The sequence below is a fragment of the Chiloscyllium plagiosum genome, unplaced genomic scaffold (assembly GCF_037043375.1).
Source record: "Chiloscyllium plagiosum isolate Xiang-an unplaced genomic scaffold, Cpla_swu_hap1 HiC_scaffold_43, whole genome shotgun sequence".
Lineage (NCBI taxonomy): Eukaryota > Metazoa > Chordata > Chondrichthyes > Orectolobiformes > Hemiscylliidae > Chiloscyllium > Chiloscyllium plagiosum.
Window position 1 is genome coordinate 36,175,766 of NW_028270181.1, and position 72,089 is coordinate 36,247,854.

The 72,089-nt window shown below is 46.4% G+C and overlaps 1 long non-coding RNA gene across 2 annotated transcripts; it reads right to left on the reverse strand.

Annotated features, from left to right (window-relative positions):
• Positions 1-11,376: 11,376 nt before the first annotated feature.
• Positions 11,377-36,265, reverse strand: LOC148137480 (uncharacterized). Of its 2 annotated transcripts, none has more exons than XR_015754222.1 (6): positions 36,216-36,265; positions 35,866-35,999; positions 34,995-35,124; positions 32,558-32,638; positions 26,066-26,152; positions 11,377-12,046 (listed from the first exon to the last, which is right to left on the reverse strand). It is a non-coding gene; the product is annotated as an uncharacterized LOC148137480 (long non-coding RNA). The 2 variants fall into 2 exon arrangements; XR_015754221.1 differs by lacking the exon at positions 11,377-12,046 and adding an exon at positions 19,591-19,700.
• Positions 36,266-72,089: the final 35,824 nt, after the last annotated feature.

Below are 72,089 nucleotides of genomic sequence, written 5' to 3' on the forward strand. Positions count from 1 at the left end.
GCTGTTCACTACATTATACACCGGGATAGCTGTTCACTATGATATACACCGGGACAGCTGTTCTCTACAACTAACACCAGGGCAGCTGTTCTCTGCAACAAACACCAGGACAGCTGTTCACTACAATATACACTGGGACAGCTGTTCACTACGATATACACCGGGACAGCTGTTCACTACAATATACACCGGGACAGCTGTTCACTACAATATACACCAGGACAGCTGTTCACTACGATATACACCGGGACAGCTGTTCACTACAATATACACCGGGACAGCTGTTCACTACAATATTCACCGGGACAGCTGTTCACTACAATATACACCGGGAAGGCTGTTCACTCCGATATACACCGGGACAGCTGTTCTCTACAACATACACCAGCACAGCTGTTCACTACAATATACACTGGGACAGCTGTTCACTACAATATACACCAGGACAGCTGCTCCCTAAAATATACACCGGGACAGCTGTTCTCTACAATATACACCAGGACAGCTGTTCTCTACAACATTACCAGGACAGCTATTCTCTACAACATACACCAGGACAGCTGTTCTCTACAACATACACCAGGACAGCTGTTCACTACAATATACACCAGGACAGCTGTTTACTACAATATACACCAGGACAGCTGCTCCCTAAAATATACACCGGGACAGCTGTTCTCTACAACATATACTGGGACAGCTGTTCACTACAATATACCCCAGGACAGCTGTTTAATACTATATACACGGGGACAGCTGCTCCCTAAAATATACACCAGGACAGCTGTTCTCTACAACATACACCAGGACAGCTGTTCTCTACAACATACACCAGGACAGCTGTTCACTACAATATACACCAGGACAGCTGTTTACTACAATATACACCGGGACAGCTGTTCTCTACAACATACACCAGGACAGCTGTTTACTACAATATACATCGGGACAGCTGCTCCCTAAAATATACACCAGGACAGCTATTCTCTGCAACATACACCAGGACAGCTGTTCTCTACAACATACACCAGGACAGCCGTTCTCTACAACATACACCAGGACAGCTGTTCACTACAATATACACCAGGACAGCTGTTTACTACAATATACACCAGGACAGCTGTTCACTACAATATACACCAGGACAGCTGTTCTCTCCAATATACACCGGGACAGCTGTTCTCTACAATATACACCGGGACGGCTGTTCTCTACAATATACAGCAGGACGGCTGTTCACTACAATATACACCGGGACAGCTGTCCTCTACAACATACACCGGGACAGCTGTTCTCTACAATATACACCGGGACAGCTGTCCTCTACAACATAAACCGGGACAGCTGTTCTCTACAATATACACCGGGACAGCTGTTCTCTACAACATACACAGGGACAGCTGTTCACTACAATATACACCGGGACAGCTGTTCTCTACAACATACACCGGGACAGCTGTTCTCTACAATATACACCGGGACAGCTGTTCTCTACAATATACACCGGGACGGCTGTTCTCTACAATATACAGCAGGACGGCTGTTCACTACAATATACACCGGGACAGCTGTCCTCTACAACATACACCGGGACAGCTGTTCTCTACAATATACACCGGGACAGCTGTCCTCTACAACATAAACCGGGACAGCTGTTCTCTACAATATACACCGGGACAGCTGTTCTCTACAACATACACCGGGACAGCTGTTCACTACAATATACACCGGGACAGCTATTCACTATGATATACACTGGGACAGCTGTTATCAACATTATACACAGGGACAGCTCTTCTCTACAATATACAGCAGGACGGCTGTTCTCTACAATATACACCGGGACAGCTGTTCTCTACAATGTACACCGGGACAGCTGTTCTCGACAACATACAACAGGACAGCTGTTCTCTACAATGTACACCGGGACAGCTGTTCACTACAATATACACCGGGACAGCTGTTCACTACAATATACACCGGGACAGCTGTTCACTACAATATACACCGGGACAGCTGTTCTCGACAACATACAACAGGACAACTGTTCTCTACAATGTACACCGGGACAGCTGTTCACTACAATATACACTGGGACAGCTGTTCACTACAATACACACCGGGACAGTTGTTCTCTACGATATACACCGGACAGCCATTCACTGCAACATACACCAGGACAGCTGTTCACTACAATATACACCGGGACAGCTGTTTACTACAACATACACTGAGACAGCTGCTCCCTACAATATACACCGCGACAGCTGTTCTCTACAATATACACCAGGACAGCTGTTCACTAAGAATCACGCCGGGACAGCTGTTCTCAACAATATATATTGGGACAGCTGTTCACTACAATATACACCAGGACAGCTGTTCACTACAACATACTCCGGGACAGCTGTTCACTACAAGAAACACCGGGACAGCTGTTCACTACAACATACACCGGGACAGCTGTTCACTACAATATACACCAGGACAGCTGTTCACGACAATATACACTGGGACAGCAGTTCTCTACAATATACACCAGGACAGCGCTTCACTCCAATATACACCGGGACAGCTGTTCACTAAAATATACACCGGGACAGCTGTTCTCCACAAAATACACCTGGACAACTGTTCACTACAACATACACCGGGACAGCTGTTCACTACAATATAAAGCCGGGACAGCTGTTCACTACAATATACACCGGGACAGCTGTTCACTACAATATAAAGCCGGGACAGCTGTTCACTACAATATACACCGGGACAGCTGTTTACTACAACATACACTGAGACAGCTGCTCCCTACAATATACACCGCGACAGCTGTTCTCTACAATATACACCAGGACAGCTGTTCACTAAGAATCACGCCGGGACAGCTGTTCTCAACAAGATATATTGGGACAGCTGTTCACTACAATATACACCAGGACAGCTGTTCACTACAACATACTCCGGGACAGCTGTTCACTACAAGAAACACCGGGACAGCTGTTCACTACAACATACACCGGGACAGCTGTTCACTACAACATACACCAGGACAGCTGTTCACGACAATATACACTGGGACAGCAGTTCTCTACAATATACACCAGGACAGCGCTTCACTCCAATATACACCGGGACAGCTGTTCACTAAAATATACACCGGGACAGCTGTTCTCCACAAAATACACCTGGACAACTGTTCACTACAACATACACCGGGACAGCTGTTCACTACAATATAAAGCCGGGACAGCTGTTCACTACAATATACACCGGGACAGCTGTTCTTTACAATATACACCGGGACAGCTGTTCACTACAATATTCACCGGGACAGCTGTTCACCACAACATACACCGGGACGGCTGTTCACTACGATATACACCAGGACAGCTGTTCACTACATTATACACCGGCACAGCTGTTCACTACAATATACACCGGGACGGCTGTTCACTACGATATACACCGGGACAGCTGTTCTCTACAACATACACCAGGACAGCTGTACTCTGCAACAAACACCTGGACAGCTGTTCACTACAATATACACCGGGACAGCTGTTCACTACAATATTCACCGGGACAGCTGTTCACCACAACATACACCGGGACAGCTGTTCACTACAATATACACCAGGACAGCTGTTCACTACAATATACACCGGCACAGCTGTTCACTACAATATACACCGGGACGGCTGTTCACTACGATATACACCGGGACAGCTGTTCTCTACAACATACACCAGGACAGCTGTACTCTGCAACAAACACCTGGACAGCTGTTCACTACAATATACACCGGGACAGCTGTTCACTACAATATACACCGGGACAGCTGTTCTCTACAATATACACCGGGACAGCTGTTCACTACAATAGACACCGGGACAGCTGTTCACTACAATATACACCAGGACAGCTGTTCAGTACAATATACACCGGGATAGCTGTTCACTATGATATACACCGGGACAGCTGTTCTCTACAACTAACACCAGGGCAGCTGTTCTCTGCAACAAACACCAGGACAGCTGTTCACTACAATATACACCGGGACAGCTGTTCACTACGATATACACCGGGACAGCTGTTCACTACAATATACACCGGGACAGCTGTTCTCTACAATATACACCTGGACAGCTGTTCACTACAATATACACCAGGACAGCTGTTCACTACAATATACACCGGGACGGCTGTTCACTACGATATACACCGGGACAGCTGTTCTCTACAACATACACCACGACAGCTATTCTCTACAACATACACCAGGACAGCTGTTCACTACATTATACACCGGGATAGCTGTTCACTATGATATACACCGGGACAGCTGTTCTCTACAACTAACACCAGGGCAGCTGTTCTCTGCAACAAACACCAGGACAGCTGTTCACTACAATATACACTGGGACAGCTGTTCACTACGATATACACCGGGACAGCTGTTCACTACAATATACACCGGGACAGCTGTTCACTACAATATACACCAGGACAGCTGTTCACTACGATATACACCGGGACAGCTGTTCACTACAATATACACCGGGACAGCTGTTCACTACAATATTCACCGGGACAGCTGTTCACTACAATATACACCGGGAAGGCTGTTCACTCCGATATACACCGGGACAGCTGGTCTCTACAACATACACCAGCACAGCTGTTCACTACAATATACACTGGGACAGCTGTTCACTACAATATACACCGGGACAGCTGTTTTAGATTAGATTACTTTACAGTGTGGAAACAGGCCCTTCGGGCCAACAAGTCCACACTGACCCGCCGAAGCGCAAACCACCCATACCCCTACATTTACCCCTTACCTAATACTACGGACAATTTAACATGGCCAATTCACCTGACCTGCACATCTTTGGACTGTGGGAGGAAACCGGAGCACCCGGAGGAAACCCACGCAGACACGGGGAGTACGTGCAAACTCCACACAGTCAGTCGTCTGAGGCGGGAATTGAACCCGGGTCTCTAGCGCTGCTAGGCAGCAGTGCTAACCACTGTGCCACCGTGCCTGTTCTCTACAACATACACCGGGACAGCTGTTCACTACAACATACACTGGCACAGCTGTTCTCTGCAACATACAACAGGACAGCCGTTCACTACAACATACACCAGGACAGCTGTTCACTACAATATACACCAGGATAGCTGTTCTCTACAATATACACCAGGACAGCTGTTCTCTACAATATACACCGGGACAGCTGTTTACTACGATATACACCGGGACAGCTGTTCTCTACAATATACACCAGGATAGCTGTTCTCTACAATATACACCAGGACAGCTGTTCTCTACAATATACACCGGGACAGCTGTTTACTACGATATACACCGGGACAGCTGTTCTCTACAATATACACCGGGACAGCTGTTCACTACAATATACACCAGGACAGCTGTTCACTACAATATACACCGGCACAGCTGTTCACTACAATATACACCGGGACGGCTGTTCACTACGATATACACCTGGACAGCTGTTCTCTACAACACACACCGGGACAGCTGTTCTCTGCAACAAACACCTGGACAGCTGTTCACTACAATATACACCGGTACAGCTGTTCACTACGATATACACCGGGACAGCTGTTCACTACAATATACACTGGGACAGCTGTTCACTACAATATACACCGGGACAGCTGTTCTCTACAATATACACCGGGACAGCTGTTCACTACAATATACACCGGGACAGCCGTTCACTACAATATACACCAGGACAGCTGTTCACTACAACATACACCGGGACAGCTGTTCACTACAATATACACCGGGACAGCTGTTCACTACAATATACACCAAGACAGCTGTTCTCTACAATATACACCGGGACAGCTGTTCACTAGAACATACACTGGGACAGCTATTCACTACAATATACACCAGGACAGCTGTTCACTACAACATACACCGGGACAGCTGTACACTACAATATACACCGGGACAGCTGTTCACTACAATATACACCAAGACAGCTGTTCTCTACAATATACACCGGGACAGCTGTTCATTACAATATACACCAGGACAGCTGTTCACTACTATATACACCAGGACAGCTGTTCACCACAATATACATCAGGACAGCTGTTCACTACAATATACACCGGGACAGCTGCTCCCTACAATATACACCAGGACAGCTGTTCTCTACAATATCCACCGGGACAGCTGTTCACTACAATGTACACCAGGACAGCTGTTCACTACAGTATAAAGCAGGACAGCTGTTCACTACAATATACACCAGGACAGCTGTTCATTTACGATATACACCTGGACAGCTGTTCTCTACAATATACACTGGGACAGCTGTTCACTACAATATGCACCGGGACAGCTGGTCACTACAATATACACCTGGACAGCTGCTCCCGACAATATACACAAGGACAGCCGTTCACTACAATATACACCGGGACAGCTGTTCTCTACAATATGCACCGGGACAGCTGTTCTGTACAATATACACTAGGACAGCTGTTCACTACAATATACACCTGGACAGCTGCTCCCTACAATATACACAAGGACAGCTGTTCACTACAATTGTACACCGGGACAGCTGTTCTGTACAATATACGCTAGGACAGCTGTTCACTACAATATACACCGGGACAGCTGCTCACTACAATATGCACCGGGACAGCTGTTCTGTACAATATACACTAGGACAGCTGTTCACTACAATATACACCTGGACAGCTTTCACTACAACATACACCAGGACAGCTGTTCACTACAATATACACCAGGACAGCTGTTCACTACAATACACACCGGGACAGCTGTTCTCTACAATAAACACAGACACCACAGAAACTGCCATTCTCTACACATGAACTGCTGTTCTGTGTAATGCAGTTCTGTTTCATGTACAGAGATACAGATGTTCAGTATAAAATACACAGGGACTGCTGCTCTGTGTAATATATACAGTAACTGCTGTTGTCAGTAATAAACACAGTGACAGCATTCACTGTAATTATACAGAGGAACTGCTGTTTGATATAATATAGACAGGGACTGCTATTCTCTGTCACGTGCACAGGGACTTCTGGTTCATATCCTCAGAAATTGCTGTTCAGCATAGCATACACGGGGACTGCTGTTCACTGCAATACAGACGGTAAATGTTACTCTCTATACGCCCACATTGCAGACCAGGTGATGGTGTAGTGGTGTTATCGCTGCATTGTTAATCCAGAGACCCAGGTTCAAATCCTGCCATGGTAGATGGTGGAATTTGAATTGAATAAACAAACCTGTAAACAAGAGAGTAATGATGGCCATGAATCCATTGCCAATTGTAGGAAAATCCCAACTTGTTCACTAATGCATTTTAGGGAAGGAACCTGCCATCTTTAGTTGGTCTGACCTCCATGTTCCTCCAGACTCCCAGCAACGTCGTCGACTCTGAACTGCTCTTTGAGCCATTAGGGATGGGCAATAAACACCGGCCGAGCCAGCAACACCCTCATCCCACAAATGAATAATTAAAGGGAACATTTCCCAAGCTGGAACAGAAACGATGGGCCAAAGTGTCTCCTTCTGTACTCGAACACAACTGTGATGACTACTTGAGGTCTTGTGTGTTGTAAATTGTGAAATTTATATGGAATAATTTTGTTGTTGAGCATGAAACTGGTTGTTTTTTTCTGTGTATCTGAATTCAGCAGCAAACACAGCATTATTTCTGCAATTGTGGTGATTACTTAAAAGGACATGTTTCAAAGTTGAGGCGTAGAGTGTGTGGGAAATAGAACCCAATCACTTCAATAATTTCAGTCCGAGACAAGGTCTGAAGCAGCAGTATCGTTTATTATACGCTAGCAAGCGTGGTGTCTAAAGTAGACACACAGAGTTTAGCAAGTACATATCTTATATACAATTCATTTCTCTTTCCCTCCTCCTATTGCTCCTCCCCTGTTTACATCTCCCACTACTCTGGCCTCATCCGGCCGTGTGCATAACAAAATTTATGTCCTGCTTGGCCATCTCACCACATCCCTCTGTGGTCCATTGTTATATATCTTCCTCCACTGCCATCTGCTTCCTTGCTCGCTCAAGCAATATTTCCCAGCATTCTTTACCCATACTGACCCTTATGACCTCTTGATTGTGGTCTTTTTTGTTTTTGCAGAAGCGGGAAACAGAAGCTTGTAACTGTTTGTACAAGCATATCTAGCCTAACCTACACCCCCTCCCCTCACAGTACCTTATCTATTTGGCTGTAACATCTACCATTATTTGCAGGCACGTTTCATTCTTGTATGCATATCTTAGATAATACAAAAACAATTATATATTTCCTTCACATAGTTTTTATTCTTGTTAACTTAGCTCTTGGTTACAGTCATAGAGTCATACAGATGTACAGCATGGAAACAGACCCTTCAGTCCAACCCGTCCATGCCGACCAGATATCCCAACCCCATTTAGTCCCACCTGCCAACATCCGGCCCATGTCCCTCCAAACCTGTCCTACTCATATATCCATCCAAATGCCTCTTAAATGTTGCATTTGTACCAGCCTCCACCACATCCTCTGGCAGCTCATTCCATACACATACCACCCTCTGCGAGAAAAAGTTGCCCCTCAGGTCTCTTTTATATCTTTTCCCTCTCATCCTAAACCTATGCCCTCTAGTTCTGGACTCCCTGACCCAAGGGAAAACACTTTATCTATTTATCATATCCATGCCCCTCATAAATTGTATAAACCTCTATAAGGTCACCCCTCAGCCTCCAACGCTCCAGGGAAAACAGCCCCAGCCTGTTCACCCTCTCCCTGTCACTCAGATCCTCCAACTCTGGCAACATCCTTGTAAATCTTTTCTGAACCCTTTCAAGTTCCACAACATCTTTACGATAGGAAGGAGACCAGAATTGCACGCAATATTCCAGCAGTGACCCACCCAATGTCCTGTACAGTCGCAACATGACCTCCCAACTCCTGTACTCTGTACTCTGACCAATAAAGGAAAGCATATCAAACGCCACCTTCACTATCCTATCTACCTGCGACTCCACTTTCAAGGAGCTATGAACCCGCACTCCAAGGTCTCTTTGTTCAGCAACACACCCTAGGACCTTACCATTAAATGTAGAAGTCCTGCTAAGATTTGTTTTCCCAAAATGCAGCACCTTGCATTTATCTGAATTAAACTCCATTTGCCACTTCTCAGCCCATTGGCCCATCTGGTCCAGATCCTGTTGTAATCTGATATCACCCTCTTTGCTGTCCACTACACCTCCAACTTTGGTGTCATCTGCAAACTTACTAACTGTACCTCTTATGCTTGCATCCAAATCATTTATATAAATGACAAAAAGTAGAGGGCTCAGCACCGATCCTTGTGGCATTCCACTGGTCACAGGCCTCGTCTGAAAAACAACCCCCACTACCACCCTCTGTCTTCTACCTTTGAGCCAGTTCTGTATCCAAATGGCTAGTTCTCCCTGTATTCCATGAGATCTCACCTTGCTAATCAGTCTCCCATGGGGAACCTTGTTGAACGCCTTACTGAAGTCCATATAGCTCTGCCATCAGCAATCTTCTTTGTTACTTCTTCAAAAAAACTCAATCAAGTTTGTGAGACATGATTTCCCAAGCACACTTATACACTGGTGTGAGTTCACTTACCTTGCATAAGCAATTATGATTGCAGGAGTAACTGCATTACCTATATCCCATAATTTCCCCCTTTTTCTTTAATTATCATTTGTTATCTTCTGCATTTTTCTTATATGTCGCTTCCAAATTGACAAGCATCTTGCCGAAATTTCATTTATTTTGGGAATCTCCCCGAGGTCACTTATTCCTTCTCCCCAATTGCTCATTAGGGGCACTTATTTCATTAAGGCTGTCTCAATCAATCTTTGAGTGAGTCCTCGTATACAGGGTATGATGCAACAGCCAGTGGCTACCAATACCCTGGTTACTACTATCAGGGAATTAAGGATGGAAACCACCACCCCCTTCCATTTTCCAAACCATGATTCAAGCCATCCCGTGAGAGATGTGTCTACTCCTGAATTCTCAGCCAGTTCCTCTGCTAAGGTAGTCAATCCCCTTAAGGCCCGAGTGATTGAAACATCAGGCACAGTGTTATTAGGAATAAAGGTACAGCAGCTTCCTCCTAACATCACACAAACACACCCTCTTTTTCTGCTAGAATCATATCAAGGGCCATTCTGTTTTCCCATGCCATCCTACTTGTCGCATCAAGCTGTTCTGATATTCCTTTAACCGCATCTCTTGTATAATTTATAAATCACTTTGATTATAGAAAATGTAATTTACAAAATCTATATTTTTATTAATTGTTACCCACCAGAAGAGAGCGGACTCAAAGCCTGCTGCAATCTGGTTACGAGCCTTGAACTCATCAGGTACTCCCCTAGGGACTCCTACAGTATCTAGATAAATCCTGTCATGGAAAGAAGAGTCTAACAGTGATCTCTTACTCCTTCCCTTTTTCCCTACTATCTTTTCCTTCTCAAATGCCAGGATAAATGGAATTGCCAATTGTACAATTGCACACATCCCTCTCCAATCAGGAGGGAGGGTGGGTCTCTATATTTTGCCTCCACAGTCCCACCACAGATCCGCTTGGGGAACCTTCAGTGCTGAGTAGCTTCCTCCCTTGTCCGTTTCGGTGACATTCTTAATCTCTGCACATAATTTTAGCTCCCCCCAAATCTCCAGACTGATTTGTACCTTGTCTACGCACACACAATGTGTGATTTCCGACTGCGGCTGGAAACATGGGTGGTGGGGGGGCTTTTGAATCTTTCTTCTCCAAGGGAGGGAACATCAGAGATAGGGAGGTACAATTCCTATCATTCCATGCAGTCTCATCCTGGTACAGGGCTATCATACATTTCATGCCCTTCCTATCTCGCTTCCACCGAGCAGAAAGGGAACCACCTGGGCCACTGGCCTACCGGAGGCACATGCATAGCAATTGCTTTTGTTCAGACTTTTTACAGTATACTTTACCCATTCAACCCAGGCATTTGCATCCCCGTACCCAGTCTCTATCTCGATGGTCTGTTTCAAGTCCTTTACCTCTATAATTTTTACTACTTTAGGATCATCGGGAGGGGTGAAAGGTTGTATCTTATTACCCAGTAGTTCTACCTATTTTCCCTGTCCGACGCTAATTCGAAAACAACAGCCCAAGGAATCCTTCCCATTTGCTTTCATTTCTATCCCAAATGTTTCATTTAATTGTATCTCATAGGTGCCCCCCCCCCCCCCCCCCCCAAGAATTGCTTCGTGCCACATGGTTTTCTTTATTGTTAGGTATATTGGGTTACACTTTTTATCGGGACAATCGCGAGCTGGTCGGAAGGGGGCCCGGTGTACTGTGACGGGACCAGTATACCAAGTACCATCGACAAGGCCATCCCCATAGGATTAAGATGTATCTCAGAGCTGCGGCACTGTCTCTGATTATCTCCATCCCCACAATTTACTACGCTGCATGAATCAGATATATTACTTGTGGATTATCAGACTTAGGGACCATTAATAACACATATGAAAATTATGTTTGACAAAATCCCAATACTAAGAGAGCTAGCATCATAACTCTAAGCATCTCCAGCATTCTACAAATGGTGCTGAAGCACCAAAAGACTTAATATACAATCTTACAGAAATAATCCAGCGCTCACGTCGCCACTGTATAATCAGTTACTCAAAGTCTCTTTAGTCTGAGTTTTAGCGGGTCTTGCGTTGATTCGGCTGTCCAGACTACTTCCTCAACTGGAGATTCCACTGGCCCTTTGATCCGAGTGTAGTGAGTCCAGCCTTTCTCCACCATCCTTATTGCCGTTTCAGTAGTCAAAAGAGCCTGGTACAGCCCTTCCCAGTCCGGCTGCAATTTAGTCTCTGTCCATGATTTTACTAAGATCCAATTGCCTGGCCGGATGGGATGAACGGTGAATTCAAGGGGTGGAGTCTGTGCCAATAAATCCTGTTTCCTGAGGAAAGACAAAGAGGAGGACAAGCCCAGTATATACTTCTTTAAGAACAAGTCTTTAGTTTCAGGAATTGGCAATTCCCCATTCGTTTGCAGATAAGGTAATCCAAATAAGACTTCATAGGGGGATAGTCCCAAATCTTTCCTTGGGACCATTCGTACTCGCAAGAGAGCTATAGGTAAACATTTAGTCCAAGGGAGTCTGGTTTCTACTATCAATTTAGGCAGCTGTCATTTGAGTGTTTGGTTCATTCTCTCAACCTTTCCTGATGATGGCGGGTGCCATGGAGTACGGAACTCCCAGGAAATTCCCAACCCTTCCATTACTCCCCTGTAACACTTTAGAGGTAAAATGAGTTCCTTGGTCGAAATCTATATTGTTCACTAGCCCATATCGGGGAATTATGTGCTCTAATATTGTTTTAGACACCCCACTCGCAGCGGCAGTAGCTAGGGGGGTATGCTTCAACCCAACCAGATAGATGATCTACTATGACCAGCATATATTTTAATCTTCCTACACTGGGTAGTTCAGTATAATCTACTTGTATACTCTGGAAGGGTCTCAATCCTGGGTCTCTTCCTCCTGGGGTCTGTTTTCACAAGACTTTCTTATTTACCTTTCTGCATATTATACATCCCTCACATATTTGTTTAGCAATTGTATATATTCCTTTACATCCATATTCCCTAAGAACTAAGTCACACATTGCTTGTACTCCCCAATGGCTGCCTCGATGTAGGACAGCCATAATCTCCCGCATCGTCATTTTGTTTAACATTTTCCTTCCATCAGGTAACATCCAATGCCCGTCTGCTGTTTTTACAGCCCCTAAATCTCTCAATTCTTTTTACTCTCTTTCAGTAAATATAGGAGCTTCCCGAGGACCTGAGACAGTAGGTATTAGGGAATGAATCACCACTTCTTATGGGCTCAGGGCTGCTTCCTTAGCCACTTCACCGGCTAGTCTATTCCCCCTAACTTCTGGTTCATTTCCTTTCTGATGACTATTTACATGCACTACCGCTATTTCTCGGGGGAGTAATAGGGACTCCAAGACCCGTTTAATCAACTTGTGTGCTAATTCCTTCCCCCAGCTATTGATCAGTCCTCTTTCCTGCCATATCTTTCCGAAAGTGCCAACACCAAATGCATATTTAGAGTCAGTGTATACTGTTCCCTCTTTATTTTCTAATGCCCTAAGGGCTCTTTCCAATGCATAGAGTTTGCAGGTTTGAGCTGACCACCCATTTGGCAACCTTCCTGCCTCTACCCACTACCTTCCATCCCGTCTACGACTGCATACCCATTATGTCTTTTCCCTTCAGTCACCCGGGATCATCCGTCTATAAAAAGTCGGGCCCCTGCATGAAGTGGAACATCTCTTAGGTCCATTATTCTATAATGTCAAGGCAGTCGTGCCCTGGATTCGGAGGAGATTCTCCTTCCCCTTTCCAAAGAAAGGCAGCTGGATTTAAACAATTGTCCGTGACCAACACTAGATCATCCTTTTCTATTAATATTGCCTCATATTTCAGAATCCGCGAGTCTGCCATCGCCCAGCTTTTTGGTTTAGGATCGTTCTCACTTGATGTGGAGTGCTTACTATTAGGGCTCCCCCAAATGTAAGCTTTCTGCTTTCCTCCACCAACAGTGCGGTGGCAGCCACGGCCTGCACACACTCAGGCCATCCCTGGGATATGGAGCCAATAGCTTCGAAAGATATGCTACTGGCTGTCTCATTCCTCCCTACCTCTGGGTTAATACTCCCTTATCTACGGTAGCAAAGAGGTGGAAAGGTTTATCTAGGGAAGGTGAGGCTAACATGGGTTCCTCAACTAGTTCTTTTTCCTCATCATCCCAACTTAGACACTCTGAAGGCCAGCATGCCATGAGCTTTCCCCCATTTCCTGCACCTGCATGCCAACCTTCAGTGACCGTTCCACCATAACACCCAGGTCTCATTAGACTTCACCTTTTCCTCAACTGCCACCATTCAAATCATAATCTGCCTTCCTGCTTTTGCCATGAAGTGGATAACTTATCATTTATCCACATTATGTTGCATTTGCAACTATTTACCCTTTCAGCCAGCTTATCCAAGTCACTCTGCAACTTCTGAGCATCCTCCTCACAACACACACTACCACTCAGCTGTCTGCACATTTGGAGATGTTGCATTCAATTCCTTCATCCAAACCATTAACGTGTATTGTGACAGCTAGGGTCTCTATAGTACCCCACCCATCACTGCCTGCCACTCTGAGAATCAACAGTTTATTACAACTCTCTGCTTCCTGTCTGCCAACCAGTTCTCTATTCACATCAAATCACGACATCCGATACCATGAGCCATAACTTTCCTTACTAATCTGTTGTGTGGAAGCTTGCCAAAAGCCTTTTGAAAGCCCAAAGTCAAGGGAGAAGGGACTTGGGGAGGGGTGTTGGAAATGCGATAGGTGGAAGGAGGTTAAGGTGAGGGTGATAGGCCGGAGTGGGGGTGGGGGCGGAGAGGTCAGGAAGGAGATTGCAGGTTAGGAAGGTAGTGCTGAGTTCGAGGGTTGGGACTGAGACAAGGTGGGGGAGGGGAAATGAGGAAACTGGAGAAATCTGAGTTCATCCCTTGTGATTGGAGGGTTCCCAGGCGGAAGATGAGGCGCTTTTCCTTCAGCCGTCTTGTTGCTATGGTCTGGCGCTGGAGGAGTCCAAGGACCTGCATGTCCTTGGTGGAGTGGGAGGGGGAGTTGAAGTGTTGAGCCACGGGGTAGTTGGGTTGGTTGGTGCGGGTGTCCCAGAGGTGTTCTTTGAAACGTTCTGCAAGTCGGCGGCCTGTCTCCCCAATATAGAGGAGGCCACATCGGGTGCAGCGGATGCAGTAAATGATGTGTGTGGAGGTGCAGGTGAATTTGTGGCGGATATGGAAGGATCCCTTGGGGCCTTGGAGGGAAGTAAGGGAGAGGTGTGGGCGCAAGTTTTGCATTTCTTGCGGTTGCAGGGGAAGGTGCCCGGAGTGGAGGTTGGCTTGGTGGGGGGTGTGGACCTGACGAGGAAGTCACGGAGGGAGTGGTCTTTTCAGAATGCTGATAGGGGAGGAAAGGGAAATATACCCCTGGTGGTGGGGTCCGTTTGGAGGTGGCGGAAATGACGACGGATGATATGGTGTATATGGAGGTTGGTGGGGTGGTAGGTGAGGACCAGTGGGGTTCTGTCCTGGTGGCGATTGGAGGGGCGGTGCTCAAGGGCGGAGGAGCGGGAAGTGGAGGAGATGCGGTGGAGAGCATTGTCAACCACGTCTGGGGGGAAATTGCGGTCTTTGAAGAAGGAGGCCATCTGGGTTGTTCGGTATTGGAATTGGTCCTCCTGGGAGCAGATCAGCGGCGACGAAGGAATTGGGAATATGGCGTTTTTACAGGGGGCAGGGTGGGAGGAGGTGTAGTCTAGGTAGCTGTCGGTTTATATTAATTGTCCGTGTTGATTCAGTCGCCCGAGATAGAAATGAAGAGGTCTAGGAAGGGGAGAGAGGAGTCTGAGATGGTCCAGGTAAATTTGAGGTCGGAGTGGAAGGTGTTAGTAAAGTGGATGAACTGTTCAACCTCCTCATGGGAGCATGAGGCAGCGCCAATACAGTCATCGATGTAGCGGAAGAAAAGGTGGGGGGTGGTGCCAGTGTATCTGCGGAAGATGGACTGTTCCACATATCCTACGAAGAGGCAGGCATAGCTGGGGCCCATGCGGCCATTTCTCCAGTTTCCTCATTTCCCCTCCCCCCACCTTGTCTCAGTCCCAACCCTCGAACTCAGCACCACCTTCCTAACCTGCAATCTCCTTCCTGACCTCTCCGCCCCCACCCCCACTCTGGCCTATCACCCTCACCTTAACCTCCTTCCAACTATTGCATTTCCAACGCCCCTCCCCCAAGTCCCTCCTCCCTACCTTTTATCTTAGCCTGCTTGGCACACTTTCCTCATTCCTGAAGAAGGGCTCATGCCCGAAACATTGATTCTTCTGCTCCTTGGATGCTGCCTGTCCTGATGCGCTTTTCCAGCAACACATTTTCAGCTCTGATCTCCAGCATCTGCAGTCCTCACTTTCTCCATATCCTTCTAAACGTATATTTGTCCAAATGACTTTTAAATGTTGTTAATGTGCCCACTTCAATCACTTCCACGAGCTGCTCATTCCAAATGCGTAACGCCATCTGTGAAAAAACGTTTCCCCTCAGTTATCATTTCGTTCTTTAGCCACTAACTTTAAACTGATGCCCTCTAGTCCTTGATTCCCCATGCCTAGGATAAAGATTGAGTGCATTCACACTTTCCATGCCTCTCATGATCTTGCACACTTTTATAAGATCCAGCCTCAGTTTCCTGCATTTCTAAGCTTAACCAACCTCTCCTCAGAACTCAGACAGTTGAGTCCTACCAACATCCTCATAAATTTCTTCTGCAGTCTTTCCATTTTAGTAACATCCTTCCTGTAGCAAAGTCACCAAAACTGAACGCAATACTCCGAAGTGCAGCCTCATCAATGTCCTGTATATCTGTAACAAAACTTCCCAACTTCTATATTCAATGCCAAAACTGATGAAGGTCAGTCTGCCAAATGCCTTCTTCACTGCCCTGTCTACCTGAGACTCCACTTTCAGAGAACGATGCACCTGAAATGCAATGTCCCTATGTTCCAGTACACTCCTTATAGCCCAAACATTCGGCATGAAACCCCTGTCTTGATTTAACTTTCTAAAACACAAGACCTCACCCTTTGAGTCATAGAGTTGTACAGCATGGACAATCCAATCCAATCTAGTTCCACTTGCCAGCACCCGACCCATATTTCTCCAAATTCTTCCTATTTATATACTCATCCAGATGCCTTTTAAATGTTGGAATTGTACCAGTCTCCACCACTTCCTCTGGCAGCTCATGCCATACACATACCACTCTCTGCGTGAAAAGTTGTCCCTTAGGTCTCTTATATCTTTCTCCTCTCAACCTAAACCTATGCCCTCTAGTTTTGTACTCCCCCACCCCAGGGAAAAGACCTTGTCTCTTTTCCATATCCACGCCCCTCATGATTTTATAAACCTCTATAAGGTCACCCCTCAGCCTCCAACGTTCCAGGGAAAACAGTCCCATCCTATTCAACCTCTTCCTATAGCTCAAATCCTCCAACCCTGGCAACTTCCTTGTAAATTCTTTCTGAATTCTTTGAAGTTTCACAATATCCTTCTGTTAGGAAGAGACCAGAATTACACTCAATATTCCAACAGTGGCCTGACTAACGTCCCATACATCAGTAAAATGACCTCCCAACTCGAATACTCAATATTCTGACCAATAAAGGAAAGCTTACAATACGCCTTCTTCACTATCCTATATACCTGCGACTCTACTTTCAAGGAGCAATGAACCTGCACTCTGAGGTTTCTTTGTTCAGCAACACTTCCTTGGACCTTACCATTAAGTGTATAAGTCCTGCTAAGATTTGCTTTCCCAAAATGCAACACATCACATTTATCTAAATTAAACTCCATCTGCCAATCCTTAGCCCATTGGCCCATGTGATCAAGATCCCGTTGTAATCTGAGGTAACTTTCTTCGCTGTCCACGAAACTTTCAATTTTGGTATCATCTGCAAACTTACTTACTATACATGCTATGTTCACATCCAAATTATTCATATTAATGACAAAATGGAGTGGACCCAGCACCAATCCTTGTGGAACTCCAATGGTCACAGGCCTCCAGTGTGAAAAACAACCCTCCACCACCACTATCTGCCTTCTACCTTCAAGCCAGTTTTTTACCTAAATGGCTAGTTCTCCATGTATTCCATGATCTAACTTTGCTAACCAGTCTTCCATGGGGAACCTTGTCGAACGCTTTACTGAATCCATATAGATCACGTCCACCGCTCTGCCCTCATTATTCCTCTTTGTTACTTCTTCAAGAGCCTCAATCAAGTTCGTAAGACATAATTTCCCATGCACAAAGACTTGTTGACTATCCCTAATCAATCCTTGCCTTTCCAAATACGTGTAAATCCTGTCCTTCAGTATTTCCTCCAACAACATGCCTACCACTGAAGTGAAGTTCACCAGTCTATAGTTCCCTGGCTTGTTCTTACCACCTTTCTTAAATAGTGGTACCATGTTAGCCAACTCCAGTCTTCCTGCACCTCACATATGACTATCGTTAATACAAATATTTCAGCAAGGGGCCCACCAATCAGTTCCCTAACTTTTCATAGAGTTCTGGGTTACAGCTGATCGGGTCCTGTGGATTTACTTCGGTATGTTAAACTCCATTTGCCATTTCTCCGCTCACTTCCCTAGCTGATCAAGGTCCTGCTGCATTTTCTGATAATCTTCCTCACTGTCCACGACACCACTTATTTTCTTGCCATCAGCAAACTGACTACTCATACCTTGTACCCTCTCGTCCAAATTACTGATATAGATAACAAACAGCAATGAGCCCAGCACCAACCCCTGTGGGACAGTCACAGGCCTGCAATCCGACCAGCATTCTTCAACTATTACCCTCTGCTTCCTACTGTCAAGACAATTGTGTATCCAATTTGCCAGCTTGCCCTGATTCCATGAGAGCTAACCTTTCAGAGCCTACCATGTGGAATCTTATCAAAGGCTGTAAGGCTTTAGATTACATCCATCCAGACTATGTCTGTCACTCTGCCCCCGTCAACCTTGCTGGTCACTTCATCAAAGAACACAAACAAATTTGTGAGGCATGATCTCCCATCCACAAAGCCATGCTGACTGTTCCTAATCAAAGTGTGTCTTTTCAAATGCATGTCCATCTTGTCCATCACAATCCTACCAAGTGAGTCACCCACCACAGATATTAGGTTTACTATAGTTCTCAGGCTCTTTGTGCCCTATAATTGGGAAATGTTTTTTATATCCCACTATGAAATTAAGAAAACATTGATGTAATATCTGTGCCATTTCCCTATTCTCCCATGTCCCCAGGTTTGGAGGGAGGCTGTTGATTGAAGGAGGTCTCTGGGTCTATAAACCCCGCCCCTCCCCAATTCCAGCCGCACCACGTGACCTCCGCTCTGGGGCTCCCGCGCGCTCACGTTCGAACTCCCCGCCGTTGGCCACCAACTGCAGCGGATCGCGTGCGCCCTTGTAAGAACTACAACTCCCATTAGGCTCTGCGGACCAATCCTCCCTGACACCAAGCTCACCGGCTCTTATTGCGCAGGCGCTATCTCCCAGGGCAGCATGGGTAATGTAGTCAGATTAATGTCTAGAATCTGATTTACCTCTTGTTCAGAAATGGAAGGAGCTGCTGGAAAATGTGTTGTAGACCGAGGGGAACAGATGGTAGGTGTATCCAGAGCTAAAGAATGTGCCTTTTTGTTGAATATTTGAGCCCGTTCCTTGCCATGTTTGTCCCTGATCAGTTGCAGCCAGACATTTCACTGTTTCCCTGGTTATCTCGGGCAGTGCTCCCTCTCAGATTCAACTCATGGCACTCTGCTTCTGGTCCCCAGTTATTGTTTGTCCTTTATGGGGATCACTTTAAAACTTCATCATCACTATGAATTCCATCTGTTTCCCAATTTCCTGGAGGATCTCTTACTGTGAGATGACTCACTTACTCAGCTTCATGATGCAATGCTGGATCTGAAATAGGTACATCCCCAGTCAGTGAACAATGTTGTTGTTCTAACAAACACTGACAAAAACATTCTACAAACTCTGCTTCAGGATCACTCTTGCCAATGTGATTGACCCGGACTACATGAAGATTGAAGTCCCCCACAATTGTTCCCTTGTCTTTTCACAAATCCATAAGTGCCTGTTTATTTCAGTGTCTAATGATGCAGTGCTGTTAGGCAGGTGCTAAACTGTTCTTCTCTTTGCAATTCCTGGTGCATCATCCTTCCAAATTGCTTTCCTACCGACTGTATTTCATAACCTGATGATAAATAATTTGTCAGTCTTACTTTTGTTATCCCTAACCAAAAGGTTCCTTCCTGCTGCATTCCCATTCTGCCTGTCTCTCTGTAAATTGAGTACTGTAGAATATTTATGTCCCACCTTTTGTTCGCGTTCACAAAGTCTCTCTGATGATCAGATTAAAGTCATTTATCTCTCCACCCCGAAGCTCTCAGCTTCATTCCTGATGAAGAGCTTTTGTCTGAACGTCGATTTTCCTGCTCCTTGGATGCTGCCTGACCTGCTGTACTTTTCCAGCAACACACTCTCAACTCTGATCTCCAGCATCTGCAGACCTCACTGTCTCCTAAATGTGAGCCTTTGCATTCTGGTGAGGTGAACCAGGGCAGGACTTATACAGTTAATGGTAGGGTCTTGGGCAGTGTTGCTGAACAAAGAGACCCGGGGTACAGCTGCATAGTTCCTTGATAGTGCCGGTGCATGTCAACAGGGTGATGAAAAAGCCACTTGGTACACCAGCCTTTACTGGTCAGTGCATTGAGTAAAGGAGTTGGGACATCACACTGTACAGGACAATGATAAGGTGACTATTAGAATACTGTTATCAATTCAAATCTCCCTGCTGTTGGAAAGTGTTATTCAACTTTAAAGGTTCGGAAAAGTTTTATAAGGATGTTGCCAGGACTGGGGGTTTGAGCCATTGGGAGTGGGTGAAAAGACTGGGGCTTTACTCCCTGAAGCATTGCAGGCTGAGGGGTGACCTCAGAGATTTAGAAAATCATGAGGAGCATTGATATAGTGAATAGCCATTTTCTTTTTCCAAAAGTAGGGGAGTACAAAGCTGCATGGCACAGTTTTAAGGTGAGAGGAGAAAGATTTAAAAAGGACATGAGGGGTAACTTTTGCATACAGTAGGTGGTGTGTGTATGGCAAGAGCTGCCAGAGGATGTAGTGGAGGTGGGTATACTTACAACATTTTAGAGCTATGTGTATGGGGATATGAATAGGAAGGATTTAGAGGGAAATTGGCTAAATGCTGGCAAATGGCACTAGATCAGTTTAGAAAGACTGATCGGCATGGACGAGTTGGACTGAAGGGTCCGTTTCCATCCTGGCTAACCCTAGGACTCTATCTGCAAGGCACAAGTCATGACTGTGATGCTATACTCCCCACTCCCCTGAATGAGTACAGCTCCACAGCACTCAAGAAGCTTCATAATCTCCAGGGCAAAGGAGCCTCTTGCTTGCAATCACATCCCATAAACATTTGGTCCATCCACCAGTGACGCTCAGTGGCAGCAATGTATATTACCTACAAGAGGCGCTCCTGAAATTCAGCAAAGTTCTTTCGGGAGCACATTGCAAAACCATGGCCACTTCCATCTTGAAGGACAGCACATACATGGGAACACCACCAACTGCAAGTTCCTTTCCCATTCACGCAGCATTTTGTCTTGGAAATGGGGTAACCTTCCCTTCACTGTCACTTGGTTAAAGTCCTGGAATTCCCTCCCACAGAACATTGTGGATTTAACAACAGCACGTGGGCTGCAGAGATTCAAGTGCAATTAGGGACGACAGGTTGCTCAGGCTGCAGCACCCATATCCCATAAAGAACAAAGAAAACTTACAGCCCAGGAACAAGCCCTTCGGCCCTCCAAACCTGAGGTGATCCAAATCCATTGTCTAAACCTATCGCCCATTTCCTAAACATCTGTATCCCTCTGCTCCCCAATACTCATGCATCTGTCCATATGCACCTTAAATTAATCTACCATTCCTGCCTCTACTACCTCTGCATTACAGGCACCTACCACACTGTGTAATGTATTGCCACGTATATCCCCCTTAAACTTTTCACCTCTCACCTCGAATGCATGACCTCTCGTTATTGAATCCCTCTCCCTGGGAAAAAAGCTTATCTCTATCTACCCTCTCTATATCCTTTGTGGTTTTCTGGACTTCAATCAGGTCACCCCTCAATCTGAGGATTTAAAATTTGAATTTAGGCAACAAGTATATGTAGATTTTTATTAATCACAAAATAGTTTTTCAATTTAAAAGAATACTATAAAATGGCTGAGAATAGTGACTGAACCCTGTGAACCTGTATTGCTGATTTGCAGAATTAAGCTGAAATTCAAAGACAAGAGGACAATAGAGTTTTCATAAAATGAACACTGACACATTAATTGACCATTCGAACTAACCTTGAATATAGCATGATGAATTACGTAAAAAAGATTTCTTTTCTGAGGAATGCCATTGGATTAGCCTGTTGTCAATCATGTCACCATATTACAGTTGACTGGACTTTTCTTGTAATTAAGAAGAGACGTTGTTGGGCCTTTGTAACTGGTGTGTCCACATGAAGAGTCCAAGAATGCTTGTTGTGAATGACCACTCCCAGCAGCTTGACTCTCTCCACTCGTTCCACCTCTGTGGTGTTAATGTGTAGGGGGGGCATGAGTAACATCCCGCCAAAATCAATCATGAGTTCCTTGGTTTTGCCAGCATTGAGAGCTAGGTTGTTCTCAGTGCACGATTTTTCCAGGTCTTCCACCTCCTGTCTGTATTCTGTTTTGTCGCCATCTGAGATTCGACCGACTATGGTGGTGTCATCAGCGAACTTGTAAATGGCATTAGTCTGGTATTTGGCGATGCAGTCATGGTATACAGTGAGTACAGTAGGGGGCTGAGTACACACCCCTGGGGGGCTCCAGTGTTGAGTGTTAGTGAGGATGAAATATTGTCCCAAATCTTCACTGATTGTGGCCTGTGAGTCAGGAAAGTGAGGATCCAATTGCAGAGAGTGGGGCTGAGTCCAAGATCACTAAGTTTAGTAATCAGTCTCGAGGGGATAATAGTGTGGAAGGCTGAACTGTAGTCAATGAGTAAGATTCTTACATAGATATTCTGGGTGTCAAGATGTTCTAGGGAGGAGTGAAGGGCAAGTGGTATGGCATCTGACATGGATCTATTGGACCGATCGGCAAATTGGAGTGGGTCAAGAGTAGTAGGGAGGCTGGAGTTGATTAATGCCATGACCAGCCTTTCAAAGCACTTCATGACCACCAAGGTTAGGACCACTGGGCGGTAGTCATTGAGACATGCTGCATGAGTCTACTTAGGCACAGGGATGATGTTGGCCATTTTGAAACAGACAGGAACAGTGGCCTACTGCAGGGAGAGGTTGAAGATGTCTGAGAAGATCTCTGCCAGTTGATCTGCGTATGCTCTGAGTACATAGCCTGGTACTCTGTCTGGTCTTATCGCTTGCCTTGGATTCACACAAAGGAAGACTGATCTGACCTCTGATGCAGTGACTGTTGGGTTAGGTTCATCAGGTTTTCACACAGAGGGTGGTACGTGTATGGAATGAGCTGCCAGAGGAAATGGTGGCAGCTCGAACAATTGCAACATTTACAAGGCATTTGGATGGGTATAGCAGTGTGACCGCAGACAGGTTGTGTGTTTCACTGACGCTGGTTAAATTTTCAAAGATCCTGCTGTTTGATAAATTCAAACTACCCCCCACTTTCATTCTTCACCAAGCACTCGCTGCCTCTCTCTCTCTCTTTCCCTCTCTCTCTCTGTCTTTCTCCCTCTCTCTCTTTCCACCCTCCCTTTCTCCATCTCTAATCTTTCTCTCTCTCTCTGATTTAATCTTGTCCATGGTAATCATTATTCACCTTTTAAAAGACAGCAGTGTTTAAATTTGACAATATTCCCTTTTATAAACTGGGGAACTATTTCCCAGCAGTCTCTGTGCCAGCAATGCTGTGGGCCCTTGATGCATAGGGAGATCCCACAGGGTACCCCCTTCCTGCTCCAGAATGTGCTCCAATCCCACTTTTCTATCCAGCAAGAGACCATGGTTTTCTTTGAGAGTTCTGTTTTTAAAAAAACAATAATTCCCTCCATCCCAGGATTTAATTTTGTGGATGGTACTTTCTAGAAGGAAGTGATTGGAGCTGGGCGGCGATGGGATATTGGAGAGCCCCGTTCTCTCCCCCCTCCCCCAGACCATGTCTCCCTTTCCCAGCCCAGCGACAAAGACACATCTTATCCCTCTATCGCTCCCTCCTTCCCCCACTCTCTCTCTCTCTGTGCATCTTGTGTTTTTACCCCTTTGTCTCAGAAACAAACACCTTATGCTGCAAAATATTTCCATCTCCCTGTGGTGAAACGGTTAAAAATTATGTCCCAATACATGTGTGAATCTAACCGGAATGGAGGTGTTGCTTAGTCCCGTGTGAATCTTATTACACACCTCCCCGTGTGAATCTTCTTATCTGTATGTAACCAGAATGGAATGTGTTTTTTAGCCTTGCTCTGCTGTTCACATGAATGTTTATATCTGGAAAAGAGTATATCAGCTGGAAAAGTCTCCAGTTCGGTGAGTCTGCTCCGGGGTTACGTTTAACCGCCGAGCGTGGGTTGTTGGCAACCGCTCTACGAGAACTGACGGCTCCCAGTTCCGGTAACATGTAGAGTGAGTATAAGCCAGACCCGTTGTATGAGACCTGGTTGTGGCGACGCTGCGGGGAATAAAATGCCCATATTCTAGCAGACTCGCCTCTTGGTCGTTTGTTCTGTGTCAGACTACTCTCCTACGAACCTGACCTTGAGAATTTTTTAAAACATTTGGCGTAGTCGGCAGGATCAATCGCAATTGAGGAGAGATTTTGATACAGAACAATGTTTTGGAAAAAGACTAAGAAACCAGAAGAACAAACTGTGGAGGTCCCGACCGTCTCGGGATGGCATGGATGTGGGCATGTACGTGGCAGTTTGTTTGAGAGAGGATCCCAGTCCTGCCGAAGAACCCCTTGCCTGGGGTACAGCGGAGGATGTGGGCATGTCCAAAAAGCTGAAGCGGAGTTAACAGAATTGAATGGGATTGAACTGAACTGAACTGAGTGGAACTGAAGTGAATCAAATTGAACGGAACAAAATGGAACTGAGCTAAATTGAATTGAAATGGACGGAACTGAATTGAACACAATTGAATTGAACTGAATTAAGCATAATGTAACACATGTATTGGGCCAAGCAGTGGAATGTGGTGTAAAATTATGTCCCAATACATGTGTGAATCATAATGTAACACATGTATTGGGCCAAGCAGTGGAATGTGGTGAAACGGTTAAAAATTATGTCCCAATACATGTGTGAATCTAACCGGAATGGAGGTGTTGCTTAGTCCCGTGTGAATCTTATTACACACCTCCCCGTGTGAATCTTCTTATCTGTATGTAACCAGAATGGAATGTGTTTTTTAGCCTTGTTCTGCTGTTCACATGAATGTTTATATCTGGAAAAGAGTATATCAGCTGGAAAAGTCTCCAGTTCGGTGAGTCTGCTCCGGGGTTACGTTTAACCGCCGAGCGTGGGTTGTTGGCAACCGCTCTACGAGAACTGACGGCTCCCAGTTCCGGTAACATGTAGAGTGAGTATAAGCCAGACCCGTTGGTTGTGGCGACGCTGCGGGGAATAAAATGCCCATATTCTAGCAGACTCGCCTCTTGGTCGTTTGTTCTGTGTCAGACTACTCTCCTACGAACCTGACCTTGAGAATTTTTTAAAACACTCCCCCACTTCAAATAACCACGAGTCACATTGCTGTGTGTGGGACGGTTTTATTTGTTTGAAAAATCAACAAAAGAAGCTGGAGAGGGTGTGAGAGAGGGGACAGAGAGAGAGAGAGAGAGTGAGAGATATCCCCTCCCAGATACTCAGGGAATTGAAGTGAACTGGCCAACCTGTCTTATTTATGCAATTATCACATTTGGTCACCCAGGCCTGTACACATCTCACATTACTGTGACATTAGAACAAGTCTTTGTAGGGTGTTTCTCATTTAAGGTTTTAATTCCCTCCTTGGGGAGTCCTGTCTGTTAGACACTCACTGGGATTGATGTGTTTGTATCAAATATCAAGGCCCAGGTTACTTTAACCCCAGGCTTCAAAACTGTTTTAAAAATACAGGGCCGCAATCCAACAGGAGCCACTTACCCAGAGGCGCCCAAAGAGCAAGGGTCCCCCAGAGGAGATTAAACCTCGAGGTAAATAAACACACAACTCACGTGGGCCCCCACAGGGTGCAGCCTGTCGATCAGGCCTCAGGACCGTGTCCTCTCCGGGGAAAGCTCTTTTTCAAAGGTCTCCTGATCCTAAAGTAAAAATTGAAATGATGGGTTAGTTGATTAAAACACTCACTGCCTGCAATGGTAGCATTGGGGCAGCTAGTGCACAGCAAGATCCCACATCCAACAATGCAGCAGCAGCTAATTCCTCTGACCATTTTTCTTCTCTGTGATTCTGTGTCAGTTTAATTATTTCCTGTCACCCCAGAATCAAACATTGCAGCGATTTCACAATCTCAAAACACCTCTCCCTCTCTCCCCTTCTGTTTCCCCTGCTCTCTCAAACTTTTATTCAATCCCTCTCATTCTCTTTCTCTCACGTTCAAATTTTCTCATCCTGCGCTCTCTATAACCCACATTACTCTGACTTTATGACAAGTCTTTAGGGAGGGTCACATCATTTGGGTTTTAATTCTGCCCGCGGGCAGTCCTGCCTCTCCGATCCTGGGGATTAACATACTTTAACCCCAGGCTTCAAACTTGTTTTAAAAATGACAGGGCCGCAATCTGACAGGAGCCAGTCAACCAGAGGCCCTTAAAACCCAGTATCTCCCAGAGGCGATTAAACCTCTGGGTAAATAAACACACAAATCACGTGGGCCCCCACGGGGTGCAGCCTGTCGATCTTGAACCCACACTAACACCTAAGATTCTCTGACCCCTAAACCACTGAAGCTGAGGTTCTGTCTTGGAATTTTCCTGTTCTCAGTGTGATCCCCAGAAAAAAAACACTCTCCCTGACTTCTATTTCTGTCTCTCGTGTGTGTGTGTGCACGTGTGTGTGTATGCGCGTGTGTGTGTGTGCACGTGTGTGTGTGTGTTTCTGTGTGTGTGTGTTTCTGACTGTGAGTGAGCGTATCTGTGAGAGAGAGAGACCGTGCTTGTGTGTGTCCAACTTGAGTGTCAATGATTACATGATGGTACTCCTCACACTCACATACATACTCACAGCCTCACACTCACACTCACTCACTAACACAAGGACACACACTCACTCACAACACATACACAAACACACAGACACTCACACAGAGCTGCTCATACACTCTCACATGCGCCCACGCACACGCATTTTAATGCGCAGACACTGACTCTCGCTCACACATCCCTCACATGAACACTTACTCACTCTTCCACTCGGTATGGGTGCAGTGCTTTGCATATCGAATATCAGATACCCAAAAGTGAGTTTCTGACTGGAATCTAATCGAGGGTTCAGTGGGGATATAAATTTGGAGTAACAGGACTGAGTTACAGCCTGGAATCTAATTGAAGGGTTCAGGGGGATTTATATACAGAATAACAGAGACAGAAGAGAGTTACAGACTGGAATGTAAACAAGTTGTTTGATTACTTTAGCTAGGGACTAATATTTAACCAGGCGTGATTTAAAGACTGGAATCTAATCGAGGTTATCGGGGTGGTTTATACGCAGAGAGATTGGTAACTGGGAGTGAGTTGCAGAGAGGAATCTAATCGAAGGTATGGGGGTGGTTTATGTACAGAGAGACAGATACCCAGGAGTACATTACAGACTGGAATGTAATTGAGGGATTCAAGATGGTTTTTATACAGCGTAACAGTTACCCGGGAGTCAGTTTTTGAGATGATAGAAGTTACAGAGTCATGCCATAAGACCATAAGAAACGAGACCATTCAGCCCATTGAGCCTGCTCCACCATTCAATCATGGCTGATAGGTTTCTCAACCTCATTCTCCCGCTTTCTCCCTGTAACCATTGATACTCAGGAACCTATCTATCTCAGTCTTAAATATACTCAGTGAGCTGGGTCTCCCCAGCCTTTTGTGGGAATGAATTCCACAGATTCCCCACTCTCTGGCACAACAAGCTTCTCCTTATCTCTGTACTAAAAGCTCTTCCCTTTACTCTAAGGCTGTGCCATTGGGTCCCAGTCTCTCCGACCAAATGGAAACATCTTCCCAACATCCGCTCTGTCCAGGCCATTCAGTATTCTGTAAGTTTCTAATAGATCCCCCACCCCCTCATCCTTCTGAACTCCATTGAGTATAGACCCAGAGTCCTCACACATTCCTCATGTGTTAAGCTTTTCATCGCTGGGACCGTTCTCGTGAACCTCCTCTGAACACGTTCCAGGGTCAGTACATCCTTCCTGAGATATGGGACCCAAAACTGTGTACAATTCTCCAAATGTGGTCTGACCCGAGCTTTATAGAGCCTCAGAAATGCATCCTTGCTTTTATAATCAAGTGCTCTCAAAATAAATGCCATCATTGCATTTGCCTTCCTAACTACTGACTCAACCTGCAGGATGACCTTGAGAGAATCCTGGACGGGAACTCCCAAGTCGCTCTGCACTTCAGATTTCTGAATTTTCTCCCCATTTAGAAAATAGTCCATGCCTCTCTGCCTCTATTCCTCCAACCAAAGTGCATGACCTTATCCTTTCCCACATTGTAGTCTATCTGCCACTGCTTTGCCCACACTCCTAACCTGTTGAAATCCTTCTGCAGCCTCCCCTCCTCCTCAATGCTACCTGTCCCCCTATCTATCTTTGTATCATCGGCAAACTTAGTCAGAATGCCCTCAGTTCCTTCATCTCGATCGTTTATGTATCAAGTGAAAAGTTGTGGTCCGAACACAGCCTTATGGAACATCACTCGTCACTGGCTGTCATCCTCAGAAAGACCCTTTTATCGCCACTCTCTGCTTTCTGCCAGACAGCCAAGCTTCTCTCCATGCCAGCACTTTGCCTCTAACACCATGGCACCTTATCTTACTCTGTAGCCTCCTGTGTGGAACCTTGTCAAAGGCCTCTTGAAGTCCAAGTAGATAACACCCATTGGCTCTTCTTAGTCCAACCTGCCCATTACTTCCTCAAAGAATTCCAGAAGAGTTGTCAGGCAGGACCTCCCTTGATAGCTTTGCCCTATTTTACAATGCACTTCCGAGTGTTCAGAAATTTCACCAGTCACAATGGATTCCAGGATCTTACCCATGACCAAGATTAGGCTAATCAGTCTGTAATTTTCTGCCTTACTCACTTTTTAAACAGGGGTGTTACGTTGGCGATTTTCCAGTCCTCTGGGATACTTTCTGATTCTAACGATTCCTGAAAAATCACCACTAATACCTCCACTATTTCTTCAGCTATCTCCCTTAGACGTCTGGGGTGTAGTCCGTCTGGTCCAAGTGATTTATCCACCTTCAGGCCATTCAGGGTCTCTAACATTGTCTCCTTGGTGATGGCCACCATACTCAGCTCTGCCCCCTCACTCTCTTGAATGTTTTGGGATATTCCTCATGTATTCCACCGTGAAGCCTGACACAAAGTAATTGTTCAGTCCCTCAGCCATTTCACTGTTTCCCACCACTACTTCTCCAGTGTCCTTTTCCAGTGACCCAGTATCCACTTTTGCCTCTCTTTTGCCCTTTACACATCGAAAGAAACTCTTACAGTCTTCCTTTATATTACTGGCTAACTTACCTTTATATTTAATCTTCCCCCTCCCCTTTTTTTGTTGCCCTCTGTTGGTCTTTGTAAGCTTCCCAATCCTCTGGTTTCCCACTGCCCTTCACCACATTCTGTGCTTTCTCTTGTGCTTTTCTGCAATCCCTGACTTCCCAACTCAGCTCTTGTTGTCTCATCCTCCCTGGACAATGCTTCTTTTTCCTCGGGATGAATCTCTGTTGTGTCTCCTGAAATACTCCCAGAAACGTCTGCCATTGCTATTCCACTGTCCTGTCAGGCACCTCTCCCAGTCAATTCTACCCAGCTCCTCCCTCATGACTCTGTCGTTGCTTTTATTCAGCTGTAATACCGTTCCTTCTGATTCTCCCTTCTCCTCTCAAATTGCAGAGTAAATTCAATCATATGATGATCACTGCCTTTTAAGGATCCTTCGCCTTAAGTTCCCTGATCAAGTCTGTATCATTGAACAACACTAAATCCAGTATTGGCTGCTCCCTCATGAGCTCCACCACAAGCTGCTCCAAAAAGCCATCTTGTAGACATCATTTTGCACACTCTCCCTGTATCTGCGTGGGTTTTCTCCAGGTGCTCCAGTTTCCTCTCATAGTCCAGAGATGTGCGGGTCAGGTGGATTGGCCATGCTAAATTGCCCATAGTGTTAGATGCATTAGTCAGAGGGAAATAGGCCCTGGTGGGTTACTCTTCGGAGGGTCGGAATGGACTGGTTGGGCCGAAGGGCCTGTTTCCACACTGTAGGGAATCTAATCTGGACAGTTCACATATTCCTTTCCTTGCAATCTACTACCAACCTGTATTACCCAGTCTGCCTGCGTATGGACATCCCCCATGATCACTGTAACTTTACCTTTCCTCCCAATCTTTTCTATCTCCTGGTGTATCTTGTGCCCCAGCTCCTGACTGCTATTTGGAGGCCTGTACATAACACCAACTGTGGTTCTAACCACTCAAATTCTATACCATCTGACCCTCCTTCATTTCTTGCTATTGATTGAATTTCATTACTGACTAATAAAGCAACCCCACCCCCTCTGCCCACGTGCTTATCTTTTCCTGATCCCCGTGTAGCCATGTCTCCGTGATGCCCGACACGTCATACCTGCTCATTTCAATCTGCACCACAAGCTCATTTACCTTATTCCTTACACTGCGTGCATTCAGATGGAACATCTTCAGCCCTGTATTAATCTTCCCCTTCTCATTATCATTTGTTTGTCCAGTGTTTTGAAGTTTGAATGCTAATCCTTTCCATACGCTCTGCCCTATTTGTATCTGTGCTGGAGATTTTAATAACTTCTCCTGAGAGCTCTATTCTTATCTCCTCCTTTGATTTGGGTTTCCTAATTTCCCCTAGAAAAGAACCCCCCCTTTCCCATTTAGTATAAATCTCTGTCTACAGTCCTAGTTAAGCAATTTGCTAGGACTGTAGTCCAGTATGGTTGAGATGAAGACCATCCCATCAGAATAGGCCCCTTCTTCCCAGGTACTGGTGCCAATGTCCCATGAATTAAAATTCACACAACACCAGGTTATAGTGCAAAAGGTTTGTTTGGAAGCAATAACTTTCAAAGCGCTTCTCCTTCATCAGGTGGTTCGTGTCGTGTAACTTTTAACTTTGTCCACCCCAGTCCAAAGCTGGCAACTCCAAGCCATGAATTCAAACCTTTTCTCCCACACCAATCTTTCAGCCACGCATTTACTTGCTTAATCTTACTGACCCTGTGCCAATCAGCTTGTGGCTTAGCCTATTCAGTCTTAGCTTATAGCTCAAACTCTCCAACCCTGGCAACATCCTTGCAAATCGTGTCTGAACTCTTTCAAGTTTCACAACATCCTTCCGACAGGATGGAGACCAGAATTGCATGCAATATTTCAAAAGTGGCCTAACCAATGTCCTGTATAGCCACATGACCTCCCCTCCTACACTCAATGCTCTGACCAATTAAGGAAAGCACACCAAATGCCTTCTTAAGTATCCTATTGACCTGTGACTCCACTTTCAAGGAGCTACGAACCTGCACTCCAAGGTCTCTTTGTTCAGCAACACTTCCTATGACCTTACCAGTAAGTGTATAAGTTCTGCTAAGATTTGCTTTCCCAAAATACAGCACCTCGCATTTATTTGAATTAACTCCATCTGCCACTTCTCAGCCCATTGGCCCATCTGGTCAAGATCCCGTTGTAATCTGAGGTAAGGTTCTTCACTGTTCACTACACCTCCAATTTTGGTGTCATCTGCAAACTTACTAACTGTACTTGCGATGTTCACATCCAAAATATTTATATAAATGATGAAAAGTAGTGGACCCAGCACTGATCCTTGTGGCACTCCACTGGTCACAGACATCCAGTCTGAAAAGTAACCCTCCACCACCACCCTCTGTCTTCTACCTTCGAGCCAGTTCTGTGTCCAAATGGCTAGTTCTACTTGTATTCCATGACATCTATTCTTGCTAACCATGAGGAACCTTTCTGACATATACATCACATGTACCGTTGTACTGTCATCAATCTTCTTTGTTACTTCTTAAAACAAAAACGAGGGAAATGGGTCTGGGTGGGTTACTCTTCGGAGGATCGGTGTGCACTTGTTGGGCCGAAGGGCCTGTTTACACACTGTAGGGAATCTAAAAAAAAACTCAATCAATTTCACAAGACCTGATTTCCCAAGCACAAAGCCATGCTGACTATCCCCAATCAGGCTTTGCCTTTCCAAATACATGTCCATCCTGTCCCTCAGGATTCCCTCCATAATCTGTTAAAGTATGAGTGACAGAGAAGTACCCAAATTCCACGATTTCAAGAAGAAATATGAATTATATTTTTTAACTCTAAAAGTGGCCACTACTAAACAATATTTACAAGTGTCAGCCTCCTTGCTCTTAAACGTTTTTATCTACCTCCCACTCTATAACAATATATTGATCCAATAAGAGCTCTGATTAAAATTAGAGCAACGTACTTTTCAAAACCAGACTGCGCCTGTCGTCTCCAGTGTTGGTCTTCTATTTGTAGATCTCCCTGGATCATCTTCAGTCTTCTGCTGCAAAGATGTTTCATACAAAAAAGGTACCTTTAATCATGACTGTTGTGAATAGTAATCATTCAATGGTAGTTGGTGCTCTCTCTCTCTGGCTAACTGTCCAAAATGTCTGATTTTTTTTATAACCGAACTGTCAGATCATCTAATTGGTTAGATGTTGTCAAAACAGTGACATTCAAATTCTATTGGGTTTTAGTATCTTGGGGCATAATTTAACGTGATTGGTTAAATTCGAACTGCTGTGAAAACAACTGAGGTATCTAGTTACAACCAAATGTTACACCTTTCAATTTTCCAGGACATTCTGCGAATGCTAGTCACTCACGTGATAGGTGCTTGCAAGCTTTCAGCTTTCACTCTCTCTTAAAGGTACAGTACACACCTTCAACTTCATAACACATATCCTTCTCCACAGGAAACACTGATGCAAAATATTCATTTAGTATTTCCCCATCTCCTGTGGTTCCACACAGAGGCTGCCTTGCTGATCTTTGAGGGGCCCTATTTTCTCCCTAGTTACCCCTTTTGACCTTAATGTATTTATAAAAACCCTTTGGATTCCCCTTAACCCTATTTGCCAAAGCTGTCCCATGTGCCCTTTCTGCCTTCCTGATTTTCTTCTTAAGTATAATCCAACTGCATTTATATTCTAAGGATTCACTGTCTCTCTCTCTCTCTTTCTCTCCTGTCTATACCTGACATATGCTTCCTTCTTTTCCTTAATCAAAACCTCAATTTCTCTCGTCATCCAGCATTCCCTCCACCTACCAGTCTTTCCTTTCATACTAATAGGAATATACTGTCCCATTTACCTGCAAACATCTGCCCCCAGTCAGCTTTTGAAAGTTCGTGCCCAATACCATTAAACTTAGCCTTCCTCCAATTTGGAACTTTAACTTTTAGATCTGGACTATCCTTTTCCATCATTATTTTAAATCTAATAGAATTATAGTCGCTGGCCCCAAAGTGCCTCCCACTGACACCTCAGTCACCTGCCCTGCCTTATTTCCCAATAGTAGGTTAAGGATTGCAACTTCTCTAGTTGGTACATCCACATACTGAGTCAGAAAATTTTCTTGTATGCTCTTAACAAATTCCTCTTCATTTAAACCCTTAACACTGTGGCAGTCCCAGTCTACGTTTGGTAAGTTAAAATCCCCGACCATAACCACCCTATTATTCTTCCAGACAAATGAAATCTCCTTACAAATTTGTTTCTCATTTTCCCGCTAACGATTAGGGAGTATGTAACATAATCTCAATGAAGTGATCATCCCTTTCTTATTATTTCTCAGTTCTACCCAAATAACTTCCCTGGTTATATTCCTGGGAATATCCGCCTTAAGGTACTGCTTTTTTCATTCCTATTCTGACTGTTTGACTCACTCGCTTCCCAACGGTACCAGTCTCAGATTGCTCTCTTTCCTCAGTATCTCACTGGGTCCCACTCACCACCAGTACTAGTTTAAATCCTCCTGAGCAGCTCTAGCAAATTTCCTTGCCAGTATATTAGTTCCCTTCCAATTCAGGTGCAATCCATCCTTCTTGTACAGGTCACTTCTAACCCAGAAGAGATTCTAATGATGCAAAAATGTGAAACCTTCTCCCAGGCCATGGGGTGCACAGCAAGACCCCACAGGCAGCCTGGTGTGGGACCCCGAGGGTGTTTCTCTGTGACAGACCACCTCGCCCCCATCCCCAGCAACAGCCTCTCGACAAACACAATGCCCATCCCCCATATCATTTTCACATGGCAAGATCCCAATAATGCCAGCACTTTCACAATTCAGTTTTTGATTGTGGGTCTCTCTGTCTCTCTCCCTCTCTGTCTCCATCTCCACCCCCCCAACCCCTCTTCTCTGTCTCTCTCTGTCCAATATTTTTTTTGTTTGAAAAATAAACAAAACAACACTGGAGAGGAATAAAGAGAAGAGACAGAGAGAAAAACAGAGAGAGAGACCCTCTCTACCCACCACCCTCCCTCAAGAGACTGAGTGAATTTAATTGAAGTGGCCAGCCTGTGTCTTATTTCTGTGATTATCACATTTTATCCCCCTGTCCTGTACACATCCCACATTACTCTGACATTAGAACGGGTCTTTAGAGAGCGTTTCACATTTAAGGTTTTAATTCCCTCCTCGGAGGGTCCCCAGTCTGTCAGAAACTCACTGGGGATTGATGTGTTTGTGTCAAATCCCAAGGCCCCAGTTACTTTAACCCCAGGCTTCAAACCTGTTTTAAAAATGACAGAGCCGCAATCTGACAGGAGCCAGTTAATCAGAAGCCCCGTAAAAAACCAGGCCCCTTCCCAGAGAGAGGAGATTAAACCTCGGGGTCATACACAGATAAAACTCACCTGGGCCTCACGGGGTGCAGCCTGTCAAACAGGCCTCAGGACCATGTCCCCCTCTGGAGAAAGCTCTTGTTCAAAGGTTTCCTGGTCCCAAACTCTCTCTCTTCGAATCTTCAAGTGGCCGGAAAGATGTCTTTGGAAGGAAAGAGGCAAGATTAGTTGAAAAGCAGAGCAGGAAAGTCTTTTACATGGCGATAGCACAGCAAGATCCCAGGTTTTTGCCTCTCAGTGACACAATCTTTCAGCAACATCTAAACACAAATATATCAGGCAATGAGTTGAGTTTTCATGTTGAAAACTTTTGAAATGACTGTTTAACTGATTAAAACACTCACTGCTGTAATTATGGCATTAGAGCAACTGATGCACAGCAAGATCCCACATGCAACAATGCTGCAGCAGCTCCATAATCTGATCATTTTATTTCCCTCCTGTGATGCTGGTTCAGTTTAATTACTTCCTGTCACCCCAGAATTGAACATTACAGCTATTTCACAATCTCACAATGTTTCTCTCTCTCTCTGTCTGTATTTTTCAATTCTTTCCCTCATTCTCTATCTCTCTGTTGAATTTTATAATCCTGCCCTCTCTGACCCACATAACTCCGACAGTGTGTCAAGTCTTTAGTGAGAGTCATATATTTCGGGTTTTAATTCCATTCTGGTGGAGTCCTGACTCCCAGATCCTGGGAGTTAACCTCTTTGTGTCACAATCCCAAGGTTCCCGGTTACTTTAACCTCAGGCTTCCAACCTGTTTTAAAAATGACAAGGCCACAATCAACAGAATCCAGTTAATTAGAGGCTTTACACCCCCCCACGCACCCCACGCCTCAACGAGATTAAACCTCAGGGTAACAAACAGACCACAACTCACCTGGGCCCCACGGGGTGCAGCCTGGTGAACAGGCCTCAGGCCCGTGCTCCCCCTCTGGAGGTTGTTCTTATCCAAGGCTTTCCTGGCCCCAGTCATTTTGTATTTTCACTTTGCAGCTTTCCCAACAAAGGTTCCTCAGTATAAAAGAGAGAAAAGATGAGTTGAAAGGGGGGAGTGAAAGCACTTTGATGCAAACTTAAACAGGAAGATCCTAGGTTTAAAAGCACCTTTCATCCCCATCCACATCTCTATCCCCAATGCATTGCATAAGATCACAGCAACATCAAAATACAAACAAATCAGAAGACAGCAATTAACCAGAGACTGAAAACATTAATAAACACACATACATACTCAACCAGACAGGCGCGAGAGAAAGAGAGAGAGAACAGGGTTTGAGAATGAATCTGACAATTTCTTGTTCACATTTATTCTCAGTGAGGGGTTTGTGGACTCCTCCCCTGCATCTCTGATACATTGCACCGTCTGTCAGTCTGCTCCTTGGGGAGGTCTCTGAATAATTTGTCCCACACTCGTGTCTAAGAGCCTGGCTGAAGACACCCTGACACATACAGTGCTGGGAAGGGAGGGGGTATTTGCTGAGGTTCTCTCTGGCATTTCCTGTGGACATGTGGTTCCCAGAATCAAACTCTCTTTCTCTGTCCCTATCTGTCTGTTTGTCTCTCTCTCTTTCTGTCACTGTGTTTCTCTGTCTGTCTCTCCCTGCCCTGCTCTACATGCAGCCATTTATAATGTAACTTTCAATCTCTCATTTCCTTTCCCCTTCTCAAATATATCGGCAGCGATTGGAAATGAAAAACATTGATCACAAGCCTACTCCTCAACACCCACACTTCCCCCTTGCTGTTCCCCTACCTCCACCCATCCTGTCCCCAAACTCCCCCAATACAGTACTGGGATTTCATGGGGACTGTACACAGGTTTTGTCAAGGAGGAGAGTCAGTGAGAGTCTGAGCTCAATTATCGTCATAGAAGTGTGTGCGTGTGCCTGTGTGTGTGTGTGTGTGTGTGTATCTCTGTGTGTGTGTGTGAGAATAGTTGTGTTTGTTCTCTCACTCTCTTACATTTGCGTAAACTCTCCCACTCATGTTGACGTAAACTCTCTCTCTTGCGTTCATGCACACTTTCTCCTTCTCTTGCATTTGCACATACTCTTTCTCACATTCACATACATTCTCTCATGCACTCTCTCTCTTACATGCACATTCTCTCTCGCACGCGCACTCTCTCTCACAAGCATTCTCTCTCTCACAGGCACCCCCTTTCTTGGAGGTACACTAACATACAATGTGCATACACACACTCTTCCTCTCAAATGCACATACACTCTCGCAGGCACATTCTCTCTCTCTCACAAGCACATACTCTCTCTCTTGCATGCACATTCTGTCTTGCAATCATACATAGTTTTCTTTTGCACATGCACATGTTCTGTCTTGCACACACACTCTGTCACATGCACACAGTCACTCTCCCGCATACATTCTCTCTCTTTTGCGTATGTGCACGTTCTCTCTTGCATATGCACTCTACCTGTCGCACGTGCACACTGTCTCGTATGCACGCATTTTTTCACGCATGCACGCACTTCATCTCGCAAGCAATCTCTCTCTCTCTCTCTTGCACCCACTCCCTTTTGCACACACTATATCTTGCGCACACGCACGTGCAATCTCTCTTGCATGCGCACACACTCGCTCTCTCTCAGGCACGCATGCGCTCTGTCTCTCTTGTACAGGGACTCTTTCTCTTAAAAGGACACTGTGTCTCACACGCACAGTCTCTCACATGCACGCATGCTCTTTTACATGTGCACGCTCTCTCGTACACACTCTCTGTTGCTCACACACACTGTCTTTCACTCTCACCGCACGCAGTCTTTCTCTCATGCAGGCACACACTCTCTCTTTGTCACTTGCTGTCTCTCGCACACGCGCCGAATGTCTCACACATGCACGCGCGATTCCGTTTGCACCCGTTCATACTCTCTCTCGCATATGCACGCATGCTTCCTCTTGCATTCATGCACTCTCTCTCTTGCGTTCGCACACTGTCTTTCTCTTGCATTTGCACACACTCTCTCTCACATTTATGTAAACTCTCTCTCTTTCTCGTTCTCTTGTGTTGACGTTAACTCTCTCGTGTTTGCACACTTTTTCTCTCGCTCTTCCATTTTCACACTCTGTCACGTTCGTACACACTCATTCTCGCATTTACCTACACTCTCTCTGTCACGACACTCTCGCGCACACACTCTCCCTCACAGGTACACGCTCTCTCGCAGGCACAATCACTCTTTGAGGTACACTGACATACAATGTGCGTGCACACACTCTTCCTTTCACATGCACTCACTCTCTCTTACATGCACATCCTCTCTTGCACGCATTCTGTCTTGCACACATACACATTCTCTTCCTTTTGCGCAAGCACACGTTCTCTCTCACATACACACTCTGTGTCTCACATGCACACCGTCACTCTCGCACACACATTCTCTCTCTTTTGCATATGCACATGTTCTCTCTTGCACATACATTCTATCTCTCGCATACATTCTTTCACGCATGCACGTACTTCCTCTTTCTCACATGCAATCTCTCTCTCTTGCACCCACTCTCTTTTGCACACGCTATATCTCTCACACACACACTCTATCTCTCTTGCATGTGCACACGCTCACTCTCTCTCATGCACACATACAATCTTTCTCTTGTGCACACATGCACTCTGTCTCTCTTGTACAGAGACACTCTCTTACAAGGATGCACACTCTCTCGCGCACACACACATTCTCACGCACACATTCTCACTTGTTTGCACACACTCTCTTTCTCTGTCACTCGCACGCAGTCCCTTTCTCTCATGCAGGCACATATTCTCTCTCTGTCACTTGCTCTCTCTCACACACATTCTCTCACACATGCGCCTCATGTCTCACACATGTAAACACTCTGTCTTGCACCCATGCATACTCTCTCTCTCGCATACACGCACACACTTCCTCTCACGTTCGCACACTCTCTCCCTCTTGCATTCGCACACTCTCTCTCGCTTGGATTCGTGCACACTCGCTCATATTTGTGTACACTCTGTCTCTCATGTTGATGTAAACTCTCTCTCTTGCATTTGCACACACTTTCTCTCTTGCATTTGCACACTCGCTTGCATTTGCACACACTCTTTCTCAAATTCACTTACACTCTCTCTTGTACACACACTCTCTCTTGCAGGCACACTCTCCCTCGCAGACACACCCTCTCTTGAATGTACACTGACATACAGTGTGCATACACACACTCTTCCTCTCACACATACACACACTTTCTTGAACAAACAAACTCTCTCACACGCACATACTCTCTTTCTCGCACGCACAAACTGTCTTACATATGTACACATTTCTCTTTTGCACATGCACACGTTCTCTCTTGCACATGCTCTCAGTCTCTCACATGCGCAGTTACTCTCTCACACACAATCTCTCTCCTCTCTGTATGCACATGTTCTCTCTTGCACATGCACTTTATCTCTTGCATGCGCACACTCTGTCTTGCATACACACGTTCTTTCACACATGCACACACTTCCTCTCTCTTGCATGCAATCTCTTTCTCTCTCATGCACCCACTCCCTTTTGCACACACTATCTCTCTCTCTCACACATGCTATTTCTCTTGCATGCGCACAAGCTCACTCTCTCATGCACACATGCACTCTGTCTCTCTTGTACAGGGACACTCTATCTTACAAGGATGCACTCTTTTTCTCGCATGCACACTCTCTCTCTTGCTCACACATACACTCTTTCTCTGTCACCCGCACACAGTCTCTTTCTCTCATGCAGGCACACGCTCCCTCTGTCGCATGCTCTCTCTCACACACACTCTGTTTTGCGCACGCGCCTAATGTTTCGCACATGCAAACACTCTTCCTCTTGTGCCCGTGTGTACTCTCTCTCTCACATACGCACACACTTCCTCTCACGTTTGCATACTCTCTCCCTCTTGCATTTGCACACACTTTCTCTCTCTCTCTCTTGCATTTGCACACACTCGCTCTCACATTCACGGAAATGCTCTCTCACGTTGACGTAAACTCTCTCTTGCGTTTGCACGCATTTCTCTCTCTCTTGCATTTACACACTTTCTCTTGTGTTTGCACACACTCTTTCTTACGTTCTCACTCGCACACTCCCTTTCATGCACAGTCTCTCTCGCATGCACTCTCTGTCTTGTATGCAGATTCTCTCTCCGTGGTACACTGACATACAATGTGCACTGTGGGATATAAATGAATTAATGTTATTTCTGCAAGTATAAATTCTGATACAGAATAGGAATGAGAAAATACATATTCAGCAAAAAGAAAGGATATGTTAGCATGAGACGTGAATACAGAACAATGGTGGATATATGAGCAAACAGGAAAGCATCTGTTTCCCCCTACTCGAGACACAGGAACTAACCCTAATCAAAGAGGTCAGAGTGGCCTCTGGATGGAAATAGATGCTGATAGAAGAAAAGATATGCCTAAACAATAATCTACAATAGACTGATGTCAAACACCCTTATGGGAGTCAGAGATAAGAGTTTGTCACGGACAAGACAGGATAAACAGAAGTTGTGGGATAAGTCTTAAGGAAATGAGTGACGTAAGCGAAGCAGGGAACAGACAATGGAATAAGGAAAACATATGGGAAAAAACAGTATAAATTGCAAGGGTTTTTTGGGATATACTGTGCATTTTGTCATTACCTTACCTGGTAATTAGACAAAGCACCCACCTATAGGTATAAATAAAACAATGCTGCTGTTCAGATCTTTGTCTCGGACTGAAATTATTAAAGTGAGTGAGCTTTTGTTTCTCACAATTGGGGGCTTGTGTCCGGGATTTTCTTCCATCACCGGGGGGAGTGGCTGGCCTTGGACACTGGGAAGACGCGTCCCGTTCACCATTGAGGAGCGGTCTCGTGTCCCGGTTTGGTCTGCTCCCTTGGGTGACTGATGTGAATCCTATAAGAGAGACATCTGAATCAGACAGTGATAGGAGCTCGATAGAAGATACGGTGACAAAAGGGGCCAGACAATTCTGTGCACAGACCAAGGTAAGAAAAACAGACTTTGAAGTATTGTCTTGGTGGCCGGGAAAAGAGGAATTTACTCGCTGGGGGACTAGCGAGGGCCCCGGGAAAATGGGGGGTAGGCAGAGTAGCTGTCACGGAGTAAGGGATGAAAAAGTCCCTGGTAACATTCCTCCTGAAAGTCCGTTGGGGAGGATGTTGCGGAATTGGACAAGTAATACTTGTACAAGGGCAAAAGATAAAAAGAAAATGATTAAATATTGTTGTTTAGTGTGGACCAAAGAACCAATCCTTCGTCCGTCTGTCTTCTGGCCAAAGTATGGTTCGGACGAGGATTGGGTCTGTCAGTATTTAGGGTTGTATGTGAATGGAAAACAACCTTTTAGTCAAGAGGAGGCGGATTATGCGTCCTGTTGGAAGGGCAGTTTGGGAATGATGTTAGTAAAGACAAAGGATTCCCCCTCTGCCCCACCCAGTCCCTGGGATCCTCTTAACTGTTTGCCCCCCCCGTACCATAAAATCAGGTTAGGTGAACAAGGGGAAGGAGGACAGACAGACAGACAGGGAACAGATGATTCACCAGAGGAGGACGAAGGGGCGGTGGATGGGGATGTTGTTGTTCCTGACCCTCAATCCTCAGCAAAAGAAAGGGAAGCTACAGTAGATGTAGAGGAGGCCTCCGGAGAATCTAAATCAAAGTCTAAGGGGGAGAAACAAAAATAAAGGGAAGAACGTAACGACTTATCCCCTTCGGGAGGTACCCATAGGGGACAAAGAGATTGGGTTTGTAAGTGCCCCCCTCACCAGTGGGGAGGTCAGAACATTTAAAAAGGAAATGAAGGTCCTGGTTGAGGATCCGGTGGGATTGTCTGAACAAATTGATCAATTTTTGGGGCCCAGTCTGTATACCTGGGCTGAATTAATGTCTATTTTGAATATATTATTTACTGGGGAGGAGAGGGGACTTATACGAGGAGCTGCCATTAAAATATGGGACAGGGAACACCCGATTGGAGATGGGGATGCTGGACAGGGAGAGGTGAAGTTTCCCCTCAGAGACCCCCAGTGGGAAAACCAAAACCCGGAGCATAGAGAAGAAATGAGGGAATTGAAAGACCTGATTCTAAAAGGGATAAGGGAGGCAGTTCCGAAGTCACAGAATTTGATTAAAGCCTTTGAAATTAGACAGGAGAAAGATGAGACTCCCTCAGCTTTCTTGCAAAGATTAAGGGACTCAATGCGGAAATACTCTGGAATGAACCCTGAGGACCCAGTGGCACAGGGTCTTTTGAAAGTACATTTTGTGACAAAAGCATGGCCAGACATACAGAGAAAGATACAGAAGATAGAAGGATGGAGCGAAAAACCATTAGATGAATTGTTGAGAGAGGCACAGAAAGTGTTTGTAAAGAGGGAGGATGAGAGACAAAAACAGAAGGCGAAAATGATGGTAGCTACGGTTGATGAGGTAATTAAGAGGAGAATGGAACCAATAGTGAGCAACCGGAGTGGCAGGAGGCAGCATGTAGGACAGAGAGGGAGAGGGAGAGGGAGAGGACAAGGGGGAACATTTGATAGAGGAATTGAGCGACAGGGGCAGAGATGGAAGTCGCTACAGGCAGGATGCTATTATTGTGGAAAGATAGGGCATTTTAAGCGGGAGTGTCCTGATCTACAAAGGGAAGAAAAGGCAATTCCGCTTATGAATTATGATGAAGAATAGGGGTGTCAGGGGTTCCTGCCCTCAGGGGCCCACCAGGAACCCTTGATAAACTTGAAGGTGGGACCCTGTAGGGAAGAGGTAGTCTTCCTAGTAGATACGGGGGCAGCACGGTCATCGCTAAATTTTAAACCAAAGAAAGTAGAAATGTCGACACGGTCAATTACTGTTTCGGGGGTAAAAGGGGAAGGATTTACTGTTCCACTATTTGAACCTATGATGATAGAAGGTCCTAAAGGTAGGGTTACAGGGGAACTGCTGTATATCCCTGATATAGGAAGTAACTTACTGGGGAGAGACCTAATTATCCTTTTAGGACTGGAGATTGGAATTCAGGAAAAAGAATTAGTTGTACAACTGGCAATATTGACAGAGGATGCAGAGAGAGAGATAGACCCTATAGTATGGGCTAGAGAAGGGAATCGTGGAAAACTACAGATCCCTCCCCTTTTAATAAATTTAAAACGGAAAGGGGACGTTGTCTGTGAACGACAATATCCTATTTCCATAGAAGGTAAACGGGGACTGCAGCCAGTAATTGAGGGACTGATTAGAGATGGACTGTTGGAACCATGTATGTCTCCTTATAATACCCCAATCCTACCAGTACGGAAATCTGATGGAACTTATCGATTGGTGCAAGATTTGAGAACATTAAATCGGATAGTGCAGGTCAGGCACCCAGTGGTGCCAAACCCCTACACGTTATTAAGTAAGATCCCTCATGACCACAAATGGTTTAGTGTGATAGATTTAAAGGATGCCTTTTGGGCTTGTCCCTTGGCGGAGGAAAGTAGGAATTTGTTTGCCTTTGAATGGGAGGATCCCAAGACAGGACGGAAACAGCAATACCGGTGGACTGTGCTCCCCCAGGGGTTTACGGAATCCCCGAATTTATTTGGACAGATGTTAGAACAAATATTGGAGAAATTTAGCAGCCCCAAGGGGACTACCCTGTTGCAGTATGTAGACGACCTCTTAGTATCAGGAATAAGAAGAGAAAAAGCAGTAGAAGCCACTAACAAATTATTGAATTTCCTGCGTCAGCAGGGACTGCGAGTATCTAAGAACAAATTACAATATGTGGAGCGAGAAGTAAAATACTTGGGGCATTTAGTGAGTGAGGGAAAGTGAAAGATAAGCCCGGAACGGATAGAGGGAATAGTGGGGATGCCACTGCCCAGCACTAAACGAGAGTTACGCAAATTTTTGGGTCTAACGGGATATTGCAGATTGTGGATAGATTCCTATGCTCAGAAGACTAGTAAATTATATCTCAAACTAATAGAGGGGGAGCCAGAAGATCTAAATTGGAATGATGAGGAAAAAGAACTAGTCGAGAAACTCAAAAGAGATCTGATCCATGCTCCCGTGTTAGCCTTACCCTCCCTAGATAAACCTTTCCACCTCTTTGTCACCGTAGATAAGGGAGCGGCTTTAGGAGTATTAACTCAGAGATGGGGAGGGATGAAACAACCAGGAGCATATCTTTCAAAGCTATAGGATACAGTATCCCGAGGGTGGCCTGAGTGTGTGCAGGCCGTGGCTGCCACCGCACTGTTGGTGGAGGAAAGCAGAAAGCTTACATTTGGGGGAGCCCTAATAGTAAGCACCCCACACCAAGTGAGAACAATCCTAAACCAAAAAGCTCGGCGATGGTTGGCAGACTCGCGGATTCTGAAATATGAGGCGATACTGATAGAAAAGGATGATTTAGTGTTGGTCACGGACAATTGTTTAAATTCAGCTGCTTTTCTTTGGAAAGGGGAAGGAGACTCTCCTCAGAATCCAGGGCACGACTGCCTTGACATTATTGAATACCAAACTAAGGTCGACATGGACCTGAGAGATGTTCCACTTCATGCAGGGGCTAGACTTTTTATAGACGGGTCATCCCGGGTGATTGAAGGGAAAAGGCATAATGGGTATGCAGTCGTAGACGGGACAAACTGTAGTGTGGTGGAGGCAGGAAGGTTGCCAAATGGGTGGTCAGCTCAGACCTGCGAACTCTATGCATTGGAGAGAGCCTTTAGGACATTAGAAAATAAAGAGGATTCTAAATATGCATTTGGTGTTGTGCACACGTTCAGAAAGATATGGCAGGAAAGAGGATTTATCAATAGCCGGGGGAAGGAATTAGTTCATGAAGAATTGATTAAACGGGTCTTGGAATCTTTATTACTCCCCCGAGAGATAGCCGTAGTGCACGTAAATGGTCATCAGAAAGGAAATGAACCAGAGGTTAGGGGAAATAGATTAGCTGATGAAGTGGCTAGGGAAGCCGCCCTGAACCCACAAGAAGTGGTGATTCATTCCCTAATACCTACTGTCCCAGGTCCTAGGGAAACTCCTATATTTACTGAAAAAGAAGAAAGAGAATTGAGAGATTTCGGGGCTGTAAAAACAGCAGACGGGCATTGGATGTTACCTGATGGAAGGGGAATGTTAAACAAAATGACGAAGCGGGAGATTATGGCTGTCCTACATCGAGGCAGCCATTGGGGAGTACAAGCAATGTGTGATTTAGTTCTTAGGGAATATGGATGTAAAGGAATATATACAATTGCTAAACAAATATGTGAGGGATGCATAATATGCAGAAAGGTGAATAAAAAAGTTCTGAGAAAACAGGCCCAGGGAGGAAGAGACCCGGGATTGAGACCCTTCCAGAGTATACAAGTAGATTATACTGAACTGCCTAGAGTAGGAAGATTAAAATATATGTTGGTCATAGTAGATCATTTATCTGGTTGGGTTGAAGCATAACCCCTTGCTACTGCCGCTGCGAGTGGGGTGTCTAAAACAATATTAGAGCACATAATTCCCCGATATGAGTTAGTGAACCGTATAGATTCCGACCAAGGAACTCATTTTACCTCTAAAGTGTTACAGGGGGTAATGAAGGGGTTGGGAATTTCCTGGGAATTCCATACTCCATGGCATCCGCCATCATCAGGAAGAGTCGAGAGAATGAACCAAACACTCAAATGACAACTCTCTAAATTGATCATAGAAACCAGACTCCCTTGGACCAAATGTTTACCTATAGCTCTCTTGCGAGTATGAACAGCCCCGAGGAAAGATTTGGGACTATCCCCCTATGAAATTTTATTTGGATTACCTTATTTGGGAACGAGGGAGAATTGCCAATTCCTGAAACTAAAGATTTGTTTTTAAAGAAGTATATACTGGGCTTGTCCTCCTCTTTATCTTTCCTCAGAAAACAGGGTCTATTGGCACAGACTCCGCCCCTTGAATTTGCTGTTCATCCCATCCGGCCAGGAGATTGGGTCTTAATAAAATCATGGACAGAGACTAAGCTGCAGCCAGACTGGGAAGGGCCGTATCAGGCTCTTTTGACTACCGAAACGGCAATAAGGACGGTGGAGAAAGGCTGGACTCATTACACTCGGATCAAAGGGCCAGTGGACCCTCCAGTTGAGGAAGAAGTCTGGACAGCCGAATCAACGCAAGACCCGCTGAAACTCAGACTAAAGAGACTTTGAGTAATTGACTATACAGTGGCAACGCGAGCGCGGGATTATTTCTGTAAGATTGTATATTAAGCCTTTTTGTGTTTTAGCATAGTGATTAGAATACTGGGAATGCTTAGAGTTATGATGCTAGCCCTCTTCGTATTAGGATTTTGTCAAATATCATTTTCATATGTATTATTAATGGTTCCTGAGTCTGATAATCCACAAGTAATAGACACTGATGTATGTAGCTTAGTAAATTGTGGGAATGTAGCTAATCAGAGACAATACCGCAACTCAGAGATACTATGGGGATGGCCTCAGGGATGGTACCTGGTATAATGGTCTTGTCACAATACACCGGGCCCCCTTCCGACCAGCACGCGATTGTCCCAATAAAAAGTGTAACCCCATATATTTAACGATAAGGAAAACCACATGGCACGAAGCAGTTTTGGGAGGTGGCACTTATGAGATACAATTAAATGAAACATTTGGGATTGAAATGAAAACAAATGGGAAGGAGTTTGTGGGCTGTTGTTTTCGAATTAGCGTAGGACAGGGAAAACGGGTAGAATTACTGGGTAATGAGATACAACCTTTCACCCCTCCCGATGATCCTAAAGAAGGAAAAATTATAGAGGTAAAGGATTTGAAACAGACCATTGAGATAGAGACTGGGTATGGGGATGCAAATGCCTGGGTTGAATGGGTAAAGTATACTGTAAAAAGTCTGAACAAAAGCAATTGCTATGGATGTGCCTCTGCTAGGCCAGTGGCCCAGGTGGTTCCCTTTCCGCTCGGGTGGAAGCAAGACAGGAAGGGCATGAAATGTATGATAGCCCTGTACCAGGATGAGACTGCATGGAATGATAGGAATTGTACCTCCCTATCTCTGATGTTCCCTCCCTTGGAGGAGAAAGATGCAAAAGTTCCCCCCACATTTTCCGCCGCAGTTGGAAATCACACGTCATGTGTGCACAGGCGAGGTACGAGTCGGTCGAGAGATTTGGGGGAGCTGAAATTATGTACAGAGATTAAGAATGTTACCAAAACGGAGAAGGGAGGGAACTACTCAGCATTAAAGGTTCCCCGAGCGGATCTGTGGTGGTACTGTGGAGGAAAAATATTGAGACCCACCCTACCTCCGGATTGGAGAGGGATATGTGCAATTGTACAATTGGCAATTCCATTTACCTTGGCATTTGAGAAGGAGAAGATAGTAAGAAAAAGGGGAAGGGGTAAGAGATTACTGTTAGATACTTCTTTTGATGACAGGATTTATCTCGATTCGGTAGGAGTCCCTAGGGGGGTACCTGATGAGTTCAAGGCTCGTTACCAGATTGCAGCAGGCTTTGAGTCAGCTCTCTTTTGGTGGGTAACAATTAATAAAAATGTAGACTGGATAAATTACATTTTCTATAATCAACAGCGATTTATAAATTATACAAGAGATGCGGTTAAAGGAATATCAGAACAGCTTGATGCGACGAGTAGGATGGCATGGGAAAACAGAATAGCCCTTGATATGATTTTAGCAGAAAAAGGGGGTGTGTGTGTGATGTTAGGAGGAAGCTGTTGTACCTTTATTCCTAATAACACTGCGCCTGATGGTTCAATTACTCGGGCCTTATGGGGATTGACTACCTTAACAGAGGAACTGGCTGAGAATTCAGGAGTAGACACATCTCTCACAGGGTGGCTTGAATCCTGGTTTGGAAAATGGAAGGAGGTGGTGGTTTCTATCCTTACTTCCCTGATAGTAGTAGTCGGGGTATTGGTGGCCATTGGCTGTTGTTTCATACCCTGGATACGAGGGCTCACCCAGAGGCTGATTGAAACAGCCTTGATGAAACGAATGCCCCTGAGGGGAATCAGACAGAGGAACTTTATCAACTAAATAATAAGGAGATGAGTGAGACTAAGATGGATGAAATCTCTGAAATGATGCTTGTGAATTTTGGGAACAAGGTTTAAAAAAAAGAGACAAAAATGCAGAAGATAACAGATAGTAATGAAAAGAAAAAGGGGAAATTATGGGATATAAATGAATTAATGTTATTTCTGCAAGTATAAATTCTGATACAGAACAGGAATGAGAAAATACATATTCTTATTCTTCTATGTTCTATATTCAGCAAAAAGAAAGGATATGTTAGCATGAGACGTGAATACAGAACAATGGTGGATATATGGGCAAACAGGAAAGCATCTGTTTCCCCCGACATGGAGACACAGGAACTAACCCTAATCAAAGAGGTCAAAGTGGCCTCTGGATGGAAATAGATGCTGATAGAAGAAAAGATATGCCTAATCAATAATCTACAATAGACTGACATCAAACACCCTTATGGGAGTCAGAGATAAGAGTTTGTCACGGACAAGACAGGATAAACAGAAGTTGTGGGATAAGTCTCAAGGAAATCTGTGACGTAAGCGAAGCAGGGAACAGACAATGGAATAAGGAAAACATATGGGAAAAAACAGTATAAATTGCAAGGGTTTTTTGGGATATACTGTGCATTTTGTCATTGCCTTACCTAGCAATTAGACAAAGCACCCACCTGCAGGTGTATAAATAAAACAACGCTGTTGTTCAGGTATTTGTCTCGGACTGAAATTATTAAAGTGAGTGAGCTTTTGTTTCTCACACCCGCAATTCGTTTCCAGCCTGCAAGTCACTCCGGGCTATCTGTTGTTCTGTATATAACCCACCCTGAACCCCTCGATTCGATTCCAGGCTGTAACTCACTCCGGGCTATCTGTTATTCTGTATATAAACCACCCTGAACCCCGCGATTAGATTCCAGGCTGTAACTTCCTGTCAGGGTTGAAAGGGAAGGCTGGTAGTTATAGGGAATGCTGGCTGACTAAAGAAATTGAGCGTTTGGTTCAGAAAAAGGCATGTGTCAGGTATAGACAGGATAGATTGAGTGAATCCTTAGAAGAGTATATAGGAAGTTGGAGTATTCTTAAGAGGGAAATCAGTAGGGCAAAACGCGGACATGAGATAGTTCGGCAAATAGAATTAAGGAGAATCCAAAGTGATTTTACAAATATATTAAAGACAAAGGGTAACTAGGGAGAGAATAGGGCCCCTCTAAGATCAGCAAGGTGGCCATTGTGTGGAGCCACAGAAAATGGGGGAGATATTAAATGAATATTTTGCATCAGTATTTACTGTGGAAAAGGATATGGAAGATATAGACTGTAGGGAAATCGATGGTGACATCTTGCAAAATGTCCAGATATACAGAGGAGGAAGTGCTGGATGTCTTCAAACGGTTAAAGGTGGATAAATCCCCAGGACCTGATCAGGTGTACCCGAGAACTCTGTGGGAAGCAGGAGAAGTGATTGCTGGGCCTCTTGCTGAGATATTTGCGTCATCGATAGTCACAGGTGAGATGCCGGAAGACTGGAGTTTGGCAAATGTGGTGCCACTGTTTAAGAAGGGTGGTAAAGACAAACCAGGGAGCTATAGACCGGTGAGCCTGACCTCGGTGGTGTGCAAGTTGTTGGAGGGAATCCTGAGGGACAGGATGTACATGTATTTGGAAAAACAAGGACTGATTCGGGATAGTCAGCATGGCTTTGTGTGTGGGAAATCATGTCTCACAAACTTGATTGAGTTTTTTGAAGAAGTAACAAAGAAGATTGATGAGGGCAGAGCGGTAGATGTGATCCATATGGACTTCAGTAAGGCGTTCAACAAGGTTCCCATGGGAGACTGATTAGCAAGGTTAGGTTTCATGGAATACAGGGAGAAGTAGCCATTTGGATACAGAACTGGCTCAAAGGTAGAAGCCAGAGGGTGGTGGTGGAGGGTTGTTTTTCAGACTGGAGGCTTGTGACCAGTGGAATGCCACAAGGATCGGTGCTGGGCCCTCTACTTTGTGTCATTTACATAAATAATTTCAATGCGAGCATAAGAGGTACAGTTAGTAGGTTTGCAGATGACACCAAAATTGCAGGTGCAGTGGACAGCAAAGAGGGTTTCCTCAGTTTCCAACAGGATCTGGACCAGATGGGCCAGTGGGTTGAGAAGTGGCAGATGGAGTTTAATTCAGATAAATGCGAAGTGCTGCATTTTGGGAAAGCAAATCTTAGCAGGACTTCTACATTTAATGGTAAGATCCTAGGGTGTGTTGCTGAACAAAGAGACCTTGGAGTGCGGGTTCATAGCTCCTTGAAAGTGGAGTTGCAGGTAGATAGGATAGTGAAGAAGGCGTTTTGTATGCTTTCCTTTATTGGTCAGAGTATTGAGTACAGGAGTTGGGAGGTCATGTTGCGGCTGTACAGGACATGGGTTAGGTCACTCTTGGAATATTGCATGCAATTCTGGTCTCCTTCCTATCCGAAAGATGTTGTGAAACTTGAAAGGGTTCAGAAAAGATTTACAAGGATGTTGCCAGGGTTGGAGCATTTGAGCTATAGGGAGAGGCTGAATAGGCTGGAGCTGTTTTCCCTGGAGCGTCGGAGGCTGAGGGGTGACCTGATAGAGGTTTACAAAATTATGAGGGGCATGGATAGGTTAAATAGACAAAGTCTTTTCCCTGGGGTTGGGGAGTCCAGAACTAGAGGGCAAAGGTTTAGGGTGCGAGGGTAAAGATATAAAAGAGACCTAAGGTGCAAAGTTTTCACCCAGAGGGTGGTACGTGTATGGAATGAGCTGGCAGAGGAAGTGGTGGAGGCTGGTACAATTGCAACATTTAAAAGGCATTTGGAAGGGTATATGAATAGGAAGGGTTTGGAGGGATATGGGGGGTGCTGGCACGTGGGACTAGATTGAGTTGGGATATCTGGTCAGCCTGGACACATTGGACCGAATGGTCTGTTTCCGTGCTGTACATCTCTATGACTCTACGACTCTAAATCAGTAACCACTGACAGTTGGATGAATTTCGAGTCAGTACAAATCGGTGAGCACTGACATTTCAAAACATTTTGGGACAGTTTAAATCAGTAACCATCCGCACTTGGAAACACTTGGGGTCAGTACAAACCAGTAACCAGTGATTCATGGAAAACAATTCTGGTCGAAACACTGACTCTTGGAAAAATTTGGGACTGTGCAAATCAGTAACCATCCACGCCTCAGCAACATTTGTGCTCAGTAAAAATCAGTCACTACCGACACTGAGAAAATGTTCGGGTCAGTGCAAATCAGTAAATACTGGTACATGGAAAAAATTCTGGTCGGTGCAAATCCCGAAATACTGACACTTCAACAAACTTTGGGGCAGTGCAAATCAGTAAGCACTGACATTTGGAATAATTACGGGTCAGTTCAAATCGGTGAGCACTGACATTTCAAAATAATTTGGGACAGTGCAAATCAGTCACCATCCACACTTAGAAAAGGTTTGGGTCAGTAGAAATCAGTAACCACCGATACAGAGCAATTTGGGGTCAGTACAAATCAGTAACCAGTGATACATTGAAGTAAATTCTGGTCGGTGCAAATCACAAAACACCGACACTTCGACAAACTTTGGGGCAGTGCAAATCAGTAACTACTCACTGTTTGAAAAATTTCAAGTCAGTACAAATCTGGAACCAGTGACAGTAAGAAAAATTTAGGGTCAGTACAAATCAGTAACCACCGACATTTGGAAAAAGTTAGGGTCAGTTCAAATCAGTAAGCACTGACACTTGGAAAAATATTGGGGGAGTATAAATCAGTAACCACCAACAGTTAGAGAAATTACGGGTGAGTACAAATCCGTGAGCACTGACATTTCAAAAGAATTTAGGTCAGTGCAAATCAGTAACCATCCACACTTAGAAAAAGTTCGGGTCAGTAGAAATCTGTAACCACCAAAACTGAGACTAATTTGGGGCAGTACAAATCAGTAACCACTGATACATGGAAACAAATTCTGGTCAGTGCAATTCAGGAAACTCTGACACTCAGGGCAGTGCAAATCAGTAATCACCAACACTTCGAAAAATTTGGGGTCAGTACAAATCGCTAACCACCGACAGTTTGAAAAATTTCATGTGAGTAACAAATCAGTAACCACTGACAGTTGGAAAAATTTTCAGGTTGGTACAACTCAGAAACCACTGACTGAGAAAATGCTGGGTTAGTGCAAATCAGTAATCACTGACACTTAGAGAAAATTCAGGTCCATACAAATCAGTTACAACCATCAGTTTGAAAACTTTCTGCTCTGTACAAATCATTAACCACCGACAGGTGGAAAAATTACGGGTCAGTACAAATTGGTAACCACTGACATTTAAAACAATTTTGGGACAGTGCAAATCAGTAACCATCCACGCTGAGCAAAACTTAGGGTCAGTACAAATCAGTAACCACCAACACTGAGAAAATGTTCAGGTCAGTACAAATCAGTAACCACTGACACATGGAGACATTTCTGGTTATGGCAAATCAGGAAACACTGACACTTCGACAAACTTTGGGGCACTGCAAAATCTGACACTTAGAAAAATTTCGGGTCTGTACAAATCTGTAACCACTAAAAAGTGTAAAAATTACAGGTCAGTACAAATCAGTAAGCACTGACATTTCAAAACATTTTTGGACAGTGCAAATCAGTAACCCACATGGGTCAGTGCAAATCTGTAACCATCCACACTTGGAAAAAATTTGGGGTCAGTGCAAATCAGTCACCACCGATAGTTGGATAAATTTCGGGTTAGGACAAATTAGTGTGGGAAAAGATTTGCTAACCCAGGATAGGCCCACAAATGCAAAATTGGCCAAACTGTACCAGAACACCCAGAATTCCCGAGCAGCTCACAAGCCGAATCAGACAGCACGCATACAAGGGATAAGGCTTTCTGCTCCCACGGACATGACACAACACCACAGTTATCTCAAAGCCCTAAGGGCAGTTTCACAACCCAGCAATACTAAAGCCACACAAGGAGTGGGTCAGACAGAGAGGCCCCAGCAAGGACACCCTCCAGGAACAGGACAATGGAAACACCTCACTACTTCAGAAGAGACATTAACACCCACCTGTGAAGAGGAATGGAACTGTCGATACTGTCAGGATGGTGCATTGTGTGAAGGAACAGGACATTCATCCAATAAACTGTTTTCCAATTCGCATTCTTGGAACTAGATTATTCCATTTTTAGATACATTGTCGTTTCCTATTTTCTCAATGCCTTCCTTCCCTTCTCTCCTTCTCCCCTCTCTCCTTCCCCCTTCCTTCCCATCTCTCCTTCTCCCCTCTCTCCTTCCCCCCTTCCTTCCCCTCTCACCTTCTCCCATCTCTCCTTCCCGCTTCCTTCAACCCTCTCTACTTCTCCACTCTCTCCTTCCTCCCTATCTCCTTCTCTCCTCTCTCCTTTCCCCTCTCCTTCCCCTTCCCTACTTCCCCCTCTCTCCTCCCCTCTCTCCTTCTCCCTCTCTCTGCTCTCCTTTCCCCTCTGCTTCCCCCTCCCTCCTTCTCCCTCTCTCCTCCCCTGTCCTTTCCCTCTCTCCTTCTCCCCTCTCTCCTTCCCCCTTCCTTCCCCCCCTCTCCTTCTCCCCTCTCTCCTTCCCCCTTCCAACCCCCCCATTCTCCTTCACCCCTCTCTCCTTCCCCCCCTCGCTTCTTCTCCCCTCTCTCCTTCCCCCTTCCTTCCCCTCTCCTTCTCCCCTCTCTCCTTTCCCCTTCCAACCCCCCCATTCTCCTTCTACCCTCTCTCCTTCCCCCTTCCTTCCCCTCTCTCCTTCCCCCTCTCTCCTTCTCCCCTCTCTCCTTCCCCCCTCTCTCCTTCTCCCCTCTCTCCTTCCCCCTTCCAACCCCCCCCATTCTCCTTCACCCCTCTCTCCTTCCCCCCTCGCTTCTTCTCCCCTCTCTCCTTCCCCCTTACTTCCCCCCCTCTCCTTCTCCCCTTACTCCTTCCTGCTTCCAACCCCCCCCATTCTCCTTCTACCCTCTCTCCTTCCCTCTTCCTTCCCCTCTCTCATTGTCCCCTCTCTCCTTCCCCATTCCTTACCCACTCTCCTTCACCCCCTCTCTCCTTCCCCATTCCTTACCCTCTCTCCTTCACCCCCTCTCCTTCCCCCCTCTCTACTTCTCCCCTCTCTCCTTCCCCCTCTCTACTTCTCCCCTCTCTCCTTCCCCCTCTCTCCTTCCCCCTTCCTTCCCCTCTCTCCTTCTCCCCTCTCTCCTTCCCCCTTCCCTTCCTCTCTACTTCCCCCCTCCCTCCTTCCCCCTTCCTTCCCCTCTCTTGTTCCCCACCCGTCCCCTTCTCCCCTCTCTCCTTCCCCATTCCTTTACCCTCTCTCCTTCTTCCCCCTCTCCTTTTCCCCCATCTCCTTCCCCCTTCCTTCCCTCTCTACTTCCCCCTCTCTCCTTCTCCCCTCTCTCTGTCCCCCTTCCTTCCCCTCGCTATTTCTCCCCCTCTCCTTCTCCCCTATTTCCTCCCCCCTTCATTCCCCACTCTCCTTCACCCCTCTCTCCTTCCCCCCTTCCTTCCCCTTCCCCCTCTTTCCTTTCCTGTTTCCTCCCCTCTCTCCTTCTCCACTCTCTCCTGTCCCCCCTCCTTCCCCCCTCTCCTTTCCCCATCTCTCCTTTTCCACTCACTCCTTCCCCCTACCCCCTCTCTTGTTCCCCCCCTTCCCCACTCTCTCCTTCCCCCCTCTATCCATCCCCCTCACTCCTTCCCCCCTGTCACCTCTCTCCTTCCCATTTTTCCTTCTCCCCTCTCTCCTTCCCTCACTCCTTCGCTTCTCTCCTTCTCCCCTCTCTCCTTCTCGCCTCTCTCCTTCCCTGTTCCTTCCCCCCTCCTTCTCCCCTATCTCCTACCCCCTTCCTTCCCCTCTCTCATTCTCCCCCTCTGCCCTACCCTTTCTTCCCCGTGCTCTCCTTCTCCCCTCGCTCCTTCCCCCTTCCTTCCCCCTCTCCTTCTCCCCTCTCTCCTCCCCCTTCCTTCCCTCTCTACTTCCCCCCTCTCTCCTTCTCCCCTCTCTCCTTCCCCGTTCCTTTTCCCCTCTCTCCTTCTCCCCTCTCTCCTTCCCCGTTCCTTCCCCTCTCCTTCTCCCCTCTCTCCTTCCCCCTCTCTCCTTCCCCCTCTCTCCTTCCCCCTTCCTTTCCTCTCTACTTGCCCCCTCTCTCCTTCTCCCCTCTCTCCTTCCCCATTCTTTCCCCTCTCACCTTCTCCCCTCTCTCCTTCCCCCTTCCTTCTCCCCCTCTCCTTCCCCCCTCTCTCCTTCCCCATTCCTTACCCTCTCTCCTTCTGCTCTCTCTCCTTCCCCCCTCTCTCCTTCCCCATTCCTTACTCTCTCTCCTTCTCCCCTCTCTCCTTCTCCCCTTTCTCCTTCTCCCCTCTCTCCTTCTACATTCCTTACCCTCTCTCCTTCACCCCTCTCTCATTTCCCCCTCTCTCATTCTCCCGTCTCTCCTTCCCCCTTCCTTCCCCCTCTCCTTCACTCCTCTATCCTTCCCCCTCTCTCCTTCCCCCTTCCCCTCTTTCCTTCCCTGTTTCTTCCCCTTTCTCCTTCTCCCCTCCCTCCTTCCCCCTCTCTCCTTCCCTCTCTCTTTCTCCCCTCTCTCCTTCCCCATTCCTTTCCCTCACTCCTTCCCCCGCTCCTTCTCCCCTTCACCCCTCTCTCCTTCTCCCCTCTCTCTGGCCCCCTTCCTTCCCCTCTCTCCTTCTCCCCTCTTTCCTTCCCCATTCCTTCCCCTCACTATTTCTCCCCCCTCTCCTTCTCCCCTATCTCCTTCCCCCTTCATTCCCCTTCCCCCTCTTTCCTTCCCTGTTTCTTCCTCTCTCTCCTTCTCCACTCTCTCCTTTCCCCCCTCCTTCCTCCTCTCTCCTTTCCCCATCTCTCCTTCTCCACTCACCCCTTCCCCCTTCCCCTCTCTTGTTCCCCCCCTTCCCCACTCTCTCCTTCCCCCCTCTATCCATCCCCCTCACTCCTTCCCTCACTCCTTCCCCCCCTCCTTCTCCCCTCTCTCCTAACCCCCTTCCTTCCCCTCTCTCATTCTCCCCCTCTGCCCTACACCTTCCTTCCCCGTGCTCTCCTTCTCCCCTCGCCCCTTCCCCCTTCCTTCCTCCCTCTCCTTCTCCCCTCTCTCCTCCCCCTTCCTTCCCTCTCTACTTCCCCCTCTCTCCTTCTCCCGTCTCTCCTTCCCCCTTCCTTCCCCCTCTGCTTCACTCCTCTATCCTTCCCCCTTCCCGCCTTTCCTTCCCTGTTTCTTCCCCTTTCTCCTTCTCCCCTCCCTACTTCCCCCTCTCTCTTTCCCTCTCTCCTTCTCCCCTCTCTCCTTCTCCCCTCTCTCCTTACCCTCTCCTTCCCCCTCACTCCTTCTCCCTCTCTCCTTCTCCCTCTCTCCTTCTCCCTCTCTCCTTCTCCCTCTCTCCTTCCCCCACTATCCTTCCCCCACTATCCTTCCCCACTCTCTCCTTTCACCATCTCTCCTTCTCCCGTCACTCCTTCCCCTTCTCTCGTTCCCCCTCGTTCCCCACTCTCTCCTTCCCCCCTCTATCCTTCCACCCTCCATCCACCCCCTCTCCTTCCCCCTCTCTTTCTCCCCTCTCTTTCTCCCCTCTCTTTCTCCCTTCTCTTTCTCCCCTCTCTCCTTGACCCCTCTCTCCTTCCCCTCCCTCCTTCTCCCCTCCCTCAATCCCTCTCCTTCGCCCCTCTCCTTCTACCCTATCCTCCCCTCCCTCCTTCTCCCTCTCTCCTTCCCCCTTCCTTCCCCTCTCTCCTTCACCCCTCTCTCCTTCCCCCTTCCTTCCTTCCCCTCTCTCCTTCACCCCTCTCTCCTTCCCCCTTCCTTCCCCTCTCTTCTTCACCCCTCTCTCCTTGCCCTGTCCTTCCCCCTCTCCTTCCCCCTTTTTAGCACGCTCTGTTTCTCCCCTCTCTCATTCCCCCTTCCTTCCCCCACTCCTTCTCCCCTCCCTCCATCTCCCCTCCCTCCTTCCCCCCTCTCTCCTTCCCCCTTCCTTCCCCTCTCTCCTTCCCCCTCTCTCCTTCTCCCCTCTCTCCGTTTCCCCCCTCTCCTCCCCCTTCCTTACCCCCCTCCATCCCCCCTCTCCTTCTTCTCTCTCTCCTTTCCCCCCTCCCTCCTTTTCCCTCTTTCCTTCCACCCTCCTTCCACCCTCTCCTTCTCCCCTCTCTCCTTTCCCCTCTCTCGTTCCCCTCTCTCTCGTTCTCCGCTCTCTCCTTTCCCCGTCTCTCCTTCTCCACTCACTCCTTCCCCCCTTCCCCTCTCTCATTCCCCTCTCCTTCCACACTCTCTGCTTCCCCCTCTATCCGCCCCCTCTCCTTCCCTCCTCTCCTTCCCTCCTCTCCTTCTCCCCTCTCCTTCTCCCCTCTCTCCTTCTCCCCTCTCTCCTTCTCCCCCTCTCTCCTTCTCCCCCTCTCCTACCCCCTTCCTTCCCCCATCTTTCTCCCCCTCTCCCCTTCCCCCTTCCTTCCCCCCCCCTCTCCTTCTCCACTCTCTGCTTCCCCCCTCGTTCCTTCCCCTCTCTCCTACTCCCCTCTCTCCTTCCCCCCTCTCTCCTTCTCCACTCTCTGCTTCCCCCCTCGCTCCTTCCCCTCTCTCCTACTCCCCTCTCTCCTTCCCCCTACCTTCCCCCGCTCTCCATCTCCCCCCTCTCCTTCGCCCTTCCTTCCTGTCTCTCATTCTCCCCTCTCGCCTTCCCCCTTCTTCCCCTCTCTCCTTCCCCATTCCTTCCCCCTCTCTCCTTCCCCATTCCTTCCCCCTCTCTCCTTCACCCCTCTCTCTTTCGCCTCTCTCCTTCTCCCTGCTCTCTTTCTCCCATCCTTCCCGACTCTCCTTCTTCCCTCTCTCCTTCTGCCTTGCATCCCTCCTCTCTCCTTCTCCCCCCTTTCCTTCCCCTTTCCTTCCCCTCTCTCCTTCACACCTCTCTCCTACGCCCTTCCTTCCCCCTCTCCTTCCCCTCTCTTTCCTTCCTCGATTCTTCCCCTTTCTCCTTCTCCCCTCCCTACTTCACCCTCTCTCCTTCCCCCTCTTCTTCTCCCCTCTCTCCTCCCCTCTCTCCTTCCCCTTTCCTTCAACCCTCCCTCCTTCTCGCCTCTTTCCTTCCCCCTTCCTTCCCCCCTCTCCTTCTCCCCTCTCTCTACTTCCCCCCTCTCCTTCCCCCTCTATCTTTCCCCACTCTCGCGTTCCCCCTCTCTCCTTTCCGCACCTCTCCTTCTCCCCTCACTCCTTGCCCCCTTGCCCCCTCTCTCCTTCCACCCTCCTTCCACACTCTCTCTTTCCTGTGGTTCTGTTCGCCGAGCTGGAAGTTTTCGTTGCAAACGTTTCGTCCCCTGTCTAGGTGACATCATCAGTGCTTGGGAGCCTCCTGTGAAGCGCTTCTGTGGTGTTTCCTCCGACATTTATAGTGGCCTGTCCCTGCCGCTTCCGGTTGTCAGTTTCAGCTGTCCGCTGTAGTGGCCGGTATATTGGGTCCAGGTCGATGTGTTTGTTGATGGAGTTTGTGGATGAGTGCCAAGCGGCAGGGACAGGCCACTCTAAATGCCGGAGGAAACACCACAGAAGCGCTTCACAGGAGGCTCCCAAGCACTGAGGATGTCACCTAGACAGGGGACGATACGTTTGCAACAAAAACTTCCAGCTCGGCGAACAGAACCACTGCAACGAGCACCCGAGCTACAAATCTTCTCACAAACTTTGAAATCTCTTTTTCCCCCCTCTTTTTCTCCCCTCTCTTTCTCCCCTCTCTCCTTGTCCCCTCTCTCCTTCCCCTCTCTCCTTCTCCTCTCTCCTTCTCCTCTCCCTCCTTCCCCCGCTCCTTCACTCCTCTCCTTCTCCCCTCTCTTCTTCCGCCCTCTCCTCCCCCCTCTCCTTCCCCCCTCTCTCCTTCCCCCTTCCTTCCCCCCCTCTCTCCTTCCCCCTTCCTTCACCCCTCTCTCCTTCCCCCTTCCTTCCCTGGTCTGTTTCTCCCCTCTCTCCTTCTGCCCTCTCTCCTTCCCCCTCTATCCTTCCCCACTCTCTCCTTCCCCTCTCTCCTTCCCAGCTCTCTCCTTTCCCCATCTCTCCTTCTCCCCTCACTGTTTCCCCCCTTGCCCCCTCTCTTGTTCCCCATCCTTCCCCTCTCTCCTTCCCCCCTCTAACCGTTCCCCTCTCCTTCCCCCATCCTTCCCCTCCCTCCTTCTCCCTCTCTCCATCCCCCCTCTCCATCTCCCCTCTCTCCTTCCCCCGTCTTTCTCCATTCTCCTTCCACCCGTCTCCTTCCCCTTTCCTTCCCCCTCCCTCCTTCTCCCTCTCTCCATCCCCCTCTTCGTCTCCCCTCTCTCCTTCCCCCATCTTTCTCAACTCTCCTTCTCCCCTCTCACCTTCGCCCCTCTCTCCTTCCCCGTTCCTTCCCCCCTCCTTCTCCCCTCTCACCTTGCCCCACTCCTCCCCCTCTCCTTCTGCCCTTCTCCCCTCTCTCCTTCTCCCTTCCTTCCCCTTTCTCTCCTTCCCCCTGTCTCCTTCCCCTTTCCTTCCCCCTCCCTCCTTCTCCCTCTCTCCATCCCCCTCTTCGTCTCCCCTCTCTCCTTCCCCCTTCCTTCCCTCTCTACTTCACCCCTCTCTCCTTCTCCCCTCTCCCCTCTCTCCTTCCCCCTTCCCCCCTCCTTCTCCCGTCTCTCCTTCCCCTCTCTCCTTCTGCCCTCCCTTCCTTCCCCTCTCTCCTTCTGCCCTCCCTCCTTCCCCTGCTCCTTCACCCCCTCCTTCTTCCCTCTCTCCTTCCCCCCTCTCTCCTTTCACCTTCATTCCCCCCTCTCTCCATCCCCCTTTTCCCCCTCCTTCTCCCCTCTCTCCTTCCCCTTGCTTCCCCTCTCTCCTTCTCCCCTCTCTCATACCCCCTTCTACCCTCTCTCCTTCCCCACTCTCTCCTTCTCCCTCTACCCTTCCCGCTTCCTTCACCCCTCTCCTTCTCCCCTCTCTCCTTCCTTTTCCTCCCACCCCTCCTTCGCCCCTCTCTCCTTCCCTCACTCCTCCCCATCTCCTTCTCCCTTCTTTCCTTCTCACCTCTCTCCTCGCTTCATTCCCGCCCCCTCCTTCTCCCCTCTCACCTTTCGCCTTCCTTCCCCCCTCCACTCCCCTTTCCCCCCTCCTTCCCCCCTCCTTCCCCCCTCTCTCTTTTCCCCATCAATCCTTCTCCCCTCTCTCTTTCCCCATTCCTTCCCTGCTCTGTTTCTCCCCTCTCTCCCTTCCCCTCTCCTTCCCTGTCCCTCCTTCTCCCTCTCTCTCCTTCCCCCTTCCTTCCCCTCTCTCCTTCCCCGGGACAGCTGTTCACTACAATATACACCGGGACAGCTGTTCTCTATAATATACACGGGACAGCTGTTCACTACAATATACACCGGGACAGCTGTTCACAACAACATACACCAGGACAGCTGTTCATTACGATATACACCAGGACAGCTGTTCACTACGATATACACCAGGACAGATGTTCTCTACAAAATACACCGGGACAACTGTTCACTAGATATACACCAGGACAGCCGTTCACTACAATATACACCGGGACAGATCTTCTCTACAATATACACCGGGACAGCTGTTCACTACGATATACACCGGGACAGCTGTTCTCTACAATATACACCGGGACAGCTGTTCACTACGATATACACCCGGACAGCTGTTCACTACGATATACACCCGGACAGCTGTTCACTACGATATACACCGGGATAGCTGTTCACTACAATATACACCGGGACAGCTGTTCTCTACAATAAACACCGGGACAGCTGTTCACTACAATAAACACCGGGACAGCTGTCCACTACAATATACACCGGGACAGCTGTTCACTACGATATACACCAGGACAGCTGTTCACTACGATATACAACACGACAGCTGTTCTATACAATATACACCGGGACAGCTGTTCACTACAATATACACCGGGACAGCTGTTCACTACAATATACACCGGGACAGCTGTTCTCTACAATAAACACCGGGACAGCTGTTCACTACAATAAACACCGGGACAGCTGTTCACTACAATATACACCGGGACAGCTGTTCACTACAATATACACCGGGACAGCTGTTCACTACAATATACACCGGGACAGCTGTTCTCTACAATATACACCAGGACAGCTGTTCACTACAATATACACCAGGACAGCTGTTCACTACGATATACAACGGGAAAGCTGTTCTCTACAATATACACCGGGACAGCTGTTCACTACGATATAAAACGGGACAGTTGTTCTCTACAATATACAATGGGACAGCTGTTCTCTACAATATACACCGGGACAGCTGTTCACTACGATATAAAACGGGACAGTTGTTCTCTACAATATACAATGGGACAGCTGTTCTCTACAATATACACCGGGACAGCTGTTCACTACAATATACACCGGGACAGCTGTTCTCTACAATATACACCGGGACAGCTGTTCACTAAATATACACCGAGACAGCTGTTGACTACAATATACACCGGGACAGCTGTTCTCTACAACATACACCGGGGCAGCTGTTCTCTACAACATACACCGGAACAGCTGTTCTCTACAATATACACCGGGACAGCTGTTCTCTACAATATACACCGGGACAGCTGTTCACTACAATATACACCAGGACAGCTGTTCTCTACAATATACACCGGGACAGCTGTTCTCTACAATAAACACCGGGACAGCTGTTCACTAAATATACACCGAGACAGCTGTTGACTACAATATACACCGAGACAGCTGTTCACTACAATATACACCGGGACAGCTGTTCACTACGATATACACCAGGACAGATGTTCTCTACAAAATACACCGGGACAACTGTTCACTAGATATACACCAGGACAGCCGTTCACTACGATATACACCGGGACAGATCTTCTCTACAATATACACCGGGACAGCTGTTCACTACGATATACACCGGGACAGCTGTTCTCTACAATATACACTGGGACAGCTGTTCACTACGATATACACCCGGACAGCTGTTCACTATGATATACACCCGGACAGCTGTTCACTACGATATACACCGGGACAGCTGTTCTCTACAATAAACACCGGGACAGCTGTTCACTACAATAAACACCGGGACAGCTGTCCACTACAATATACAACGGGACAGCAATTCACTACGATATACAACACGACAGCTGTTCTATACAATATACACCGGGACAGCTGTTCACTACGATATACACCGGGACAGCTGTTCACTACGATATACACTGGGACAGCTGTTCACTACGATATACACCAGGACAGCTGTTCACTACGATATACAACACGACAGCTGTTCTATACAATATACCCCGGGACAGCTGTTCTATACAATATACACCGGGACAGCTGTTCACTACAATATACACCGGGACAGCTGTTCTATACAATATACACCGGGACAGCTGTTCACTACAATATACACCGGGACAGCTGTTCACTACGATATACACCGGGACAGCTGTTCTCTACAATAAACACCGGGACAGCTGTTCACTACAATAAACACCGGGACAGCTGTTCACTACAATATACACCGGGACAGCTGTTCACTACAATATACACCGGGACAGCTGTTCACTACAATATACACCAGGACAGCTGTTAACTACAATATACACCGGGACAGCTGTTCTCTACAATATACACCAGGACAGCTGTTCACTACAATATACACCAGGACAGCTGTTCAATACGATATACAACGGGAAAGCTGTTCTCTACAATATACACCGGGACAGCTGTTCACTACGATATACAACGGGACAGTTGTTCTCTACAATATACACCGGGACAGCTTTTCACAACAATATACACTGGGACAGCTGTTCACTACAATATACACCGGGACAGCTGTTCTCTACAATATACACCGGGACAGCTGTTCTCTACAATATACACTGGGACAGCTGTTCACTACAATATACACCGGGTCAGCTGTTCACTACAATATACACCGGGACAGCTGTTCACTACGATATACACCGGGACAGCTGTTCTCTACAATAAACACCGGGTCAGCTGTTCACTACAATATACACCGGGACAGCTGTTCACTACAATATACACCGGGACAGCTGTTCTCTACAATAAACACCAGGACAGCTGTTCACTACAATAAACACCGGGACATCTATTCACTACAATATACACCGGGACAGCTGTTCACTAAAATATACACCGGGACAGCTGTTCTCTACAATAAACACCCGGACCGCTGTTCTCTACAATATACACCGGGACAGCTGTTCACTACAATATACACCGGGACAGCTGTTCTCTACAACATACACCGGGACAGCTGTTCTCTACAACATACACCGGGACAGCCGTTCTCTACAACATACACCGGGACAGCCGTTCTCTACATTAAACACTGAAACAGCTGTTCATTACAATATACACCAGGACAGCTGTTCTCTACAATATACACCAGGACAGCTGTTCACTACAATATACACCGGGACAGCTGTTCTCTACAATAAACACCGGGACAGCTGTTCACTACAATAAACACCGGGACAGCTGTCCACTACAATATACACCGGGACAGCCGTTCACTACGATATACACCAGGACAGCTGTTCACTACGATATACAACACGACAGCTGTTCTATACAATATACACCGGGACAGCTGTTCACTACGATATACACCGGGACAGCTGTTCACTACGATATACACTGGGACAGCTGTTCACTACAACATACACCGGGACAGCCGTTCTCTACAATAAACACTGAAACAGCTGTTCATTACAATATACACCAGGACAGCTGTTCACTACAACATACACCGGGACAGCTGTTCTCTACAATAAACACCGGGACAGCTGTTCTCTACAACATACACCGGGACAGCTGTTCTCTACAATATACACCAGGACTGCCGTTCACTACAATATACACCAGGACAGCCGTTCTCTACAATAAACACCAGGACAGCTGTTCACTACAATATACACTGGGACAGCTGTTCACTACACCATACACCAGGACAGCTATTCACTACAACATACACCGGGACAGCTGTTCACTACAATAAACACCAGGACAGCTGTTCACTACAACGTACACCGGGACAGCTGTTCACTACAACATACACCGGGACAGCTGTTCTCTACAATAAACACCGGGACAGCTGTTCAATACAATATACACCGAGACAGCTGTTCACTATAACATACACCGGGTCAGCTGTTGACTTCAATATACACCGGGACAGCTGTTCTCTACAATATACACTGGGACAGCTGTTCACTACAATATACACTGGGACAGCTGTTCTCGACAATAAACTACGGGACAGCAGTTCACTACAATGTAGACCAGGACAGCGTTTCAGTACAATAATTATCGGGACCGTGGTTCACTACGACATACACCGGGACAGCTGTTCACCACAATAGACACCAGGACAGCTGTTCCCTACAATATACACCGGGACAGCTGTTCACTACAATATACACCGGGACAGCTGTTCATTACAATACACACCGGGACAGCTGTTCACTACTATATACATTGGACAGCTGTTCATTACAATATACACCGGGACAGCTGTTCTCTACAATATACACCGGGACAGCTGTTCTCTACAATATACACCGGGACAGCTGTTCACTACACCATACACTGGGACAGCCGTTCTCTACAATAAACACCAGGACAGCTGTTCACTACAACATACACCGGGACAGCTGTTCACTACAATATACACTGGGACAGCTGTTCACTACACCATACACCAGGACAGCTGTTCACTACAATATACACCAGGACAGCTGTTCACTACAACATACACCGGGACAGCTGTTCTCTACAATAAACACCGGGACAGCTGTTCACTACAATATACACCGGGACAGCTATTCTCTACAATATACACCAGGACATCTGTTCAGTACAACATACACCGGGACAGCTGTTCACTACAACATACACCGGGACAGCTGTTCTCTACAATAAACACCGGGACAGCTGTTCACTACAATATACACCGGGACAGCTGTTCTCTACAATATACACCAGGACAGCTGTTCTCTACAATAAACACCGGGACAGCTGTTCACTACAACATACACCGGGACAGCTGTTCTCTACAACATACACCGGGACAGCTGCTCATTACAATAAACACCAGGACAGCTGTTCACTACAATATACACCGAGACAGCTGTTCACTATAACATACACCAGGAAAGCTGTTCACTACAACATACACTGGGTCAGCTGTTGACTACAATGTACACCGGGACAGCTGTTCTCTACAATAAACACCGGGACAGCTGTTCACTACAACATACACCGGGACAGCTGTTCTCTACAACATACACCGGGACAGCTGTTCTCTGCAATATTCACCAGGACATCTGTTCACTACAATGTGCACCGGGACAGCTGTTCACTACAATATACACTGGGACAGCTGTTCACTACAACATACACCGGGACAGCTGTTCAGTACAATATACACCGGGACAGCTGTTCTCTACAACATACACCGGGACAGCTGCTCATTACAATAAACATCGGGACAGCTGTTCACTACAATATACACCGAGACAGATGTTCACTATAACATACACCAGGAAAGCTGTTCACTACAACATACACTGGGTCAGCTGTTGACTACAATATACACCAGGACAGCTGTTCTCTACAATAAACACCAGGACAGCTGTTCACCATAATATACACCAGGACAGCTGGTCACTACAATATAGACCAGTACAGCGGTTCAGTACAATAATTATCGGGACAGTGGTTCACTACGACATACACCAGGACAGCTGTTCACTACAATATACACCAGGACAGCTGTTCACTACAACATACACCGGGACAGCCGTTCACTACAACATACACCGGGACAGCTGTTCTCTACAATATACACCGGGACAGCCGCTCACTACAATATACACCGGGACAGCTGTTCACTACAATATACACTGGGACAGCTGTTCAATACAATATACACTGGGACAGCTGTTCTCAACAACATACACCAGGACAGCTGTTCTCTACAATATATACCGGGACAGCTGTTCACTGCAATATACACCGGGACAGCTGTTCACTACAACGTACACCGGGACAGCAGTTCTCTACAACATACACCGGGACAGCTGTTCTCTACAATATACACGGGGACAGCTGTTCACGATGATATACACCGGGACAGTTGTTCACTACAATATACACCGGGACAGCTGTTCACTACGATATACACCGGGACAGCTGTTCACTATAACATGCACCAGGAAAGCTGTTCTCTACAACATACACCGGGACAGCTGTTCTCTACAGCATACACCGGGACAGCTGTTCACTACAATATACACCAGGACAGCTGTTCACTACAATATACACCGGGACAGCTGTTCACTACAATAAACACCGGGACAGCTGTTCACTACAATATACACCAGGACAGCTGTTCACTACGATATACACCAGGACAGCTGGTCACTACAATATACACCGGGACAGCTGTTCACTTCAATATACACCGGGACAGCTGTTCTCCACAATATACACCAGGACAGCTGTTCACTACAATATACACCGGGACAGCTGTTCTCTACAATATACACCGGGACAGCTGTTCTCTACAATATAGACAAGGACAGCTGTCCACTACAATATACACCAGGACAGCTGTTCACTACAATATACACCGGGACAGCTGTTCACTACAATATACACCGGGACAGCTGTTCACTACAACATACACCGGGACAGCTCTTCTCTACAATAAACACCGGGACAGCTGTTCTCTACAATATACACCGGGACAGCTGTTCACTAAATATACACCGAGACAGCTGTTGACTACAATATACACCGGGACAGCTGTTCTCTACATCATACACCGGGACAGCTGTTCTCTACAACATACACCGGGGCAGCTGTTCTCTACAACATACACCGGAACAGCTGTTCTCTATAACATTACCCGGGACAGCTGTTCACTACAATATACACTGGGACAGCTGTTCTCTACAACATACACCGGGACAGCTGTTCACTACAACATACACCGGGACAGCTGTTCTCTACAATATACACCGGGACAGCTGTTCTCTACAATATAGACAAGGACAGCTGTCCACTTCAATATACACCGGGACAGCTGTTCACTACAATGTACACCGGGACAGCTGTTCACTACAACATACACCGGGACAGCTGTTCTCTACAATATACACCAGGACAGCTGTTCACTACAATGTACACCGGGACAGCTGTTCACTACAACATACACCGGGACAGCTGTTCTCTTCAATATACACCGGGACAGCTGTTCTCTACAATATAGACAAGGACAGCTGTCCACTACAATATACACCGGGACAGCTGTTCACTACAATATACACCGAGACAGCTGTTCTCTACAATATACACCGGGACAGCTGTTCGCTACAATATACACCGGGACAGCTGTTCTCTACAATATACACCGGGACAGCTGTTCACTACAATATACACCGGGACAGCTGTTCTCTACAATATACACCGGGACAGCTGTTCGCTACAATATACACATGAACTGCTGTTCTCTGTAATGCAGTTCTGTTTCATGTACAGAGATACAGATGTTCAGTATAAAATACACAGAGGCTGCTGCTCTGTGTAATATACACAGGAACTGCTGTTGTCAGTAATAAACACAGTGACAGCATTCACTGTAATTATACAGAGGAACTGCTGTTTGATATAATATAGACAGGGACTGCTATTCTCTGTCATATGCACAGGGACTTCTGGTTCATATCCTCAGAAATTGCTGTTCAGTATAGCAGACACAGGGACTGCTGTTCACTGCAATATAGATGGTAAATGCTACTCTCTATACTCCCATATTGCAGACCAGGTGGTGGTGTAGTGGTGTTATCACTGGATTGTTAATCCAGAGACCCAGGTAATGTGCTGGTGACCCAGGTTCAAATCCTGTCATGGCTGATGATGGATTCTGAATTCAATTAAAGAAAACTCTTAGTAAGAGAGTAATGTTGGCCATGGATCTATTGCCAATTGTAGGAAAAACCCAACTTGCTCACTAATGCCTTTTAGGGAAAGAACCTGCCATCTTTAGTTGGTCTGACCTCCATGTTCCTCCAGACTCCCAGCAACGTGGTTGACTCTGAACTGCTCTTTGAGCCATTAGGGATGGGCAATAAACACCGGCCGAGCCAGCAACACCCTCATCCCACCAATGAATAAATAAAGGGAACATTTCCCAAGCTGGAACAGAAACGATGGGCCAAAATGCCTCCTAATGCACTCGCACACAACTGTGATGACGACTTGAGGTCTTATGTGATGTAAATTGTGAAATTTATATGGAATAATTTTGTTGTTGAGCATGAAATTGGTTGTTTTTTTTTCTGTTATCTGAATTTAGCAGCAAACCAGGCAGTATTTCTGCAATTGTGGTGATTTCTTAAAAGGACAGGTTTCAAAGTTGAGGCATAGAGAGCATGGGTTTTGTGACTAATGAACACTTGTTACATCTAAACTGTCATGTGTTAAAGTCAAACAATTTCAAACTTTTAGAAAAAAGTTCATTCAACTCACCGAATGTCTAGCCCCTCTGTTTAAGGTGAGTATCTGATGCAACAAACCATATCCCAAACTATAACCCCAGCATTTCCATAAAATTATGTCAGCAACATTCCTCACATACAGGTAGAAATCTGTTCCATTTTCTTGAAAATGCTGCAAAAGGAGTTGGAACATTTTGTACGAAATGAGAAGGTTGATGCTGATTGGCTGGGCCATCATTACCATGGAGATGCAGCAAAAACAGTTAGTTGTCAATCTTAATTCTCAGAGGAGATAGGTGGAATTTGATTGGTCAGTGTGTCGCCATGGGGATAAAGCAGAGTTTGGTTTTCTGCATGATACATTTCTTATCAAAGAATTGCAATATCTGCACAAATTCCTTTTTACCTCCATGATCCAGGGTCATGTGTAATTATAATTGTAGCTTCTAACTCAGGCACAAATGCATCGCACTGTCCCCCCAGCTGTTGAGCATAAATTGGTTTCCAGTTTAACTCAGTGTAGTTCAGATTGTTTAATAAATGATTTCCAAAGCAGAATCACTTCTAATCAGGTTTACAAACATGGGGTGGTTGAGCCGGGCAGCTTGCCGCCAGCAGAGAATGATCAAATGGCCATGTTATCTGATACAGTCCACCAGTCATCAGGATGGAGGCCCAACATATCTGGCACCCACCACAACTCATACCATGTTATTCATTTGTGACTAGTGTAAAGGTGTTAACCTGCCTAATGATGTATATGATAGAATTTGTTCTTACGGCTCACTGCACCCACCATGTATGGGTGACCCATTATGACAAAATTGATGTCCCTTTTAAGCCCTATTATATCCGTGACTGACTCTGAACGGCATGAATTGACCAAATGCTGGGTGAACCTGTCACAATCATGTCCAAATGAGAGTTCTACATCCACAGTGAAGCATTCCTTCATGTTTACGATGACCGATAGCATGCCAATATGCTCTTAGAACATTGCCAGCTTATTGGTCAGTCGACAATTCAAATAAACTGTTGAAATCTAGATGTACCGGCTGGGTCTGAGTTCATCAATATCATGAACTTAGTAACTTGTGTAGCTGACTTCAGTTCCAATAACAACATGTATGTCCAAATGGATGGTATTACCATGGGATATTCTCGAGGTCAAACTCTTCTTAACATCTTTGTCAGTAACCATGCATAACACGTCTTTGATGAGATGATAATTAGCTTCTATCCCCTGCATATTTCCAACATGTGGATGATATGTCTGCGATATTTGAATTTGCATTAAAGAATTTCTTTATGTAGTTCTCTGATCTCCACCTTATACTGAAATTTACTGCAGAATGGAATACTCCTTCCTTGATATATTCTTTGAGAAATTGACCCAATTATTTCTCAGCTGCTAGTTGCTGAAACGCTACATTCCCTGGTCAGCAGACATGTTTGGGTCCCTACAATCCCACAAGATTTATCTTGTTGGCTACTTCATGAATGAAATGTTTGAGTGGGGGATATGCCAGACCATGAGGTGACAGATTGTGCTGGACTACAACTCTGCTGCTGTGATGGTCCACAGCCCACTCTTGTGTTCCTAGGTCTGTTCGGAGTCTATTTAACACAGTGATAGTGCCACTCTACCCTATGGAGGTTATTCCCAATGTGAAGGAATCTCAGTAGTGTATAACCAGAGATTCAATATCATTGCGATATCACTAAGAGGGCAGATGTGGAGAACTGTTTACTTATTTTAAGTCCTCAGCATCTCGGAATATTTGACAGAAAAAGGTGGAGGAACCTGGTTCCAGGAATAACTGGAAGAGAGTTGGAGAACTTGTTCAGGATAAGAAACTTGCAGGTTTCAATTGGAGATGGGGGGCTCAACATGTCTGCTGTTTCAAAGCACAAAAGGCTAAGGGTCCTCCTCTGTACTTTTAAGTTCCCATAATGCTGCAGTAAAATAACTGAGAACATTATGGTTTTTAGGCAGCCAAAATTTTGTTCAACTTAACATTTTCTTTTTATCATCATATTTCTGTGTTTCTTAAAGGATGCCAAATGGTAGGGGAGTGAACAAAGCAGGCCAAGGGGCATGTGACTCCCAGCAGCCAATCTGTGGGATCAGTGACCAGTTTCCAACAGGAACATGAACAACATACAAAGGGAAGAATGATATATCACATCGGATATGTATCAATCTCCTGCCATCTCATGATTGCCATCAACTGCACCTAATACAGTCACCTCAACGCCAATGAAGGCAAATTCTGAAACCTCTCTGAAAACCCAACATGGAATTGGTTTGGATTTGGGGATGGGGGGGACAGAGGCTGGGGGACACTGAGGAATGATCAGGCAGGAGAGTAGCAGGTGAAGTCTCTGACATGTTCCCACCTCCACAAGATGCATTGCATTGTGGGAGGTCTGTGGACACTCTTCCTGCCCACCCCAAACTGAGATCCTTGGAAGATTAATGTTCAACTAACACCTTATTCATCCCCATTGGGCGTAGCCAGCAGTGGGTAGGCAGCATTCTACTTAGCGGAGAAAGCCACTCATTGATTTACTGGCTAGTGATGGGGGGAGATGGCTAGATTGAGCTGTTCCTCAAATGTTTGAGGCAACTTCCTGAAAGAGGCTGGAGAAGAAATTGGAGGGAGCCCTGGCTGATAGATTTCCATCATCAGTCGCCACGGGTGAGATCCCAGAAGACTGGAGTGGCTCCCTCTAGCGGCCAGGAGGAGGAATCAGCAGCCACTGTCTGTGAATGAAACTGATTGTTTTTCGAGAAATGTCCCACTGGATCCTTTATTCTTCTTTCATCATCCAGTAACAAGGCAGCACACCCTCCCCCTGAAATACCAACATGAGTTACTTCAGTACTATAATACAGGACATGTGTAACTGTTAGGAACCACAGAAAGATGAAAACGTTTAACATGATGACTTGGTCAGTAGTTAACTGAACTGGTCCTGTCATTTCCTGCTTTCTGCCTCCCTCCATTTTTAAATAAAGGCGTTAGATTAGTTATTTCCCCATTCTAAAGGAAGCTTCCGCTAATCTAACCCACTTTAATTCATGCAGAAAATGACCGAAGAGGGAGAGCGACAGTGATTGGGGTATTGTATTGTAAGGGAACCAGGCAGATGTGTGTGTGTGAGGGTGGGGATGTGACACCAGGTAGTAACTGCCTCCCTGGTTCCAGAAGCTGGGATGGCACTGAGGGGCTGAAGGACAGTCTAAAAGGGATACCAGCCAATATAAGGTGAGGGGACAGAGGGAGCATTGAAAGTCGAATATAGAAAGTTGTGAAATCAGTTGCAAATCAGGAAACAGAGTAACTGTGTCATTTTAAGACAAAGACTATCCTGCGTACCTTTGAAGGAACTATGAACCTGCACTCCAGGGTCTCTTTATTGGATCCCTCGTGT